This window comes from Nicotiana attenuata, chromosome 2 (genome assembly GCF_001879085.1).
Source record: "Nicotiana attenuata strain UT chromosome 2, NIATTr2, whole genome shotgun sequence".
Lineage (NCBI taxonomy): Eukaryota > Viridiplantae > Streptophyta > Magnoliopsida > Solanales > Solanaceae > Nicotiana > Nicotiana attenuata.
This window is the reverse complement of record NC_031990.1, coordinates 22,671,637-22,743,725: the sequence shown is the minus strand read 5'-3', so window position 1 is coordinate 22,743,725 and position 72,089 is coordinate 22,671,637. Positions and strand designations below refer to the sequence as shown.

At 37.0% G+C, this 72,089-nt stretch overlaps 3 protein-coding genes and 2 long non-coding RNA genes across 6 annotated transcripts in view; 3 read left to right on the top strand and 2 right to left on the bottom strand.

The window, feature by feature from the left end:
- Window positions 1-9,949, top strand: part of LOC109205324 (uridine-cytidine kinase C-like) — a 10,132-nt gene extending 183 nt beyond the window's left edge. The window contains exons 1-12 of the mRNA XM_019368035.1: window positions 1-54; window positions 2,088-2,453; window positions 3,037-3,136; window positions 3,960-4,155; window positions 4,236-4,349; window positions 4,472-4,645; window positions 5,221-5,415; window positions 6,036-6,158; window positions 6,231-6,352; window positions 8,087-8,198; window positions 8,313-8,606; window positions 9,633-9,949. The exon at window positions 1-54 is cut by the window's left edge and continues 183 nt beyond it. Coding sequence (XP_019223580.1) covers window positions 2,117-2,453; window positions 3,037-3,136; window positions 3,960-4,155; window positions 4,236-4,349; window positions 4,472-4,645; window positions 5,221-5,415; window positions 6,036-6,158; window positions 6,231-6,352; window positions 8,087-8,198; window positions 8,313-8,606; window positions 9,633-9,854 — 1,989 coding nt within the window. The 5' untranslated portion in view covers window positions 1-54; window positions 2,088-2,116 and the 3' untranslated portion in view covers window positions 9,855-9,949. The remainder of the gene's footprint in view (window positions 55-2,087; window positions 2,454-3,036; window positions 3,137-3,959; window positions 4,156-4,235; window positions 4,350-4,471; window positions 4,646-5,220; window positions 5,416-6,035; window positions 6,159-6,230; window positions 6,353-8,086; window positions 8,199-8,312; window positions 8,607-9,632) is intronic.
- On the bottom strand, window positions 16,727-17,119 carry LOC109217449. Its single transcript, XM_019381708.1, has one exon. The coding sequence runs from the start codon at window positions 17,117-17,119 to the stop codon at window positions 16,727-16,729; it is 393 nt and encodes a 130-aa protein (XP_019237253.1).
- Window positions 40,252-43,417, top strand: LOC109205314. 2 transcript variants are annotated; one of them, XR_002064646.1, is made up of 5 exons: window positions 40,252-40,716; window positions 40,867-40,959; window positions 41,523-41,575; window positions 42,401-42,531; window positions 43,376-43,417. It is a non-coding gene; the product is annotated as an uncharacterized LOC109205314 (long non-coding RNA). The 2 variants fall into 2 exon arrangements; XR_002064645.1 differs by having other exon boundaries at window positions 40,252-40,959.
- LOC109217429 lies at window positions 49,504-49,947 on the bottom strand. The gene has a single exon (XM_019381676.1). It carries the CDS (start codon window positions 49,945-49,947, stop codon window positions 49,504-49,506), a length of 444 nt encoding a protein of 147 aa, XP_019237221.1.
- Window positions 52,803-54,213, top strand: LOC109222868. The gene is made up of 3 exons (XR_002067472.1): window positions 52,803-52,847; window positions 52,929-53,253; window positions 53,347-54,213. It is a non-coding gene; the product is annotated as an uncharacterized LOC109222868 (long non-coding RNA).

Below are 72,089 nucleotides of genomic sequence, written 5' to 3'. Positions count from 1 at the left end.
CAAATGCTTCTCCTATAATTTTCCTGCAGAACCCCACTTTGCACGTTTGCATAGGTCAGTGTCTCTATGCTTACAAATTTTATTTGTTTTGATCCACATATCTTGTGGGGTTTTGCCTTTTTTTTGCTACATTTAATTTTTTTTGGGTATATTTCAATCTAGTTTTTAAGCTTATGATTGTTGTTGTACTGTTAAAAGTCGGTAGTTTTTTTCTCTGGTACTACTGGGACCCAATGATTTGGGTGTTGGATCCAAGGAGCTTCACAAAAATTTTGTTTTGGTTTTTTTTTGGGTTTATTGGTTATGTTCATGTAGTGATGATGTTTCTGTATTATTTGTATCATTGCGGGGTGGGGGGTTTGGAAATAAATATTGTAGTTGCAATTCTTTGATTTGCAAAAAGATGTAATTTTGATGGCTGTAAAGGTTTCTGCTACATATGTCTGTCTGAATTGGAAGTGTCTGTAAATCAATGATTAGTTTAAAGATTCTTCTTTTTAATGAGTTCTTTATTATACTATTATTGGATCAGATTACTGCTTTCTCTGTATGAGTAATGAAGTATACAGAAGTTTAGTTTATTGTTGACCAACAAAAAGCATGAGTGAGAAAGGATAAAGATTCAGAGCGAAAAGGGCTAAAATAAGTTGCTTTTAACTAGTTTCAGGATATTTGAAATGCAGAAGGAAAAGTTCCACCTTTATGGTATATGTCTTTATGTTCATGAAGAAGGCTGGGCTTCTAGCATTAAAAAATAGAAACAGCAGATAGTTGCAGTACTTCTGTGTGCTTTGTTTAAAAAATAGTCGGTTGAGTCTGTTTAAACCTTCTGCACAAGACACAAGTTAGAAAATAGTTCTAAAGCTAGCACGAAGTAAAGGACAGGAAATTTAAATGCAGTAAAAGAAGATGACACCAGGATCTTTATATTGGTTATGTAAGCCTACATCCAGTCTCTTGGATTACAAGGTTTATCTTATTGAGATCTTTTGTGTTTTGAGTTGACTACAGCCTTAGTTTTACTCACGCTCATCACCAACAACGTAACTTTTGGTTTTACAAGCTCATCTAAGAAACTTCTTTCGACAAAACTTTGTCTTCTTCTTTATCTCTCCCTTATTCTTTTGGTACACTAGTAAACAGTAGGAATACAGTGCTTTGTACGAAATAAGAAGGAGAGGTTTTGAGAATTGTAAGTTGTGTGTTTGTCCACTGCTGCAATTGTGCATGCCTTGTACTAGCCGTTTGAAGCCCTTCCATCAAAGTACTTAGTCATTAGTCGATTCATTATCATTGTCATCATTAAAAAAATCTTAAGCTAATGATTGATGCAAAATTCTCTCAATTTGTGCATGATGACACTTCTCTTGCATATTTGGACATTTGGTTTTCTCTGTTTATTTTCGTTACGCTCTAGTGCCATCATGAATCTTACTATTATTGATGAGGTTGCAGTAGTTTAGCGGCTAGCGTAAAATTTGTCTAGCAAATCCTCTTAATACTGGATATAGCCGAATGGATACAGAAGGATTCATATAGCCAACTCTTATTAATTTGATATTGATACGTAGTTTAGTGACTGCTTGATGCTCTAGTGCTAAGGCCACATTGCCGTATGCTTACAACGGAGACTATGGATTTATGTGTACTTTCTCAGTATGCAACTAAGTGGTTTGATATTTCAAGAATATTGGGCTATATGATACTATTTATCTATATGGATCTGGCTACAGTTACTTACCCAACATGGGTGTGTATGGATATGTATCCTAATTTATGCGATGACCAGTTTGTGATGTTAATGTGTAATTAATGAGGAGCCTACGATGGTTTCATGTTGTGTCAAGCATATCGCAAGAATTGAAAATAAAGGAGAACTTCATTCTTGTGTAATCTTTTAGAGGGACAGCAGCTATTGTGATACATCATAATCACACAATTTTGTTGGCTTAAGTCTCTTAATCATGTTTGATGAGAAATATTTTCTAATCTATGCTTGCAAACTGTCTAATTTAAGATTTATTTCATGTATCTTCAAATTATCATTCTTATTTTGATTTGTTCCTATTTTTTGTTGGTATTTTCAGAGAAAAGTCTGGCATAGTTTTATCTTTTAATGGATACAGATACTTCAGATGCTGAATCCACTAGTCGGAGAGCTGGTCTCTTAAAGGACCAGGTTGGACTAGTTAAGAGAAAAGATTGTGACCGATATGAGATTATCTCAATACCAGATAATTTGTCATTTGAGAAAGGATTCTTCATTGTAATACGTGCATGCCAATTGTTGGTTCAGAAGAATGATGGACTGATAATGATAGGAGTAGCTGGTCCCTCTGGTGCCGGAAAGACTGTATTTACTGAGAAAATACTGAACTTTATGCCAAGCGTTGCAGTTATCTCAATGGATAACTACAATGATGCTAGTCGAATTGTTGATGGAAACTTTGATGGTAAGAATGCATTTACCTTCTTTTCCCAAACAGTGCTTTGAGATGCCTCTGAGTATAGGTTAGAATTAGGTGAATGAGAGTGCAAAGGAAGCTGGTTGATAAGAGGGAAACAACTTTTGAATTTCATCATTTCCTTTAAACATTTCAGGATTACACCAAATTGGTAAGAGTAATTGAACTCCGAATGATTGAATTCTTGAGGAAATCTACCCTATAAATCTTGGTAGAGGAGATTCACGTCCTAAAATATACCATTGGAGCTCTTTTTTCCTTGGGAAATCCATGATTATTTATATTTCATTGACTCCACTTTTCCCCCCTTTTTAATGAATAAACAGCTGTCATCTTTTTCTTCATGAATTTAATCGACTAAGTTTTTGGGTAAGTATTGTGGGTGCCATAGAATATTGTCCAATTTCTTTGGCTTAATCTCAGATATCCAGTGGAATGAGGAATATGCTTATTTGGATCCATAGCATATATATGTATTTCATATATATATATATGTATGTGTGTGTGTGTGTGTGTGTGTGGTGGGGGGGGGTGGGGGGGGTGTGAGTATTCTTCTTCGTTTGTTTCGNAGACTATGATACATTGCTGAAAAATATCAATGATCTGAAGACTGGGAAGCCAGCAGAAATTCCAATATATGATTTCAAATCTAGTTCGCGAATAGGATACAGGTCCAGCTCCTTACTTTTAAATGTAAAAGTGTACGTTCTTATGTGCATTTAGCCATTTTGTGTACAAGGTACTAAACATAAACCAAAACAAGTTTGTACACCTGTTTTTGGATTGTGGACTGTATTAAGTGTTTGTTATCTGATAAACTTATGTGGAAAACATGTCTAGAAAATTTTGCATATCAAGTGTATTATCTTTTTATGTTGCATGGAATAAAAATATAACTTGAGTGCAGTTATGTCACATGGACACCATATTTGCCTTGATATGCACGTGTCAACCAGTTACAGCATTGGCGTAGGTACTTTATATATGGCTTCTTCAAGCTATAAACCATCTTTAAACTCTGTGCATCAGTATTTATTACATAATCGTTTTGATACTCGTGTTTGGGTTTATGCAAATTGTTGTAAAGTGCCATGACTATTTTTTGTTAGCTTTGTAATAACGAGGTGGATCCTTCTTACTTCTTCTGCTTGGCACTTTGTGAATCCTACCAACTAGTTAAATCTTGCTTTATTCCCCCCCCCCCCCCCTGTGCTCTACATTTTAGGTGCTTCTAGTCATGACTCTTAATGGAGGGAGATTCTTTATTAACCTACAACGTCAAGCATTACTCTTCTCTTCTTGCTCTTGCTAAATGTTTAATGCATTATGCCTTTGCCCACAAACCTTCTTTCTCAAAATTGAAAGTTCTTTGATGTTAGTTCCTATAATTTTCTTGGATAAATTATCAACCCTTCTCTCTCATATTGAGAACATACATCTTGTATATATAGCATATTAGTATGAACTGAGCTTACACAATTTGGTGTCCTTCAGGACCCTTGAAGTCCCTAGCTCCCGCATTGTGGTTATTGAGGGCATCTATGCTCTGAATGAAAAGTTGCGGACTTTCCTGGATCTTCGCGTATCTGTGAATGGTGGAGTACACTTTGATCTCGTTAAAAGAGTTTTACGTGACATACAACGTGCTGGGCAGGAACCATCAGAAATAATCCATCAAGTATCTGAAACGGTCAGTTTCTCCAAATCATAACGCAAAGAAAGTTTGACTAGAATCTCTTCTCACACTCCCAGCTTCAACTTCTTTTGCAGGTTTATCCAATGTACAAGGCTTATATTGAGCCTGATCTCAAAACTGCACACATAAAAATTATCAACAAATTTAATCCTTTCTCTGGATTCCAGAGTCCTACTTACATTCTAAAGGTAAGAGTACTAACTTGATTTTAAAACCTCCTATATCCGGTTTAGAGAATTATAGCTTCCAAACATTATATCTTAAAGTTCTGAGAAATGACTGATCTATTCCTCTTTCCTCTCCTTTTTAGTCATCAAGGAATCTGAAGACAGAACTAATCAAATCTGTCTTGTCTGAAGAACACACTGAGAGTACGGAACAGATTTATGACATATACCTTCTGCCACCTGGTGAAGATCCAGAGACATGCCAATCATATCTGAGGATGCGAAATAAAGATGGGAAATACAATCTCATGTTTGAGGTATGCTCCTTTTTCATAATGATGGATCCTTTTGGAAGAATGACAGCCAATGAGCTAGATTACACTCACTGTCAATAACCTAAAGTTTTAGCGTCATTTGGCTGAAAAACTCAAAAGATAATGAGTCTCATTCATTTCATGCTCATTCTACTTTGGGATGGATAGAATTCCATGCTATGGGATCTACAGGCACAACTTTAAGTAAAAGTGTAATTTTATTACTGAAGCACTGCACCGAGATGGTACAGTGCGGAAACAACAGAAAGAGAAGCCGGATATGAATCGTATTGTATCTGTAAGGATCCAAAACATGTTCCAGCATTACATCACCATTAAAATTAAAATCAGCATTACACCAGGTTTGTAGATTCTGAATGCATCTATATTTAACAAGCAAAATGTTCTCCTGCTTTTCTTTGAAGCATCTACGATTCCTTTCCAACCAAAGAGTCCACGTTATTACTTAGAGGATCGGTTCTCCAAATCTTCTGCTGCTTCTTCCTCATCTTCTGATTTTACCAACTGCATAAAGCTTTTACTTCACATTGACTGGCTCAATATGATTTGAATTGTAGGAATGGGTCACTGATTCTCCATTTGTCATATCACCAAGAATCAGTTTTGAAGTTAGTGTGCGTCTTCTTGGTGGATTGATGGCTTTGGGATACACAATGGCGGCCATCCTCAAAAGAAACAGCCATGTATTTTCTGATGAAAGGGTCTGTGTGAAAATTGACTGGCTTGAACAACTGAACCGCCACTATGTGCAGGTAAAGATATTTTCTTCACTTTGTTCATCTCATTATGATGGCATCCAAAACTTATGGTCTTGTCGAGGGTGTTTCTTTTGATGCTCGAATACAATGGAGCTACTAGGGTGTAATTCAAATGAGTAAATGTCCTTTCAAATTTGATTTCCATTGTGTGGATACAGTCACTCAGTTATACCCGAGCAACAATCGCCTGACCACAAAATGATTTTATTCATTACCTATAGAAGGCTTGAAAAACGCATCGAGTCTGCGGGGAACCTTTTTCTATTATTTCTTGTGGTGTCCTCATAATCATAACCTATAAAAAACGACTGTTTATTAAGTGTTCAGAATTAAAAAAAATCATAAAAAATAAAAAATTTAACAAGTCAAATATTTTTTCTCTTCTCATACAAGAATATTCAATTTTTAAACTTCAAGTGAGTACCAATTACAGAGATTTTCTTCTGGCAAAGGAAGAAAATCTCATTTTCTTATGCTGAAGGTTGAGTATATAGTTGAGAAGTCTCTCTTTTTTCATAGTTGATAAACTAGAATGACAGGTTGTTTCTTTGGAGTCGTAACTGAGAATGTTATCTAAACTTCAAATATGCTAAACTCTATTAAACTTTTCCTAGGTCCAAGGAAGAGATCGTGTTGTTGTAAAATGTATCGCTGATCAGCTGGGTTTGGAAGGCTCATATACTCCGCGTACATATATTGAACAAATACAGCTAGAGAAGCTTGTGAATGAGGTTATGGTATGATACCTTCCATTGCATTTGTGATGCACTGTCCCTACTTCTTATCCCTAAGCAGATACACAATTGCAGGCATTACCAGATGACTTGAAAACAAAGCTTAGCCTAGATGAAGATATTGTCGCAAGCCCTAAAGAAACTCTCTCTCGAGCCTTGGCGGAGAGAGTATCATGGAGAAATAAGAATATCAGAAGGTGCAGCACTTAATCCATATCTTCCATACCGTCTACTTGTGTATTCAATGATACCTTTCATCAATAAACTGAATGATGCCTTGTCTGTGGGCAATAATTTCTTATTGCTTAAAGAGTTATCTTCTACTAAACCTTTTGATAGCTTCAGCAATTTGTTTTTTGGGCTGCTTTCATGAAAGGAAGCACATATAATTTTGCTTGAGAAAATTGGAAATTAGGAGAGGGGGTGTTGGTGGGAGAAAGAGAGAGAGAGAGTAGAGGCAGGGGATCAGGAGGTATCTTCAGCAATCATATGTGCACTTGACCGATCTTCTGAATGATGTGAACATAGAAGTGACTTGCGGGAGTGATTTTATGAGAGAGCTAATGAAACAAGGATAAAACCTCATTAAGTGTATGTTTGCGCTTTGATGGGATGATGGGAAATTGTATGTATACGCACCTTATGAATGATTGAGTTTATGTTGAAAGAGAATATCATCTTCAAAGTATTAACTCATTTTATACCTTGTCAAAATATATTCATTCTATTAAGCTTTTTACTCTTGTACATGAGTAAGTCATTCTTTCATTTTATCTGCAATGAACTGCTCTTTGCACCTGGTAGGGTGTCTGACAAGAAAGCTTATCCTTTTAATAAGCAAACGAGGGAATTCATTGGGTTGTTAGTTAGATGCAATTTGCAATTTTACCATAGGAGTATTACACTAATTACTATTCCTTTTGATTGTTAATTTATTTTCTACACTAACATTATCATGTCACTCATACATCGTCTGGCAGTACCTCAGGACATTAGTACTTCCTCTATTCCATGTTATGCAACACTTTTTACCCTTTTAGTATGTTACAAAAAAATGACACCTTTGGGAAACAATTTAACTTTAAACTTCTCATTTTACCCTTAATGACATGATTTTGTAGCCACAAATATGGCATAGCATGCTCGGGTTGACAAGTGGGCTTTTAATGTGCTTAGAGGGTTCTTTGTAGAAATACTATGAAATCTCATACTATATGATAACATTTCCCTTATTTGGGTATGTGTGTTCAAATTTCTTCTTCGTTTTTATATTTCTTGTTGAGCTCAAATTTCTACTATTAGAAAATATTTTTAAAATTATAATATCTTGCAATATTCACATATAGTTCAATGAAATGGTTAAGCAAAAACATTCAAGAGCATACTAGGCTGCTGACTATGGAATGGTATAACCGTGTATAGGCGGTTATACGTTACAGAATGGACGAATGGTAACTCTGCCATATGTGCAAACCATAGCTGGTTCCAAGCCTGGACAAAAGGGAAGGATGGCAGTAAGTTGATGAGCAAGATGTAGATGACTCAAACTAGTGTGGGACTAAGGCATAGATGATATAATATGAAGAAACAGCCAACTGGTAAATTGTGTGGAAAAATTGGTGTTTTTTTCTCATTTTAATTTTGGTGCCAGTTCGGTCTTGTATCATTCTTGGATTTTGGTCAAACATGTTAGCACTGCAGTAGACCTTGGGGAAGGTGGGGTTGAACCAGGACAGTAAAATAAAGAGCATAGGTCTCAAAGAGAAGAAACATTGATGGACGTTACCCGATCTCCATTTGATGTTGGAGCAGAGGGTAGCCGGGTAGGTGGGAACTGAAGTGGGTATGATTCTTTCATTTTCTCTAGACTTGTGATGGTCCTGGGAAAGATTTTGATGTCAAATTGATTTGTGATTGATGTGCTTTGGCAGTGGATTGTCACACTCATATTCAACTAACAGGGACAAAAATCTATCAAATGTTAGTTCTGATTATCGGAGGAATGACATGAGTGCGGAGTCGGGAACAAGATTATTAAACCAGGTGCAATGATAAAAATTTATTTTTTTCTATAGGTACAGTAAAGCACTTTAGCTTTTGTAGGTACTACTAAATTCTTTACATGACACTCAGTTTTCATCGTCTTTATTCCATAAGGGAGCGGTCACACATTTATTGGAGCAAATTTCTACCTTGAATGACCGGATGGATGGCTTTACGTCTAGGATGGAAGAACTTAATTCCAAGTTAAGCAGCACAAGGGCTTCTCCAAGAAACAAACGAGCTTCTCCAAGCACACCAACTCTGGCTTTAGAAACTGAAGTGTGCAATGGATCTGCCCCTACTTCCTATTTCATATCTGGTTTGGAGAATGGTTCCTTGACTGGGTCCATCATGCCTAATTCCTCGTCTTTTGCTTCCCTTACAAAGGAGTCCGTGTTTATGGAAGAGGTAAGTTTGAAAATCTTAATTTTATCTAGTTAAATATGGATAAAGTGTTAAGATAAATAATTGAACAAAGTTTTTGCAATTTATCCTTTTCTAGTCTTCCTTTTATTAATAAACACATAACTGTTTTACATAAATACGTAATAAAATTAGAAGAATATGTAGTTTACAAACAAACAATACCAAATTACTAATAAATGATCGAAAAGACAATGTAATTATATGATCATGTATTTATAAATATACTAATCCTTTACAATAACAAAAATGACAATGAGGAAAGAAATTAAGAACATCATTAACAACATAGCAATATGGAAAACACAAAAAATGAGTAACTAACCGATAACCATATACATAAAGTAAATATCATATTACCTCGCAACAGAAAGGGCAAACGGCAATTTGTGCATGACTGCATGTGAGAGCTGGAGAAAGCTTCATGTCTGAGGTGGCATTGGCACACCACAGCTGAATGTCAGAAATTGCAGCAGCAAGATTGCAAGAAAGGCCTGAACATGATAATATGAAGCCCTAGGAATTTATTCTGGCTGTTGCTCCTTTTCATTTCTTGGTTCAAAACACCCGTGCCAAATGAAGTTTTATTGCATTCTTTTATATGGAGATGCGACATTTTGCACCTGTGTTCTTGTAATTTCCTTTTTATCAAAAGTAGTATATGCACATAGTACATTTTTTCAGCCAAAGCAATTCAGCTGAATCCTATTGGCTCAATGTGATTTGGGGGGGGGGGGGGGGTTCTGACAGATTGCACTTTGTAGTAGATTTAGTCCCTTATATATGGGTGAGGACTTGAGAGTTCTTTGATTACCTGAATTGAAAAGATTATCTTTCAATAAAATAAAGGACAAAAATGTGAACTTACCTTTTTCTAGATGTCAAAGTAGATGAATACTTCATTAAAATAGTATCAGATGAATATTTCCTTATTCCTGTACATTGAATTTGTTGCCTAACATATCTTAAACTTCTTGGCTTTTAGTCTCTTAAAAATACCTTTTGATACAGATATCAAATATTGCACGTGGACAGCGTCAAGTTATGCATCAGTTGGACAACATTAGCAATGTTCTTCGCGAGAGATTAGGTGAACAGTCTCGACAAGGAAGAACAAATAAGAAAAGAGATACAATTGATATGGATCCTGTCAGAATACCTCTCATCTTAACATTAGCAGTTGGTGGCCTGGGTAATCCTCTTGTTTTAAGAGCCTGCAAACATCGAAACTGATTCTTCATCCTAATCTTTTCTAACTGTAGGTATTTTTCTTTTTCTCCTACTCCTATTTTTATAGAGCCCATGCAAGTTATTTTTGCTTTGTTCGTACCCTTNGTAAGTGAATATATGAATCTTTACTATCTATATTCTGAAACGTATTCATATATGATATTCACCATCGTGATATTATCAATCAACAAATATGCAACCACGACTCATTATGTTGAGTCACACTTAATTTTTATATTTTTATAGATGAATAGAACTTTATCATTTATTTGCTAAAGAATTTTTGTGTCGACAATGCTAATTAAAGGAATTTGAAACATGATTTGTGTTAGGAACGGTTAGATGAGCTTCGAGCGTGGAGTATTAGGCGTGTTTTGGATACACAATTAGGTCTTTAGGGCATAAGCCTCACAGAATTAAGCCACATATGTGAGACTTAGAACATTTGGATAGTGCCTCTGCCCGGGACGGAGTCTCGTAACGCGTCCCAGGAAAACTTTTTAAAACACTGATCAAAAGCTTTTACAATGATACTAACAATAGATCGAAATTGCTTCTACAAAATCCTTCCAACGCTACTGGTGATGAGCTCTAGCATTAGATGCTAACATTATGGTGGGCTAAGGGTAAAAATAGCACGGTATAGTCAGTTTTCGGATTGGTCAATCAAAAATAGCCAGCGTTTACCAAGTCAATGAAAAATAGCCACTATTTTGCTGCAATAGAGACCGGTCCAGCATAATATACTGGAGTTCGGTATGAACTCCAGCATATTATGCTGGACCGGTATACTTTGCTGGCTCCAGTATAATATACTGGAGACTGGAGCACCGGTGCTCCAAACTCCAGTATATTATACTGGACCAATATACTTGCTGGAACTCCAGTATATTATGCTGGAGTTCTACTGTACTTATGCTGGAACTCCATCATATTATGCTGGAGTTCCAGCATACTTATTCTGGAACTCCAGTATAATATGCTGGAGTTCAAGTATACTTATGCTGGAACTCCAGCATAATATACTGGAGTATTTTCCGGGTTTTGAACAGTGTTTTCGCTCAGATTTATCTTTATATAAAAAGTGGCTAAATTTCGATTACTTTTGAAATTGGGCTATTTTTGAACGACCAGTTGTAAATCTGGCTATTTTTAAAATTTACCCCTCTTTTTGGCCACAATGGCCCAAATGGGGTTATATATGTAAAATCACACTCAAATTAGGGTTTTGGAACTAATCCTATGCCAAAACTGCCCTTCCCGTTAGGGTTCGAAATTCTCTTCTTGTTTCTCTCTTATCCATTGAATGCTTGTCTTCCCAATACATGGAAAATATCAAGCATGCACACCCTCTTTCCCATAAACGTATTTTTCATCTTTTTTTTTTTGTACTACACGCATATATATTTCATATTTCTTCATCTATATAAATATACTTGATTGTGTATTTCGTACATCTTTTGTATAATAAGGTCTTCAAAGCCCTAATATTTAAACAACCCTAGACGGCCGAACACAAAACCCTAAGGTATATCTTATCCCTCTTCAATATATTTCGTGTAATAAGGTATTCAAAGCCCTAATATTTAAACAACCCTAGACGGTCGAACACAAAATCCTAAAGTATATTTTATCCCTTGTCAAAGCCCTAATATTTAAAAAAACCTAATATTTGATTGTTTCTTCATCTCTTACTCTCCTATGTTCTTCTGAGTATGAAAAAATAGATAAAGGAATCTACACTGGTGCAGTCGAAGAAGAATAGTGCTTCAAAAATGTATGTTGTATTTTCTGGCAAAAGGCCTGGAATATATTACTCATGGAGTGAAAGTTCTCCTATGGTTATCGTGCGTTAACCATAGCATCTTCCAGTCTTTCAAATCTCATGATGCAGCCATCTGCATTCAACAAATTTGAAAAATCAATTGAAGGTAAAAAAAAATTCAAATAGATGGTGTTTGTTGTATTTTGTGGTAAGAAGCCGAGATTATATAAATGTTGGTCTGAGTGTGTTAATATGTTTGTTGGAGTCGAGGGTAGCTGCTCCCAAGCTTTCCAATGTTATGATGAAGCCTTAGAAGCCTTCAACAAATTTCAAACAATAAGTTGTTCATAGGAAGAGCCATCTTCAAGCTCGGTTGTTGAAAAAAGTGTAGAAGTGGTAAAAAATTAAAAATTCAGCAAGTGCTATTTCATCTACTATATTAGCAGAAAATATTTATTGGGATGAAGTTATCAGAAAATGTTGCAAACCAATTGTGTCAATTTTATTTCTTATTTTCTCCTATATTAGAAAAGTGTTTGCTCTAAGTTTTGGTGTGCAAGAGATGTAGACTTTGTTTTGCATTTTGAATGTCAAGTTTTATATGAAGTTGGCCATGATTATTTCAAGTTTACTTTGTTCATTATTTATGAAGTTCGAAGTTTATGACTTCTTTAGCATTTCGATCCTGTTTCAGGCAAATTATTCCAAGGAAAAAAATCTGCATTTTGTACATTTTGTATTAATTTGAGGGAAACTTACACAAATGTCCCAAATAAGTCTCAACTTACCAACCTCTAGCCATTAGTCATAGACTTACCAAAACTAGCCAAGTACATATAAAAATTAAAAAACCAAATAAATAAGGTTCTTTCTCTCAAAGAACCACATGCAAAAATCACCTTTCATATTTTTAAGCGTGATTAGCAACATTAGATGCAAGATGGAAAGGAAATTTCATTGAAGAGGTAGCAAATAAGGTGATGAAATGTAAAAAAAGCATACAATATTCCAAAAATCTAAGCAAAAAAGGAACTTTTTCAATGGGTATAGTTGACATTCATTGAAAACATATAGATAAGTCAATATACAAAATTTGAGGACGATTGGAGGTGATTTGGACTGGTTTTGTATCAAAATTCATAATTAAATCGAGTTAAAAAAATTCTTTTGCGACATGTATCTCACGCACAGGTATACATGGTATAAATGTGATACACAATTGATACAAATATGATACATATGTGATACACAAATGATACACGGTGTAATACACATATCATTTTTTTTATGTTCAGTTTTTACTTCGAATTTTCAATTCAAACCACCTCAAAACTTCACCAAACCATCCCAAAACTGAGATTCAAGCTCCTTAAGATATACCCAATCTATTCTAATAACACCCACTCAAAAGAAAGCAAAAATTTGATAATTTTTTGCCACAAATAACTAATTGGCTAATATTAGTAATTTTTATAAATTGGCCAATTTTTGTAATGAGCTACTTATAAATGGACATAACTGGTTGTTGTATTTCGTCAGTGTTGTACATGCATTGTATTTCAAATGGGTTAAAATGTAGTATTTCTTAATTTTTTTTATTCAATTAGCACTACTGTTTTATCGAATTTCCTGTTTTATTATATAATGTAGTACTCATCTACTAATACAAAAATTGCTATCCATCTAAGGTTAAAACTAGTTTTATTTTTCATAAGGTTAACTACAACATCTTATACCAACAAAAGCTTCAAAGGAAAGACATAGTACTAGTTTTGTTTGTCATAAATGTCATATAGGATACTGAAAAGGTTCTAATTAAATGATTCGTGAAGGGGAGAGAGAGGGAAAAAAAGTAAAAGAACTATATTTATACATCAAAAACGCGTATTTCTCAGTGGGTAAAGAAATACTAAATAAGCATATTTTTTATTGATTAATTGATAATTTAACATATTCCAAATAATATTTGGAAGTTAATCACCTAGCATAAGATAATGTTAGCATGCCATGCTACAAACATGGCATGCACAACAAAAGGACTTAAAACACCGATCTTCTTAATATAACTCTACTCGATCTTTTGGTTGATAGGTTTGATGCCATAGAGGTGGCTTCGGTGTCACTGCTTATAACGATAACAAGATTATCGTTATCTTCATTTTGGTCAGCGAGCAGTTCCTCCAACATGTCGTAACAGCATGTAAGAGGGTAGGAATCAAGTAAAAACCTTTTTATGTAGTCAATGCCAATTTCACGCGTCATCCTAAGCCGCAGCAAGTTCACCTCAGTCTTCAGCTTTTTCAATTGGTTTCTTACATCTTGGTATAGGATATTGTGGTTGACCGGAGAACTATGAAGAGGTTCATCAATGGTTTTTTTGTTGGAGTCCTTTCCATTGCTATTTTCGCAGAATTTGAAATAGAGTAGATGATTTGGATGATGAGATTAATAATGTAGTTGTATCTATAGAGTTATGTTAAGGGTTTGAATTTCTTTAGGGTTAGGGTTAGGGTTTGATTTTATTAATTATGTTCCCATGTATTTAATTGGAATCCCAATTTACAATGAATCTTTTACACTCCTCAAAGAATTCTTTACAGTTTTCAATGCATCCATTTCGTTTACCGAGAATTCTATTCATGAACTCTTGACCCGACCAGTGTGAATATCTGGTTTGAAATATAATTTTCATTACAAACATTTCGTACGAACTTTCTCGGTACGTAGTAAGACAAATGTTTCATCCAAGGAGGCTTAATCTCTATCAAGATTAGCGGTATTTTTTCCAGTATTTGAAAAAAAGAATCCTAGTTAGACTAATAATTTAACCACTGAAATTATTTACATTCTAGTTAGTCTAAATAATTCTCCATTTTAGTTAGCCTAAATAATCCAGTCAGAGTACGAACAACCTATTACTGGTGCGAGTATCTGGTTTGGTTTGAATAAAGTTGTTGTCGAAACTAATGGTGTTAGTTGAATTGTATTAATTGTTCCAGTTACCAAAATTGTATTGATAACTAAAAATTTTGAATTTCCATGTAGATATTTTCAAGCCTATTTACTAACATAAATATTCACATACCGACCATTTAACTTTTCAATAAAGCATTTACACCTCTTATTTACTCTTCCTATTTTGAATTCAAGATTGTCTTAGTAGTCTATAGAATTAGGATGAAGTCTTCTGGTGAGAATACACGAGTCTGCCTCTTTTTCATATTTAATTCACGCGGAAGAATTGATTTAAAAAAAATAGTCTTTTGAAATGATATAAAAAAAAATACAGTTATAACAAAAAACACACGAGAAGTGATGAAAATAAAAATGTGATATCATTTATAGTACAATAAAAAATAAAACTACACCTATCATAACTGGATGAACTTAGAATAAAAACTGAAAAAAGGATAAAACAACACAAACATAATCTAAAAACTAATCAATTTCAATCGGATCTTCAGAAGTTCCTTGTCATTTCACTTGCACTTTGAAGACAACAAATAATGGTGCAATATCAACCAACTCAAATTTAACGATCCAACCTCGCTTGGCATCATTATCCACCACAAAAAAATTCCGGCCTTCTTTGAGCCTTCTTTGTTCGCCAATGGTCAATGTTACAAACCACTCTTTGCCACCATATTGAAGAAGCGCGGTATCAGTTGTTTCAGGAAGATGCTCATAGATTCATTTTGGAATACACTTGTAAGCATTTAAATTTTATCGGATTTAAATCTATAAAATAATTTGGACCATATTAAATTCAAGATATTAGTCCAAGCAAATATTGTGGCTAGTAAATTATGCTAATATTTAAATCCAATACATGTGTTGGGCTAGTCCATTTAATTGGACTACAAATTAAATGATGAGCCCACTTCAGTAGCCCAAGGTCCAAATAGCTATTAGCCCATCTTATAGCCTAGGATCATGCCACGTGTCAAGTGATGTGGCAATCCAAGTCAAAAGAACGAGCCAATAAAATCATGCGACGTATCAAGTGATGTTGCAATCCAAGCCAAATAAATTAGCCAATTAAATCATGCCAAGTGTCTGGAAGGTATTGGTCAGTTCAAACAGACCAATCAAATCGCAGAGCCACACCACTCCCTACAACTATAAATAGAGGTCTTCATAAAGCTAGAAGACACCAGAAGTGATAACAAGAAGCAAGCAGAGAGCTCGTGGATCAAACACCGCAGATTTCTCTATAAGGTACAAGCTCAAACACTCAAGCACTCAAGATACAAGTTCAAGTTCAAGATCAAGAACGAAGCCAAATCAAATACCTAGGCGTTCAAGATCGAAATACTTGTTTGTGATCAAATACAAATTCAAGTTCAATAAGGAGATTCAAGACCAAGTTTTACAAGCCCTTGAATCAAATCAAAGTCAAGCTCATTAAGATACTTTACATTCTTGAAGAAACAGAGGAATAACATAGGGATTGTAACACTTTTATTTATTGAAATCAAATTTTGTTACGCAATTTTCTAGTCTTGATTATTTATTTTTCTCGACGCAAAAATTTGTTGTTATAAATTTCTGGTACGCCAGGTGGGACGTCCTATGAAACAGCTAATTGCATTTTACTGTGAGACTCCTTTCAAAAGCTCTTTACTGTAAGATTACATTTTACTGTAAGTTCCTTATAGTAAGCTCCTTTCAACTTTCAAAAGCTCCTTTTACTCCTTTCAAAAGCTCTTTACTGTAAGCTCCTTTCACATTTTACTGTAAGATTGCATTTTACTGTAAGTTCACCCTTGTAAGACTCCTTTCAAAAGCTGTCAGATATGTATGAACTCCATTCTCAAGTACATGTATGGATGGTTGCTTCTCTTTTGTCTCCAACTTCCTGATCAACTCCCTTTTTCTATGCAATCAATGAAAAGACTATATCTCAAACTTTGGTCATAAGCTGTTTTTTTTGGGTTATAAAATGTATCAGCCTTGCAATTCATTTGATTACACAATGCTTATTCTTAATTCTTACAAATAAGAAACAAGACTTCAATTGGCATCTCAACTCATAAATAAAGCACCAGTGGTGGCACAAGAAAATATGTGCAGCTCACCTAGTCAATATTGTTCCTCAAGACCGATCCACTCATGGAAAACGAACTAGCCTGTTAACTGCCGAGTCCAATGCATCTACATTTCTCCGGATGATTTTCAGCTGTGTTGCAAGACTATCAATTCCTTTCATTTCCTCATTCAATTTCAGACAAGAGTTTATATATCGGTTTCCTTTAGTTGCTGCATCAAGTGCACATTCTTGAACTCGTCCTGCGGCATCGCCAAAGCAGTCCATGTGATCAACAGAAGTACTCGTAACCTCAGATAGAGTAGAGCGTAGAGAAGCAAAAAGAGAAGTGAAGCTCTCGGCGATTGCCATGGAATCTCTCTCTACTACTTGTATTGCTTTCAGAATCTCTTTGCCATTAATTTGAGACTGCATTTTGGTGATCGCAACATTCTCCTCTTTGCTGTTGTTCTTCATCTTGTTCTGATTTGGTATCATCAGAATTCTGCATTTTGGTGATCGCAACATTCTCCTCTTTGTTGTTGTTCTTCATCTTGTTCTGATTTGGTATCGTCAGAATTCAGCTGATTCGTCTCCTGCTCTGATTCTATTTTCAGATTATCAAACCGGGTCGGAGAATCGAACAACTGTAAATTTCGATTGAACGGAGGGGCAAATCTGGTCATAAGCTGTTAGATATGATATCTTGTGTAGTAGTTAGAAATTTGATATCTGCTATTGCGCATTTGATCTCAAACGTGATGATCCAAATGAAAGACTATTCTTCTCTCAACAATATTTTTTCAAGCAATTTTGGGTGAAGAATGCTCAAAAGGCTGATTTGAGTGTATGATATGCATTTACAGATATACTAAAATACTTCATAGATGAGACTATACATACTTTTGGGACATTAATGAAGCAGATTCTTGCAATTTTGCTTGTGTCCCTTTCTGGTTATGGACTTTTAGTTTCATAACCTTGCAAACTATTATCAGCTTTGTTGTTTGGCAACATTTACTTCCTATTGACATAGTTATTTTATAATTTCAGGTCATACAGTTTAGCGGGTGGAAGATTTCAATATGACGAAGAGTTTCAGAGATTATTTGAAGATTGTTATTCGTTAAGATTAGTTATATAATGACATTAGCTATTTACTTCAAACAATATGAGTTATTTTTTAAGGTTTTGTGATATTAATATTTTGGATTAGTACTTCCTTTTGTTTGTTAAGATTTAACGAGATATACTATAGTTTTATGAATTAATATCAATATGTTTTGTTATTTGCATTATTTTTTGGTCGAATGTAGTAGCTATTACTAATGGTGGCTAAACTTACCGTTATAGCTTGTGAATTTTAGTGCCAATTTAACAGGATTAAGACGTTTATACAGGGATATTGTAACCATTATATTCCAATTAAAGATTATTTTTAGCGGCAATTTAATTGACTTTACTATCCATTAAAATGGACGCTAAAGGGGCATACTAATACGTTTTTAGAAGAGATATTGTTGCCACTTTAATTGCCACAAAACAATTACCGCTAAATGTATAGACTTTTAGCGACAAATATTTTGAATTTAGCGGCTATAAAAATGGACGTTAAAGGTGCATCATTAGTCGTTTTTAGAATGGGTTTAACAGCCATAATAATTGCCGCAAACAATTGCCATTAAACCAGATGGGTTTTAGCGGCAATAAGTCATACCTTATACCAGCTTTTGGCAGAAATGCCGCTAAAGGCTTTACCGACCCCGGCATCACCGGCTAAAGAACAATTGCCGGTAAATGATATAGCGGCTATTGTTATTGCCGCCAATGCTGTTTTTTATTACCGCCAAAGACCTTCTTTGTAGTAGTGGACGATCTCTACCTCTCATCTCTTCAATTACCAAATTTCAAGAACACAGAAATGGCTTCTAAGAAGATCAACTTCAAACTCATTACTGCTAAGGCTACGGATTCCAAGTTTTCATCTGATGTGGAAAACTTGTTGGATGCTACTATAGAAAGTGTAGGACCTGCCACTAGGAACAAGGCAAACTTTCTGGGAGAACAAGCATTTCAAATGCCGTCTTCATCAGTTCCTATCTTTGATTTTCTATCCTCAAAGGGGACAAGATCATTTCCAACTAAATTGGAAGAAGGAGCAAACATTGCTGAAATCGTTGAGAAGACATTGGTTCTACTTAGTCCATCTAGATCTAAGAATCTCACCACACAAGATGATGATGATGTCTTGATCACTGGATCTGCTCCAAGCACTCCATGTGAGTTGTTCCACTCGAAGTATGGTGTAAGAGAAAATCCATGCTTTGCTCCACCATCCACGACGGTTATCCAAGCAATGGTGACTAACACTTCAACTGTTAAAGAACAAGTCGCAAATTTAAAAAAGGCAATTGAAGGGTTAACAAAGCATATACAAGATCAAGATAATCAAATCATCAAGCTGACAGATAGAGTTGAAAGCATGATGGAGGGAGATTCAAGTCATGCACATGGAAAGCACCCTATGATGCAAGATAAAGGAGACTCATCTGCAAGGCAGACAACGACTCCTAAAAACTCCATATTTCATCTGACGGGGTTATTCCCATTGACCAATTGAAAGACTTCATCATGGGAACCATCAAAGATAAGTACGACGTTGCTGCCAAGTCTTCTCTCGCATGCGAAGCCAAACACTGCAATAATTGATAGTTTGAAGATGCCTGCAGGTTATCAACCCCCAAAATTTCAACAATTTGATGGTAAAGAAAATACAAAGCAACACATTGCACACTTCGTCGAAACTTGTAACATATGGAGATTATCTTGTCAAGCAGTTTGTCTGTTCCTTAAAAGGAAATGCTTTTGATCGATACACTGATGTCGAGGCTGGTTTTATCGATAGCTGGGAGCAACTTGAACATGAATTTCTCAATCACTTCTATAGCAAAAGGCGCACTGTAAATATGGTTGAACTCACAAACATGCATCAATGGAAGGATGAACTAGTTGTTGATTTCATCAATCAATGAAGGAATGCGAGCCTCAACTCTAAAGACAGACTTAGTGAAACTTCTGGAATAGAAATGTGTATCCAAGGAATGCATTGGGGACTTTGCTACATCCTACAGGGTATAAAGCCTAAGTCTTTTGAAGAATTGGCTACACGTGCTCATGACATGGAGTTAAGCATGTCTTCAAGTGGAAATCAAGGGTCACTTGTTTATGAACCTCTCAAAGGTGAAGGATAAACAAGAAATAAAGAAAGGAGGCAAGTTTGTGCCGAAGTCTGAGAGCAAGGAATCAATGAATGTTAATGCCTCGCCATTAAAGGTCACTACAAAAGTGAGTAAGAAGCAAAGTGTGAAGACAACGTCCTTACAGGATAAAGTTGGCCGAAAGTTAACTCTGAAGGAAATGCAAGCGAAAGAATATCCGTTCTTGGACTCCAATGTCCCAACAATTTATGAAGAACACCTTGAGTTGAAGCTCATTGAGTTACCTGAAATGAAGCAGCCAGACGAAGCTGGAAGGACTAATGATCCAAATTATTGCAAGTACCATCGGTTGATTGGACACCCTATTGAAAAGTGCTTTATCTTCAAGGAGAAAGTCATGGGCTTGGCCGCTGAAGGAAAAATCTTGCTCGAGGATGAGAAGGAATGCTCGAATCAAGTTTCTGTCATTTTTGGTTCACTTGATCCCATTATCCTTTGCAATTTTGTCGAACTACATGAATGTGATGGCATCCAAACCGCATCATCACCAAACATGATTAAATTTGGTGACTTTGAACCTATCGATGTGAGCAAACCATTGCTTCTCCCTATAGTAAATAAAGTAACAGTGGAGGAAAGATCTCAAGAGGAAAGTGAATCACGTGAGGTCAAACTGATGATGAAGGTTGGATTCTTGTGACTCGGCGTAGCCGCTACAAGACAAATTCACAAAGGGAGTCAAGTAAGCAATTAACTAGGGGGAAAATGGTGAAAAGACCCAAGAAGAAAATGATAAAGAAGAATTAGAAGAAAACCAAAATGGAGGAGAATCACTATCAAAGGCTACGTCGTCCAGTAACATTGGATGAATTTTTGCCAAGCTGGTTACGTACACAAGCTTCTTGTGAAGATATCAAGGCCTCATGTTATAAGGTAGATGAAGAAGAGACAAAGAAGAAAGAGGCATCATTGTTGCCACCTCCCTTGTCTGAAAAACTCACTGAGCATCTGTCTAAAGAAGTGGACACTTGTGATGCAAAAATCACATTTACTAATGATGATGTTTTGCTTGGTGAAACACCCCATAATCGCCTGTTATTTATGGTTGGATTTGTGCGTGAGCAGAGAATAAGTAGAATTTTAATTGATGATGGATCTGGCGTCAATATTCTCCCAATTCATAACTGTCAAAGAGCTTGGCATACCGATGGATGAATTATGTAAAAGTCATTTGATGATCAAGGGTTCAATCAAGGGGGCAAAGAGCTATAGGGGCTATTAAATTGCAAATAAATATGGGAGATTTGCATTCGAGTGCATGGATGCATGTAATTGATGCAAAGACCTCATATAATATCTTGTTAGGAAGGCCATGGATACACGAGAACAAAGTGGTTTCATCCACCTACCATCAATACTTGAAAAACTGTGAAGATGAGGTCGAAAAGAAGATAGTTGCTGGTGATAAGCTCTTTACCGAGGCTGAATCATACTTTGCCGATGCAAAATTCTACTTAAAGAATTACGTCTCAAAGGAGGTTAAGGTTGATGATGTAATGTTGACCAAAGGGGTTGCAAAGAAGGTTGATGTCACAACTAGCAAGGCAAAGATTACAGTTGAAAAAGATCAAGTGCCTTATGATAGGAACAAGATGAATGAGGCATCTTCAAGTAAGAAAGCGACTCATGTCCTTCGCTATGTCCCAAAGGCAAGGAAGGTTGAAGATCCATCTTCTGAACTACAAGGTAATGTGTTAGGAGACTTGAACCTTCCTATCAAGCGAATCGATGCAATTAAGTCATCTAGTTTCTTAAAGGGTTTGTCAAATCATCCAACCACAATTCGCTTCTAAATCTAGCACTTCCTGCAAAGAGCACAGATGAGGGCTTTGACCCAAATGCCTACAAGTTGTTAGGAAAGGCAGGATATGATCCCAATGAACCATCCAAGTTGGGAAAGCTCCCACCTAAAGCTTCAAACCCTACTCAAAAGATGATGATGGATAAAGGGTGCCCGCTGAAGCAATCACGTGAAGGTTTAGGTTACAAAAAACCTCCGCCAATCTGTATCTCCATTAAAAGGGAAAGTTGTAACTACATTACTTCTAAAGAAGTGTCTACGATGCTCAAGGAGAAGCCTTCTTAGTTTGATCAACTTACGAAACCAAGGACCTCAGTCTTTGATAGGTTGGGACCACTGAAGAAGGAAAAAAAGCGTCATGGAAGTAATAGAAGGATTGTAGCACCTATCTTCACTAAAAAGAAGATTTTGGCCACAGACTGTCCAAGTCTGATTTCTTCTAGAATGAAGCGAGAGACAAAACTTGTAGTTTCGTGCGAAGAGGTCCTCAAAGAAAACGCTCATACTATAGTCCATATTAAACAATGTAAGGAAGATGAAGAAAGTGCGGGGTCATCATATCATATCACAATTCATGACGAACAAAATCCTTCATCTCGTATGGAAGTCGAGGAAAAGTGGCTTAATATTCATTTATGCCATCATATATCTTTTAGTGATGGTGATCCTCAAGAGGATGAAGACGCTAAAGATGCACCACCTGAGCTTGAAGAAGGGGTAAAAACAACGGTTGATGCACTAAAAGAAGTCAATCTCGGAGATGTTGACGATCCAATGCTTACATATATGAGTGCCTCTCTAACTGATGATGAAGAGAGAAAATATATTGAGCTACTTAAGGAGTTCGAAGATGTGTTTGCTTGGAGTTACAAAGAGATTCCATGTTTAGACCCCAAGGTGGTTGTTCATCATCTTGCTGTCAAACGAGGTGCTCATCCCGTGAAGCATGCACAACGTCGCTTCAGACCCGAACTTGGTTCCCTTGATTGAAACCAAAGTTAACAAGATTATTGAGGTTGGTTTTGTTCGTGAAGTTAAGCATCCTACATAGATTTCAAACATCGACCCTGCAAGAAAGAAGAATGGTCAAATTCGAGTTTGTGTTGACTTTAGGGACCAAAATAATGCTTGTCCAAAGGATGAATTTCCTCTTCCCATCCCGGAGTTCATGATTGATGCCACGACTGATATGAAGCGATGTCTTTCATGGATGGTTCGTCTGGATATAATCAAATTTACATGGCACCGAAGGATGAAGAACTTACCGCCTTTCGAACCCCTAAAGGTATATACTGCTACAAGGTAATGCCTTTGGGTTTGAAAAATGCTGGTGCTACATATCAATGTGCAATGCAAAATATTTTTGATGACATGCTTCACAAAAATGTGGCGTGTTATGTTGACGACTTGGTGGTAAATTCAAGGAAGAGAGACGATCACTTACAAGATTTGAGGATGGTATTTTAATGGCTTCGGAGATACCAACTCAGAATGAATCCATTGAAGTGCGCCTTTGGGGTTACTTCTGGAAAGTTCCTCGATTTTATTGTTCGACATCGAGGTATCGAAATTGATCAAGCTAAGGTGGATGCTATCTTGAAAATGCTCGAGCCTAGGGATATTCATGAATTACAAATTACAAGGTAAGTTGGCATATCTTAGAAGATTTATTTCGAATCTAGTTGGAAGATGCCAACCGTTCAGTTGCCTCATGAAGAAGGGAGTTCATTTTGAATGGGACCAAGCTTGTAGGAATGCTTTTGAAAGCATTAAATCCTATCCGATGAAGCCTCCAGTACTGGCAGCCACCATACCTGGAAAACCATTAATATTATACATTTTAGTACATAAAAGGTCAGTAGGAGCTTTTGTAGCTCAAGGAAACAATGAAGGCAAAGAAAATGCACTTTATTACTTGAGTAGGATAATGATGCCAAATGAGCTCAAGTATTCACCTATCGAGAAGTTATGTTCGGTACTTGTCTTCTATATTGAGAAGCTGAAGCATTACTTCCAAGCTCACGTTGTGCGACTCGTCTCAAGAATGAATCCTATCAAGTTTGTCATGTCTAAACTTGTCCTAAGTGATCAATTAGCGAGGTGGTACCTTCAATTTCAACAATTTGAAATTGTGTATGTCCTCAAAAGGCGGTAAAAGGACAATCATTAGTAGACTTCCTAGCTGACCATCCGATTCCCGATGATTGGGAGTTGTCTGATGAATTGCCTGATGAAGATGCAATGGTCATAGAAATTCAACCTCCTTGGAAGATGTATTTCGATGGCGCTCACATCATGAAGGAGCTGGGGATGGAATAGTGTTTATCAATTCTCGAGGAGAAGTTTTTCCATATCCTTTCACTCTGACACAACGTTGCTCCAATAGTGTTGCTGAATATCAAGCGCTCATACGTGGGCTTGAAATGGCTGTGGATATGAAACAATTGCAACTACAAGTTTTTGGAGACTCCAAGTTAGTGATTAATCAACTTTTGGGTAGCTATGAGGTCAAGAAGCCAGAGTTGGTCTCATATCACAAGTATGCTAAGAGACTGGTAAGTTGGCTTGGAGAGGTAACTATTCAACACGTACCGAGAAAGGAAAATAAGGGAGCTGATGCATTAGCAGCCTTAGCTTCTACATTGTCTTTGCCTAATTAAACACAAGTTGTTGTTTGCCAAAGATGGGTATTTCCTCCACTAAATGACTACGAGGAAGAAGAAAGCAAAGTTGAGCATCTTGCTTCCGTTCTTGAGGTTGAAATTGAAGATTGGCGACAACCATTAATTGATTATCTTTGTCATGGTATATTGCCAGAAAATCTCTGAAGGAAGACAAAAATTCGAAGGAGAGCCCCTCGTTTTCTTTATTACAAAGATACACTCTACAGAAGATCATTTGACGGAGTGCTCTTACGTTGTTTGGGGGCCAATAAATCCCTCCAAGCCCTGCAAGAAGCATATTCTAGAGTATGTGGAGCACATCAATCTGGGCCAAAACTTCGTTTTCACGTAAAAAGAATGGGGTATTACTGGCCAACCATGGTGAAAGATTGTTTAGATTACGCTCGAAGGCGTAAATCTTGCCAATTCCATGCTAACTTCATACATCAACCACCTGAAGTATTGCATCCAATTGTTGCCTCTTGGCCATTCGATGTTTGGGGTTTGGATGTTGTTGGCCCATTGTCAAAGTCTTCTAGTGGACATTTATACATTTTGGTTGCATCTGATTACTTCTCGAAGTGGGCTGAGCTGTTTCTCTTAAGGAAGTAAAAAAGGAAAATGTGGTTAACTTCATCTGAGTCAATATTATCTATCGGTTTGGAATTCCTCAATATATATTGATAGACAATGTTGTAAGCCATTTGATAACAAGTTGATGAATAAAGTATGTGATCTTTTTGGCTTCAAGCAACGGAAGTCCTCCATGTATTATGCTGCTGCCAACGGACTTGCTGAAGCATTTAACAAGACGCTGTGCAACTTTTTGAAAAAGGTTGTCTCTAAGGCTAAGAGAGATTGGCATGAGAGAATGGAAGAAGCTCTTTGGGAATATAGGACCATATATCTCACACCAACGCAGGCGACTCCTTATTCGCTTGTTTATGGAGTTGTAGTAGTCCTTCCACTTAAGAGTCAAATCCCATCATTGCGACTTGCCATTCAAGAAGGACTCACTGATGAAGAAAATGCTCGCTTACGCCTTGAAGAATTGGAAGCTCTTGATGAAAAGAGGCTAGAAGCTCAACAAAGCCTTGATGTTATCAAGTTCGCTTGTCTCGATCTTTTAATAAAAGGGTTCGCCTTAGATCCTTCCAAGTGGGTGACCAAGTTCTCGTGGTAAAAAGGCCTATTGCCACCTCTCGTCAATCTGGAGGTAAATTCTCTCCTAAGTGGGATGGGCCATATGTTGTACAAGAAGTATACTCAAGTGGCGCTTACAAGATAGTTGACTCAGAAGGTTCGCACATTGTCCCTATCAATGGGAAGTTCATGAAGAGATACTATCCTTGAAGAAAACAAATACGCTCCTTAATGCAGGAGCATAAATTGCATGTTACTCCTGGCTTGCAAGAGTATAAACTGTGCACGGCCCAAAAAAAAAAAGAGTCTTCTAGGTTGAAAACCTCGAAAGAGGCGGCCTAGGCAAAATTTAGGACATTTAAAAAAAAACTCACCCATTTCGAACTGCGTAATGACTTGATCCTTTTTACCCAGGTCCGTAGGCATCTTAGAGTTTCATTATAAGTTCAGTCATATGAGTTAAAAAATACATATTACCCAAGACATTATTCAAATGAGGGATGATGGAATATAATTCACTTGATTGACACTTGAAAATTAGGTGTACATGTATTCTTTCGTTGAACTCTCTGTCTTATCTTGATGGCTCAATGCGGGCAAACCTTCCATGTCAAGTTGAGGTCTTTGATGGAATGATTGCAGTTTCTTTCATAAGAGGCTAAATATTCAATTTGAAGTCTCCAATTCTAAGTCAAGTTAATTTTGCCAAGTCTGTTACATCATCAATTTGAAGTGTTCAAGCCCGCTAGGTCTTAAAGTTGCAGTCTTCAAGTCCGCCAAATCTTCAAATCCATAAAGTATTAAAAAAATCTCACTTGTTACGAACTACATAATGACTTGATCCTCTTCACAGAGATACGTAGGAAACTTAGAATTTTTATTCTCCGTTCAGTCACCTTAATAAAAAGAAAGGTGAGGTTTTTCTTTAGAATACGTGGATAAATTACCATGTCCTGATCGTTGAAGCACATAAAAAAAAAGCAAGAACAAAAGGGAACACTAATGAGAACGCGCAATATAAAGTGAAACGAAAGAAGTTTTATTGTTGATGAGAACATCTACTAAACAATCAAATGCAAGAAGAAAGGGAAAAAAAATAAAACAGTGTTTATAGCCTAATCTAAACACAACTTGTAGTTGGCCAAATCCTTGAGCATAGCTTCCAAGTATTTCTTCTTCTTCTTCTTCTCCAAATCGGCCAAGTCGTCAGCAATCAACAAGGCATTGTACCATGCGTCATACTCTTTTCTAGCAGTTGAGGCTCCTAAGTTGGCTTCTTTAACTTCTTTCTCGGCAACTCCTAGAAGGGCTTCTAAGTTCTTCTCTTTTTCACGGAGCTTCGCTATCTTCTCTTTCATTGTAACTAGGGACTGACGGATAGATGGCACTTCTCTAGCCTTCTCTTCTTCTTCAATCTTGGCATTTGTAAGGTGTACCTCAACCTCTGATATTGCAGTCTCTTCAACCTTCTCAGATAAAGCAGATCGTATCTTGTTATATAAAGCAGCAAGCTTAAAAATGGACTCCAGTAGGTTTCTTAAAGGGTAAATATCCACATCATCCCCATCCATTGCCTCAAGGATCACTTTAGTATTTTCTTCAAGCTCAAAGACCTTGTCTGTATCGCTACCTTTCAACTTACGCTGGATCGAAGTCCAAAGCTTCAAGTTAAACTCCTTTCGAATATCCAAGACAACCTTCTTTCCATAAAAAAAAGATGCTGCAATTGTTGGTCGTTCACGTAAATCAGAGCCCAACTTTGCCCTAATTCCATTATGAGAAATAGAAGTTGCTTCTTGGTCTGCCTTAGTTGTGGAAGATAAATTCTGCGGGTTCGGTCCTGCTATAGACTCACCACTATCTTGTGGCCTTCCTCGTTGTAACTCTCCAATGTGATTAGCTTGCAAAAATTAAAAAAAAATGTAAGAACACTTTAGCAAAGTCATTTGTCCATGGTTAACAAAAATGAAAAGTTTATGTTTTCTTTTACCTTCTCGTTCCGAGCTGTTAGTGTTCTTGAAGGGCTATCAATGCTTTAGACCTCTACAACTCCTTCTGGTTTAGGCATTTTGTTTTCCCAACATTGATCTCCTTTGCTGATATCACTCTCCTCTTGGGATAGTCGCTTGTTAGAGGCATCAACGACTACATTGAATGGAATGAGACTTTTGTCAACTGGAGCATGGATCTCTTCTCTTTGAACTTCTTTGTGTAGCATGGGTCCGTTGCATGTGCGCACCTCAACTACCATAGACTTTAAAGCAGGAAGCTTATCAATCACTAAGACATCATTGTTGCGGTCTTGAAGGGTATTTCTGATTGGCTCAACAGTATTCATCAAAAATTGTAAGTGGTCTTCAAGAAGACTTCCATGCGCCCTTGCCCACCAAGATCTATAGTTAGACGATGTAAACTTCTTCATGCTGGACCAAAAAGGAGAAAATACTTCCCTTGACTTAGATCTAGTCAACACACAAATTCGTGCAACTCTTAACCCTTCTTCTTATGAGGCCTCATGAAAATCTCGCTCCAAGCAACCAGGGATGTCTTGATAAAAATCAAATTGGAGGCTAAATCGATGAGGGTTGTAAGGTTCAATAATAAAGTTGACTCCGTCACTCAAAGGAAGATAATTCGAGCGAATACTCATAAAGAAATTTAACTCGAACTCGCCTGCCTTACCATCGTCATAATAGTGGTACGGATCAGATATGCGGGGCACTATCAAAGTCCAAATGATATTTTCTCCATTATGGATACGCTTCCTTGCTTCCTCTTTCCAAAAATATCTAGCAGCACCTTCACCAGAACATGCAGCCACAAAAGGAACAGTTGGCCCCTTTGCATACGAAAAATGAGTTTTAACGTAATGGGCTAACCAACCATACACATAATGAGTTGGAAAGCAAGTTTGGGAAGGAAAGCAACGAGCACTTTGAAATCACATTCAAACCCTTATATATGCTAGCTAAGACCAGGACTACAAGGCTGACTCTTCATTTACAAGCAAGATGACACGCGATCTTAAAGGTCCCAGGACGAATAAAGTCACCTTCTTTTAATGGGAGCACATAAATACATAACCAACAAGATAGAAAAGTATCCAAGTATGTCTCATCTTTCTTGTCACCCATAACTCCTAGATTATGGAATAAGGCTTCTTCAATAGTCAACCAATTAATTGCTTCCTCTATGATCCCGGTATGATTACGGATTTCAAACGAGCGAACTTCTTTTCTTTCCTTAATGGAGGCTGAGTGTACTTCATTGTCTTTCTGCACTAGAACTCTACCATTTTTTCACAAAAACCTTCGGATCGTTGCTACCTCCTTCTCGGAGCCGATGGAAGGCGTCAAACAAATGCTCACAAGTCTAGAGAAGAAATCTTCTATAACAATCCAACCAGTCGTTTTGAGCATTTTCACTTCGCTCGCCAGTCCTCGGGCATGGCTAGCCCCGTATGATGTATTATGACTTATGTAGATCGTCGACTTTGGTTTTCAGGTTAATCGGAATAGATATGGAAGAATGATTCTCAACTTAAAACTTTAAATTTGGAAGGTTTGACCAAGTTTTTGACTTTTTAGTATTTGATCTCGGATTTGGATTTTTATGATTTGGTTAGCTCGGTTAGCTGATTTTGGACTTGGGAGCGCGTTCGGAGTATGATTTGGAGGTCCGTGGTAGAATTAGGCTTGAATTGGCGAAATTGGAAATTTGGCATTTCCCGGTCGGCAGTGGGAATTTTGATATCGGGTCAGAATGGAATTCTGGAAATTAGAGTAGGTCCGTTGTGTCATTTGTGACGTGTGTGCAAAATTTCAGGTCATTCAGATGAGGTTTGATAGGTTTTTGGATCGGTTGCGGAATTCGGAAGTTTGGAAATCCTTAGGCTTGAATCCGAGGGGTATTTGGTGTTTTGACATTGTTTTGAGTGTTCCGAGTGTTCGTATGAGTTTGAATGATGTCATAGGATGTGTTGGCATGTTTGTTTGAGGTCCCGAAGGCCTCGGGTGTGTTTCGGAAGCTCAACGGAACATATTTGGACTTGAAAAGTTGGCTATTTTGCTGGTATTACTGTTGCAAAAGGTCTTTCTTCGCGATCGCGGGGAGAAGGACACGGTCGCGTAAGGGAAAGTTCTGAGTCTGCTTGTTTCTTCTACGCGTTCACGAATATGGGTCCGTGTTCGCATAGGGTGTGGCAGATGAAGCATCGCATTCGCGTTGGTGAGCAGGCGTTCGCGTAGTGTTGGGTCTGAGCTGAGGTGGTGTGGTTATCTCTTCGCGTTCGCGAGGTCAGTTCCGCGAACGCGAAGTTCAGTCAGTGGTTCTTAACGCGATCGCCAGTGGTGTTATACAATCGCATAGGGTCGTTCAGGGGCATCTTTTTCTTCCTCTTCGCGATCACGATGGTACTTCCGCGATCGCGATGGATGTGTATCTGGGCAGATTTAAAAGATTCAAACGAGGGTTCCGAGTTCATAACATGAAATGGAAGTGGGAGCTCGGTAGAAGGCGATTTTTTAAGAGATTTTTAGAGGAGTGATTGGGGTAAGTGTTCTTCACTTAATTTTGGTTAAACTCCATGATTGTGTCTTGAGTTTTATCATTTAATTGGGGAAATTGAGGTAAAAATTGGGGGAAATGGAAGAAAACTTGGAGAATGGATTTTTGGGATTTGGATGACCATTTGACGTCGGATTTTGGTGAATTTGATATGGGTAGACTCGTGAGAGAATGGGTTTTCCAGTTTTGTGATTTTTATTGGATTCCGAGACGTGGGCCTGGGGGTCGAGTTTGGCCAATTTCGGGATTTTGAGTTTAATTTGATAATTTTCGCGTGGGCTTTGTCCATTTGGCTTGTATTGATATGATTCTAATTTTGGATAGATTCAGGACGATTTGAGGCCGAGTCGGGAGGCAAGGGCATTGCGGAGTAAATTCTCGTCCGGTTCGAGGTAAGTAACGATTGTAAATCTAGACATGAGGGTATGAAACCCCGAAATTTCGTACTGTTTGGATAAATGAGGTGACGCACATGCTAGGTGACGGGCGTGTGGGCGTGCGCCCGTAGGAATTGTGACTTGGTCCGTCCCGTGGCAACTGCAGAGTTGCTTATTTTGATAAACACTATATGATATCTATGTGTTTTAGAAATGAATCTGTTAATTTGGGTTGAATGCCATGTTTGGGGCCTTGTGCCGAACAGTTTGGACCCTCAGGGGTATTTTACTACTTTCCTCACATTGTTCTGATTCAAAAGCATACCCTCAGTCATGATTTTTACCTGTTTACTTTTGATTCAGCTTCATTACTCTGTTTTAAATATATGAAAGTTGTTTGGCCTGAGTTCCCTGATTTTTCACTGAAATGCCCGAGTGGCTGTGAGGTTGATGACTGAGAGAGGTCGAGGACCTGATGGTGAGGATATATATATATACGGATCGGGCTGCACGCCGCAGCGATTACTATTATGAGATATATATTGAGCGGGAGTGCCGAGTGTGAGTGCTGATTGATGAGAGTTGAGTCACGAGTGACAGAGAGGCTTGCCCGAGAGGCTATATATATAGGAGTGATACTTTTCCTGAGGGGCTTGTTTATGAACTTACTATTTACACCCTTCTTTTATGTTGAGCCTCTATTGAAAAATATTGAACAAATGTTTTAATTAACTTTCATTGGAACTGGAGTTTTCACGAGATGTTTGGAAGTTAACCTACGGATTTGACTTTGATATTTCTACTGAGATTCTATGTTAGATTTTATATATGATTTAAATGCTCGTCACTGCACTCAGCCTTTATTTACTTTGGTTACTTACCGAGTTGGCGTACTTACGTTACTCCCTACACCTTGTGTGCAGATCCAGGTGCCAGAGCCTCCGAGTGAGAGCTGATCTTTACCTTCAGAGTATTGTTTTTCCGAAGATAGCAAGATAGTTGTACGGCGTCCGCAGCCCTGCCTTTCTCCTTCCTATCCTTAGTATTTTATATTTCAGTCTTATCTTGTATTGAATAGCCAGTATTGGATAGTATCTTAGTGGCTCATGACTAGTGACACCAGGATCGGGCAGTGTGAGTGTATTTGCGTAATTGTTTTTCCGCATATTGTGTTTATATAAAAATGAAAGATTTGTGAATATAATTGATTTGGAAATGAATTTACTTTCTGGCGGGCTTCATCCCATTTTCCTGCTAAATTTTGATTTAGAAATTTAAAAGGGACTTTATGTTATTAGTGTTGAATCGGCTTGCCTAATACCGTGATAGGCGCCATTACGACCGGGGTGGTTTGGGATCGTGACACCTTCTCCCCTTGTCGTACGTGCCTGTAAGCTCTTCAACATTTGGCACTACTTCCTCGTAAGATCCTGTTATAGGCAGACCGTCGATCTTATATAAATCCCAAAGTGATATGGATAGTTCTCCAGCATAGATAAGCACTATATTTGTAACAAGGCACCATACCTGACAGAAAGCCTGCATAATATTTGTTTTACGGTCATATGTGAAGAGTGAAGCATACACGACGTCATAAATTCTTGTGCCCTCCAGGGTCAGACGACACCTACTTAAGACATCTTCTGCCCATTCCTGGTAGCCAGGAACGTAATGAAATTCACCGCCGAAAGGCAAATCATTGTTCCAATAAGTTTTCTTGTTAATAATTCGCTGCCCCAGGCATGGTAAGGTGCTCGCAACATTCCAAGCATGATGATTAGTAATGAAAAGCATCCATGCCTTGGGAGGAGGGCTATTGTATTTAAGTGTCCAGTCTGGCAAATAAGGTGGGTCCCTCAAAGGTACCCATGAAGCTGCAGCATATTGGTCGACTAGTGTCCTATCAACTGGTAACCTTGTCTCTACCTTGCTTCCCTTATGGTTCGAAATAACAAGGTATTGCGAATTAGAGGAAGAAAGTCTTGAGTCTTTGAAGTAAACCATGTTTAGACTACATAGAGAAAAGTGTTTATTATCACTTAACTTAGAAGTGTAATATTCATGGCCTTAAATCCATAATATAATGTGTCATATCTCAAGACTATTCCTACCAAGCATGAAAAGGGAAAAATCTTTGGCTTAGACGATGTATTGGTCTTTGCCACAGATAAAGAAAGTCAAATTTTCAAATAAAATAAAATCTTTAGCTTAGGCGATGTAATGGTCTTCGCTTCATACAATAAATGTTTGGCTTAGACGGTGTAATGATCTTGCTTTAATAAAGTAAAAATTTTGGCTTAGACAGTGTAATGGTCTATGCCTCAGATAAAATGAAATCTTCAAACAAGATAAAATCAGTAGCTTAGACGGTGTAATGGTCTTCGCTTCAGATAAAATAAAATCTTTGGCTTAGACAGTGTAATGGTCTTCGCTTCAGATAAAATAAATTCAAATCTTCAAACAAAATGAAGTCTTCAGCTAAGACGGTGTAAGGGTCTTTGCTTTAGACAAAATAAAAATCTTTGGCTCAGATGGAGTAATGGTCTTCACCTCACATAAAGTAAACTCAAATTTTCAAACAAAGTAAAATCTTCGGCTTAGATGGTATAATGGTCTTGATCTCAAATAAAATAAAATTTTAGTTTAGACGGTGTAATCGCCTTCGCCTTTAAAATAAAAGGGAAGAAGTCTCCTACGTGAGATGGGATAAATCTTAAGCATATGAAGTGAAAGAAAGGTAGAGAAATAAAGTACAACATGTCATAAAAAGGGAAGCAGCTCTACACTGTTTGCATCACATTTCACTCCATTTTCTAAGATAAATGCCTTTAAAATGGTATATTACCCATTGGATTAAACTTTGAAGATGTATAAGGCAATTTGAGTGCAAATCAGTCACTGTTTAAATTTTGCAAGTAATACCTAGAAACGCGATAAAGTAGTACAAAATTTACTTGATCATACTGACATTTGATGAGGCCGTGATTCAGTCATTAACAATAAAAAAAAATTAATTGTTTCAACTGAGTCCAAGATATGTGAAAGTAAGACAAAAAGAAGATTTAAAATTCAAACTTCAAACCATGGCAGAAGAGAATGATAGACTAAGGAAATTATTAGACTTAAACCCAGGATAGTTTTTCATTTCTGTTCTATTGGGCGTTTTGTATAGTTGGGCCTCTTTTCTTTATCTTATACTGGGAACCGGTTCATGTTCGGATATTATTAATTATTTGGACTAAAGTGTACATACTAATAGACTGATTAAAGTCTATTGAGAATAATCGATCATTTTCGTCTCTTTCTATTTACCTGATGGTTTCTTAGTTTCTCTTTAAACACCGACTGGAACCTAGGATTTTCTCATTTCCATCCATGGAAATTAAATCTCTCCTTACAAGTTAACATGGCATCAGAGCAACGATTCCTGACGTACTCGACGAGATGGTTTATCCTATCGGTTTAGTTTTCTCAATTTTGAGTTTTTTCGTTGGATTCGAAGGGATCTGGTTTGCGATTTTCCGGGAAATTTGGGTTTTTTCCGGTGTCAATTGAGGATAATTTCAGCATTTCCTTGTTCTAAGTCAACAAGGCTTTACTCCTTTGAGCATTGTGAAGGAGATACGGTACTATCTGTTCATCCCTTGATACATAGGTTTTGTGATCTAATTGAACGATTTGTGAAGCTACTGTTTGTGTAATTATTTTAGCTCAAATTTTCTCTGTAACCTGTTCTATACGTGTTATAGTGTTGAGTCCCAAATTTTGCCCTTAATTGTTGTTTCAAGCCATGGGTACAGAATCGAGCACTTCTTCTCCTGTCTTTCAGTCTCCTCCTACGCTTATTGACTCTTCTCATCCTCTCTATGTCCATCCATCAGATAATCCTGGTGTTTTGTTAGTGTCAGTCCCCTTTTCAGGGACTGGATATACTTCATGGAGAAAAAATGTTTTAATTGCCCTGTCCGCTAAGAATAAAGCTGGGTTGATCAATGGTAGAATTCCACAACCCCCCTACTTCTCCTCTTTATGATTACTGGGTAAGATGTACTGACATGGTCTTTGCTTGGCTAAGTAATTCCTTATTCAAAGACATTGCAGACAGTGTTTTACACTGTGATACTGCTAGGGACCTGTGGAGGGATATAGAAGAAAGGTATGGACAATCTAGTGCTAGTAGGTATTATCAAATACAAAGGGAAATTGCAGGGGTATCTCAGGGTTCTTCTGATATTGCTAGTTACTACACTAGGCTTAGGAAACTCTGGGATGAGTTGAAGACTGCTGCATTTGGTCCAGCATGCACTTGTGGGGCTGAACCACAATGCAGTGATGGTCAGAAACTTATTCATTTCCTCACAGGGTTGAATGAGACCTACTCAAATGCTAGGAGCAATATTCTTATGATGTATCCTGTTCCAATTCTGGGTAAAGCTTACTCCATTCTTCTTCATGATGAGAGTCAAAGAGAAATTCAGCCATCTGGTGGTTTATTTCTCTCAGAATCAGCTTCCTTTTCTGTGAACATTACACCTGCCCCTGCTCAGTTCACCAATGGTCCTAAATCCATTCCTCAGAAAGTCAATTTTGACATCAAAAGGACAACTATTGTGTGCAAATACTGTAAAAAGATCGGGCATTCTGTCGACAAATGCTACAAACTTCATGGTTTACCAAGTGATTTCAAGTTCACAAAAGGCAAAAAGTCTGTTGCTTGTGCTCAAGTTGACACTTCTACATCAGTGGATCAGCAGTACTCTGAAAATATCACCAACAATCCTGTCCATGGGTTCAGCAAGGAACAGTACCAGCATCTCATGAGCTTATTTCAACAGTCTCACATCTCCCCTTCTCAAGATTCAACTGGCAACACCACTGCAATGGCTGCTTGTGCAGGTGTGGTCTGTAGTCTTGCTGTTTACTCTCTTGCTTTGTGCTGTGCATCACAATTAAAAATCAACACCCGGATTCTAGACTCAGGTGCAATCAACCACATGACACCTAATAAACACCTGTTACACAACATCCAAATTCTGCCTTTTCCTTATCTTGTCACACTTCCAAATGGTTATAGGGTCAAAGTTCATTGCACTGGTTCTTTACAACTATGTGATGATTTGATTTTATCAGAAGTCCTCTTAGTCCCTTCCTTTGAATTCAATTTAATCTCTGTGCCTCAACTAGTTGATCAACTTAGTTGCACAGCTTTCTTCACCAAAATTTTCTGTCATTTACAGGGCCCTTCTCTGAGGAGGCCATTGAAAATTGGTAGAGCAGCAAATGGACTTTATGTCATTGATTCTGCAGTTACTCTACCAGCACCTACATCATCTGTACATAACATCACAAATAAAAGATCAGTCAGTTTACCAAAGTCTACTCTCCTTGTAAATAACATTTCAAATAAGGCATCAGTTACTTTGTGTAATTATAGTGCTTGCATTTCTACTTGTAATCCTGATTGCCCTATTAATAAAACTGATATTTTCTGGCATCAAAGACTAGGACATATGCCCTTTCATAGAATGAAATCTATTGACTTCTTATCTGATAAGTTGTCTTCTAAACAATCATTTATTTGTCCTATATGTCCTTTAGCCAGACAATACAGACTCCCTTTTCTGGATAGTTCTATTAAATCCACTAAATCTTTTCAATTAGTACACGTTGACCTATGGGGTCCTTATCATACTAGAACATATAATGGTTTTAGATATTTTTTAACCATTGTGGATGACTTTTCAAGGGTAACTTGGACACACTTACTTTCTTGTAAAAGTAATGCCTTTGATCTCATTAAGGCTTTTGTTCTAATGGTCAAAACTCATTTTAACTTCCCTGTACAAACCATTAGGTCAGACAATGCCTTTGAACTTGGTTCTAGTGCCAAGGCTTCATTCTTCTTTGCTGAGTTTGGCATTCTCCACCAAACTACCATTCCCCATACTCCTCAACAAAATGGTGTGGTTGAGAGAAAGCATAAGCATCTTCTGGAAACTTCTAGAGCATTACTATTTCAATCCAAGCTTCTTATTAAATATTGGGGTGACTGTGTGCTCACAGCTACCTATCTCATTAATAGGTTTCCTTCCACTGTCCTCCAAAATCTCTCCCCTTACCACAAACTACATGGTCACCCTCCTACTTATGCTCATCTAAGAACCTTTGGTTGTCTATGTTTTGCAACTATACCAAAGGTCAAGAGAGATAAACTTCAGCCAAGAGCCTCCCCTTCTCTTTTTCTGGGGTACCCTTTAGGGAAAAAAGGTTACAAGCTACTGGATCTAACCAATCATTCCATTTTCTACTCTAGGGATGTGGTTTTTCATGAACACATTTTCCCTTACCACTCATCCTCTCCTCCTTCTGGCTTCCCTATCCTTTCTGATCCTTTTGTGGACTCTCAAACTCCTTCTTCTTCTCCTCCCTCATGTATTCCTCCTCCTTCTCCGATTCACTCCTCTCACCTCCTTAGTCAGTCATCACCTCACTCCTTAAACCAGTCTCCTTCATCCTTCCTCTCCTCCACTCATTCCTACTGCACAACCTCTCCCCCTTAGGAAGTCCACCAGGGTTTCCCATGCTCCAACCTATCTCAAGGACTATATTTGTTCTTCTGTTCAACTCCTTGCCTCTTTACCCTCTGAACCTTAGTACTATCAGCAAGCTGCACCACATCCTGCCTGGCAGGAAGCCATTGCAAAGGAATTCCAGGCCTTAGATGCTAACTCCACATGGGACATTGTGCCTCTTCCACCTGGGAAAAAGGCCATCCCTTGTAAATGGGTGTACAAAATCAAACAAAAGTCTGATGGTTCCATTGAAAGGTATAAGGCTAGGCTAGTGATTAGGGGTGATTCTCAAAAGGATGGCATTGATTAATTTGAAACTTTCAGCCATGTTGTTAAGATGACAACCATCAAATGCCTCCTTACCCTTGCTATTAAACTCAATTGGAATGTGCACCAAATGGATGTCAATAATGCCTTTCTCCATGGTGATCTTAATGAAGAAGTTTACATGAAGATCCTTTAGGTCTCTCTGTTGAGTCCACATCTTCTGATGTTCCTTTAGTGTGTAAATTGAAGAAATCACTTTATGGGCTAAAACAAGCTTCTAGGCAATGGTTTGCAAAGCTTTCAGAATCTCTCATTTCAAGAGGCTACTCTCCTAATAAGAATGACTCCTCTCTTTTTACCAAAGTGACTACAACTTCCATTGTCCTTCTTGCTATTTATGTGGATGATCTTCTTTTGGCTGGAAATGATGATGCTGAAATGTTAAGCCTGAAATCGTTCCTTGATCATCAATTCAAGATCAAAGACCTTGGGAGTGTCCATTATTTTTTGGGTCTTGAGATTTCTAAGGTGGATCAGGGGTTTCTTATCAACCAACAGAAGTACACAAAGGAGCTCCTCTCTGAATTCCATTGTTCAGAGGTCAGACCTGCTCTCACACCCCTTGATCCTCATGTCAAATTATCTGTTGACTCAGGGGAAGCTCTTCCTGATCCTACTGTCTATAGAAGATTAATTGGCAAGCTGAATTTCCTCCAACATTCCAGGCCTGACATCTCTTATTCCGTGCAACATCTCAGTCAATTTCTTGTGTCTCCTAGAGTTCCTCACATGCTGGCTGGTTTGCATGTTCTCAAATACCTCCTCAATGATCCTACCCAAGGCATTCTGCTGAGTGCTGCCCTTGATTTCTCCTTGAAGGCTTATGCAGATTCTGACTGGGCTGCTTGCCCCATTTCCAGAAAGTTTGTGACTGGGTATTATGTGGTTCTTGGTGATTCCCCTATTTCCTGGAAATCTGAGAAACATCCTATTGTCTCTCTTTCTTCCGTTGAAGCAGAATATAGAGCTTTAAGGAAGGTTGTTGCTGAGGTGGTTTGGCTAACAAGGTTGTTAGCTGACATGGGGCTGTCTATTACTACTCATGTCCCTATTTTTTGTGATAGTCAGGCTGCCCTTCACATTGCTAGAAATCCTGTTTTTCATGAACGCACCAAACACATTGAGGTGGATTGTCACTATGTGAGGGATGTGCTTTCTTCTGGCCTTATTGTTCTTAAACACGTATCTTCTGCAGATCAACTTGCCGATGTTCTGACCAAGGCTTTGACAGGTGTTCCCCATCATAAGCTCTTGTGTAAGCTGGGTGTGCACTCACCCTCCAGCTTGAGGGGGGATGATAGAGTAAGGAAATTATTAGACTTAAACCCAGGATGGTTTTTCATTTCTGTTCTATTGGACCTTTTGTATAGTTGGGCCTCTTTTCTTTCTCTTATACTGCGAACCGGCCCATGTCCGGATATTATTAATTATTTGGACTAAAGTGTACATACTAATAGACTGATTAAAGTCTATTGGGAATAATCGATCATTTTCGTCTCTTTCTATTTACCTAATGGTTTTTTAGTTTCTCTCTAAACACCGACTAGAACCTAGGGTTTTCTCTAGAAATTTAATCTCTCCTTACAAGTTAACAGAGAAAGAACACCATTTTTATAAATGATAATTACGTGGGCCTCTCTATTGACTTCTCCAAATCAAAGCTGTGACTAAATTCTATCATGGCAAACTTTTAAAAAAAAAGTGTTAATGAAAATAAAAGTGTTTTCATGTGACTCGCCTCAGAAGAAAGGGCAAGATCATGAATGAAATAAAAGCATTAGGTGACAGTGCTCTTAGCCTTATTTAAAATTGCCATAAAAGGGGACTAAGAAAAGTTTGGCATGTACCTATTGTTTTTTTAAAAAAAAAGAAAAAAAAGAGGAGAGGTTTGAAACAAAGTTTGTGATAAATGTCCAAGAATATCTTCACTTTGGGTGTTTCTTGCAAAAAAAAAAAAAAACGAAGAAGTGAAACTACAAAAAGTAATGATGTACTTGCTGAAAATGACATAAAGCAAAGAAGAGTTGGCATTGACTTATTCTACAACTTGAAGTAAAAAAAAAAGGCTTGAGGTAAAGTTTGTGATGAAATTTGTTACGTATTTCTTGAATGGTGCAAGAAAAGTAACATTGTACCTGCTGAAAATGACATAAAGTAAAATTGAATAGTACAAAAGGAAATAACATTATACTGATATTGAAAGTGACATGAAAGAAGGAAAATTGGCATGAAAAGAAGATGACTACCTTCCGTAAAGAAAAGAAAATACAGAGAAGTACTTGCTCTACTCCAGTTTGCCAAGAATTGATGGTATTTTGGATTTTAATACCATGCCTCTTGTTTATATAGACCCAATAACGAGGGTAGCAGCAGTCCGGAACCAATTGTGGTTCTTTTGGACTTAAAATATCGAAATAGATGGGGAAAAACTTAATGATCAAAGTATATAAAACGTGCTCTTGAAGGTAAAACGCCTTTTAAAAAGACATTTTATGTAAGAGGAGTTGATTTATTGTACCGAGGCCAACGCTGCTCTACAAAATCTTCATAGGCCCCTGTTAGCGGGATCCTTGTTAGTTTCTAGGTGTCAATTGTTAGTAAACATAATAAAATTAATAATTTAATACTATCAACACTAGTATTAATTCTACTTATACCTTCAGCAAGTAGATCGTAAATAATCACTTGCAGTTCCTGGACTTGGATAATAACAGATTTGCTATCTACCATTTTGTTGTCCAAAAGCTTTGCAACAACGAACTTTTTTAACCCGGCATCTTCAGTTTTGTATTTCTTTTCAAGCGCAATCCACAGTTCTTTTGACGTTTCCACGCTACTGTAGACGTCATACAAAGCATCCTCCAGCCCACTTAGAATATAATTCTTGCACAAAAAATCTGAATGCTTCCACGCCTCAATCACGAGAAAGCGTTCACTCTCTCGAGTTTACTGATGTTATTACACTAGAATACAAGTATTTCAAAACTTGCTGGAAAGTATTCGATATGGGTGATTCCTCAATTGTATGCTTACACGCTCAATTTCCCTGTTGAAAAATTCCTCCAAGCTCAAGGAAAAATATGAGTTATGACAGATGCTTGATGCTTTAATCCTACTTTGGATGCTTTATTCTATTATTGAATTTTTGCTATGCTATTTTACATGTTTTAAACCACAAAAAATTTGAAGTTATAGTGCACCACTGGTGCTGTCCATGTAATGTTGGTAAAGAGCTAAATGGGATACCCTTGTTTTGCCATCATGGTCCTTTACATGAAAAATTGCTCTCAAGTGCCTTAAGAAATTTAGCAAAGTAGACAGTTACAATAATCCATGTCACTATTCTTGTAAGTCTCTTCTGGAACTACATTTTTTGTTGCAGGCTTTAAGGCTCTTCAGATGACAATTAAGTGTACCAAAAAGGAGTTTGCTAAGATTTTTGTTCTCTTTTATCACTGTAACTGCGGCAGCCTCCAATGTTTCTTTTTTAAATGCAGTGGAAGAAGAAGCGTATGAGGAAGCTGAAGAGAAAGCTCAGAAAGATGAGATAGAGATCTAAGTAGAGCAGGGTGCCTATGATGCTTTCTTGGGTAAATCTGCTGCCATTCTCCTCTTGGTGTCTAGCTCTCTCGCAGCTCCAGAGAATGGTGGTTGTCTGTTGTTTAAAGTTGCATTAATTGATCTACTATGTTCTACGAAGGATCTCAGTTTAGTTTAAAGTCAGAAAATTCTCTTGCAGCATCGACACTACCCCAAACTTGGTCATCTCCTTTAACTAAATTATCTCTTGTTAAAACAATTTGATGATCATGTCCTTAAAGAGGTGAATGTTGGAGGATTTAAGCCTAATTTCTTTAAATGAGTTTGCCCTTGAAATAACACCTAATTTCTTTAAATGAGTTTCCCTTTACATAATATTTGATTTACCATCTAGCGAGATGGATTCTTGTTATTAGGAGTTGCAAATTTTAAGGAATCAAGAGATCAATCTAGAATCCAAAGACAAGTATGTGCATTTCTAAGTCTTTTGTTTTGTTTTATTTTTCTCTAAAGATGCTTTTTCCTGAGTTTCATTAGTTAAAATAATGATACATTGTTTGGTAACTAATATCAAGCTATCCTCTGTGCTGAGCTAAACGACATCTTCCTGCAGGATCTAGAAGATTTCTATTTCGTCTAACACTGGGCCGTCTCCAGACTGAAGAGGTAATCTGCTAAAAATATTTGACTTAGTTATGAAGCCGGTAAGTGTATATGCACAGAGAAATCAAAGATCTTGATGTTTTTGGACTAATCTGTAGTAGAAGATTTCATCAGGTACGTTCTCATTCGCTCTAACACATTGACAATTGATACCAAAAAGAACAAAACAGAAATAGTTTACTAACAATTTATGTATGGATGTTCACATGAAGACATGCATTTCTATATCCTTGTACATTTGATTTTTAGTTTTTTCATGTTTTCATGTTGCATTATATGTTTATTCTTTTATTTTGGTGTAATAAAGTTTTATTCCCTTCTTTATGAACAAAATTCACAAAAATATATCAGCAACTCCACAAAATGGCGGTCTCATTTCTATCATATGATATCAAACTTATTAAAAGTAAGAAGGATGTGTCTGTAATATTACGTACGTTTGAAGATGATATTGGAGTTGTGGATATTGACTCTACTTCTGCTTACTTTTTTTCAATTAAATCATTTATCTTTAATCTATGAACTCACATATTCACTTAAGTGTGGATTGCTCGGTTATTCTCAGCTGGAAAATATGGTTATATTGGAACTTGGCTGGAAAGTGACTACTGGCAATAAAATCTCTCTTTTTTGCTTCTGTGAAAACTAAACTTATTAAGCCATGGCTTCAGGACAGGAGGAAAATCAGCAGCATATATGCTTTTGATCCTTAATGCCTTTCTTTACTTCATTGCTATTGTAATTACTTCTTGGGCTGTCAATCATACCATAGTAAGCATTGCTATTTTTCCTATTCAATTTGATTAAGGTAATAATTCAACTTTTCAGGCTAAGTTTAGTAAAGCTGAGAAGAATGTGAAAGAGTTGAGCAGTTGGAAGAGTGGATCTCGCTGAAAACGATATGAAACGTGGCATGTCCGAGCTTCAACGCTTATTTTCTTCATTCATATACTCAAAGCGTAAGATTCCCTGTAGCGGCATTTTTAATTACATGTTATATGAACACCTTTTGGTTACATGGATGAATTCTTAAGTGTGTTTTCTTGTTCTTCTTACTCTTGACGGGTTGCTTCACTTGAAGATATACATTTTTCAAATTTTATGGGTATCATATCAGTAATACCTGGTTGTAATTGCTACTTATGGTTGACTATATAGCAGTAATATTATAGGTTCTTTTTATGTCCTCTTTTGCGGCTATTGTACTATCCTACCATTTTGTATGCTATATCGAAAAATCTGCTGCGCAATTTCTTATTTGCAGATGGAACACTATTCCATTGGTAGCAGAACACTTGCGAAAAAACAAACAAAATGCTTAATTTGTTGGGCCCGTGCTATTGCACGGGCAATCTTCATCTAGTATATATACATAGTCTAGTCGAATGCTGTTGATTATTTTATACTTTTTGCCTTCAATTTACGTTCAAAGATAGATAGTATGAACAGGAGTTAGAAATAAATTACAGTAAGTATGTCTTGAGAAAAGCAAACAACAAGCTGTAGGCAAAGAGATCAGTATTTTTGTAGTCTTTTAAGTATTTCTATAGATATGCTGTTCACACTGTCCATAGAAGAAGTTATAGTGGTTTTTGTGATGCATTAATTGTCTTCATTGGAACAAGAAGTTCAAAGCATGTTACAGTTTCTTGAAACGATGAGAATTATATCTTTGGGGTATACAAAACCATAAAGTTTACTTAAATTCTTGAAACGATGAGAATTTCATGGCAATTTGTGCTATGAGTATTCTTAGACCGGATTCTCTTTAAGGATAATAACTTTATTTATCCTCTTTTGTAGGTGGAGTAGATCAAGAAATGGATGATGAAGACGATGAGAACTAGACCTTACTTGAGATAATTTTGAATTGTTATAGATGAATGTTCTAGGAATCTTTTGTTACCAATATTTTTTGAAACTTATTTACCCTCTTAAAATGTACTAAACTTATGCACTCATGGGGTAGAACATTTACTTTTATGGATATTATTAGCCTGTTGGACAAGTTATAATATCAATAATTTTATTTTGTGATTTATTTAAATTTTAGTGTTATATATATATATATATATATATATTACAATAGGAGCTATATTTCTGTTTTATATGAACTGTTACAATAGCCTACCATAACCGTTGCAATAGGACACAAATGGCGTTCCATTAGAATGTAAACCGTTCCAATAGATCCAGTAAACCGTTCCAAAATGCCCTCTAAACCGTTCCAGTAGGTATTTAAAACCGTAGCGATACAAAAACAACAGTTACAATAGCTTAAAGAGACCGTTGTTATATCCATAAATAACCGTAACAATAGCTTACGAAAGTGTTGCATTAGATAATATGGTAACGGTTATGAGCCGTTGCATACACATTATAGTAACGGTTTTAAACCGTTCCAATTGGAAGGAATAATCGTTCCAATAGATAAAAGGAAAACCGTTGCGATAGACGTCTCTATAGCAACGAATATGAAAACCGTTCCAAGAACCGTTCCTATAGCTCTATTGGCACGCGAGCAGATGTGACGGTCTGTAAACCGTTCCAATATCGCTACGGCAACGGTTTATCTACCTACTGGAACGGTTTTCCATGCGTTACCATAGACCAATTTTTCAGTAGTGTTCCTTAAGCTTGTTAGTAATCTGTATTTGTGAAACAATTCTGGAGAAAATAAAATAACATAAACAGAAATGTAAATGTAATAAAAAATAAAAAAAACCAATTCGAGCCCACTGAATTTATAGTATTCCCTTAAGGAATTTAATCCCTTCCTAGTACCCAAGGTTATGGATTATTTCCTCCCAGGATAGAACGAATTACACACTGGTGTAGTGGTACTTCAAACCCAAGTGTTTCAGCGAACACAAAGTTCGGTAGCAAATCACACTTACTGTTGCTTTCTTTGAAGTTAAAATATGCAGAAGAAAGGAGAAGAACTCAGAAAATTCGTATGGAAAATCTGAGAGAATGGACTTGTATTTATAGCCAAAGTTGGGCTGAAATCTGAAGAGGTGCAACTCTTCAGAATGGTTGTTTATGCAAAACGGCCACAGCATAAATGTCATAACATTAATGGCTATTTACTCGACAATAAAGAGGGAAAATTGAAGAGGGTAGTTTAATTTTCAGTTATACAACTGAAAAACGGAAAACTGATTGGATTTAATATTGATATTTATTTTAGTATTAATATTTTGTTATTAAAACGAATATTTAATAACATTTCTGTTAATATTTTACTATTAACAAATAAATTTGGTCCAAAAATTTAATCAATCAATCATTTGACCAAATCCGGAGCCGAAACCGAGCGACGACGACGGCGCGAGGCTTGCCTTCTTCTCAACTCTTTATGAGCTAGAAGAAGAGCAATTGCTTATATACCCATCAAAAAACTTTTCCTCTTCCCATATGGGACAATCAAGGAGGGAAACTCAAATATTTTATTTTTTCCTCCATTTCTCATTCATCCCATTTTAAGCATTAATAGCTTAAAAACCCAACACCAGATTCATGTACGATCCTTTCCTCAACAAGACGCTAACGTTTTACATTCGTTTTGAAACTTTCTCGTTCCATTTCAACTAGATGCGATTTTTTTAGACCATTAGTTACACATACATAAAATTTTTGATATACTTTTAAGGAGTTGTTTGGTTTGTATTTTAGAAGAGCTAAAAATCAGCACATTTGGCCTAGCTCTTCAATGAGAAAACCCAACTTATTTTTGATCGAACTGGACTTCAATGAGGTCCAAATTGCCGGGCAGCTTCATGTTACAAGGATTAGGCCAAGTTTGAAGGCCCAAAAATGCTGAAATCAAAAATCCTTGAAATTATATTAGGAATATGGGGATTGATTTGCAAATATGAATTTAGGTTCTCGAGTTAAGTAGCGGGTTCAAATTAGGAGGGTTTCCCTTTTGTTTGAATTCGGACTTGAACCCGAGACCCGAATTTATAAATGTAAATTAATTAGGCCCTTTTAGAGACAAAAAAATAAATAGAAAATCATAGTTTGCTCTAGTTTGGCCTTTAAATAATAAATGAGATGAGCCTCGCCAAATAAAATACATAAATTGCGGGGCCCTCCTTAAATACTCCTATTAAAATACTTAGAATTTGGGGCGTGCCGTTTAGCGAATTTCACCGCCCTCCGCAAAGATAATAACCCGTTAGTCGCTTTAGGTGCGCTTTTAATAATTTTACCTTCCTAAATACGGGTGTGCATTTCATGCAATCCAAATCCAAATCCCAAAATGTTGAATAAGAATGTGTCGAGGATCCGGGTGCATTTCATGTGACGTGATCCAAAAACACGTTTTTAAACGACGTTCACTTTCTAAATTTTTTTTAACTAAAAGCGGTTAAATAATTCTAAAATTGCACTATAGGTTTGAACATGTATAAAAAATCAGATTTTAGCCATTCATAATAATTTAAGAGACCGTGCTAGAACCACGGGATCCGGGGGTGCCTAACACCTTCCCTCGGGTCAATAGAATTCCTTATTCAGAATTTCTGGTTCACAAACTCCAATTAGGAAGTCGAAATTTTTCTCGATTTGGGATTTAAATTAAATCGGTGACTTGGGACACCCAAAAGCCAATCCTTTCCCAAGTGGCGACTCTAAAATATAAATAAATAATCCCATTTCGAATAATGTCACTTTAAATGGAAAAACTCCCTTATACATTATCCTTCGGGGTAGATGTGTAAAAAAGGAGGTGTGACAACATACACGGCCAACCATCCAAAAAAAGAATATGTCAAAGAGAGACCACTAAGTTTTTCCATCGTTCAAAAAGGTATATTTGACCAAAACGTTTAGTAAAATGCATAATTGGAACCTAATTAAAATGCGTATTTTGCATATTTAGTTCCCTTGTAATGTTAATTTTGACATCAATTGTTAGATTTGGGACCTAATTAGCAATTTAATTATGAAATATTAATGAATTAAGTTTTATATTTTGCACATTTAGTCCCTGTGTAATGTACATTTTGACCTTAATTGTTAAATTATTTAATTCAAACCATAACAACTATACTTAATTCAATTGATCACTTATATAATAACCAATATATAATTTTATTCATTAAGGTCGTACGTATCGGCCACTAGTTATTCATAGCAACCATATAAGTCCATTGACTAAGGTTGTAGTCATATAACCTATGTTAATTACATCGTTGTGATCACTGTTTTAAAAGGCGTGGGCGTAAAGCGGGGCATTTTACATATGCCTCAGCGAAGCGTAAGCCCCGAGGTACGGGGCGTAAGCCCCGAGGCATGGGGTGTAAGTCCCATAGGTATTTAATTTTTAATTTTTTATAAAATAATATAATTACAGTAAATATTTATAAACAGGTAAAATTGCATAAAAATTGAAGAAAACTATATAACATATATATATATATATATATATATATATATATATATATATATATATATATATATATATATATATATCAGTAAAAAAATACCTCGCTGGTCACATAAATTAATCACCGAATTGGAACAACAATCGGGCGACTATCAAGAGGGCGTACCACTGGATCATCAAATTCGTTCAAGAAAAGCCAAACGGGCCCTCCTCCAAGAACAGGAAGACCTAATTGTGGGTGCTGTCATCCGTGGTCGCCAGGGAGACTAGAATAGAAGAGCCCGTCGACTCTTTTTAGTTTTAGAAGGTTTAAATAAGTGTCGGAGTCTTTGTCTAAAGAAATGCGTTGAGAAAGGGCAGATGTATAGAACCTTTATATATATACATATATATATATATATGTGTGTGTGTGCGAGCGCGCGCTTTATCCCCACTAGAAATTAGTCAAAACAATCTATTATACGCTATTTATAAGCACAAGTAACTTGAGTCTAAAAGAATAAAGTTTTCTACATGGACGAACAAAAAGGATGACTAACCTGCAATTTGAACTTTAAACTTGCTGCTATGAAGGAGAATGAAGTTCTCTTTGTAATTGTAAAAAAAAAAATAATTTATATTCGTTGCTTTTGGGAGATATTAGCAGACTAGTGGATAAGATAAAGAACTGGGAAAGACCATGAATTAGGGTTTCAATCAATAAAAAAGGTCTTGACTTCTAAATTTATTACACTTCAGTTCCTTTTTAAAACTTTTGAGTAATTACCAAATTGACTTTTGAGAATTTGGGTATTATATGAAGGGTTTATTAAACTAATTTTGTTTTAATTTGAAAAAGTCTCTAGGGCTTACGCCTCACTAAAAAAAGCGCCCCAAACACCCGGGCTTACGCCCCGAACGCCCGGGCGTACGCCCCGAATTACTGGGCGTACGCAATCTTGAGACTTTCGCCCTACACCATCACCTCGGGGCGATTTTTGATGCGCCTCGCCCTAGGGCTCGCCCCAAAAACACCTTTTAAAATACTGGTTGTGATTCGAAGTTATATTGATCGTTTATATAATAGCCAATATATAATTTCATTCATTAAGGTCATACGTACCGGCCACTAGTTATTCATAGCAACCATATAAGTCCATTGACTATAGTTATAGTCATATAAACTATGTTAATTACATCGTTGTGATTCATAGTTATATTGACGGTTTATATAATAGCCAATATATAATTTTATTTATTTAAGGTCATACATATTGGCCACTATTTTTGAAAGTCGAAATTAATTTGGTCATATAGAATTGGAGAAGTCAACACGAATAAAAAAAAATTATATTTAGTGATTCAAAATTTTGGAGACCGAAAAATTAAATACAATTCAACCACCATCCTAGAATCTTCGTATGGAAACTCACTAATAAGGGAAAGGAGTTTCGAAGGGAAAGAACTTACTGAATTTCGACAAAAGAAAATGTTGTAGTTAGGTTTCGAACCTTGGCAGCATATGTAAGGGAAAGAACTTAGGGGTCGTTTGGTTGGAAAGATGTTATCCCGGGATTAATTATTCCGGGATTAGTTATTTCACCTTTCTATGGGGATAAAAATATTATAATTCCGGGATAATTAGTCTCGGGATTAATTATACCGCAGTTTTCTCTCAATCAAATGGGATAAACTCTTATTAAATTTAGTCTCAGGATTAATTATTTCTTGTCCCTCATACCAAACTAGCCCTTAGAGAGTTGATCAACCAGATGGTCTATCGGCTTTTGTGGTTGGAATCAATATTACAAGTGCTTTAATACCTGTATTAGTGAGTTAATAAAAAAAGAGTATGTCGCTACTAGGTTTCTAACCCAGGCAGCAAAGGTTAAGGAAAACATTTAGCAAATGCTTTCTTCATCGCAAAGGTTAAGTATTATGAACTTCAATATCATTTCTTCATCTCTAATAACTTCTTAATCTTCATCGCTACATTAAGATTGTGCATCATATTAGAGTTCAACGCGACAAAATATTTGGCATCGAGCAAATGCTTTCTGCACTCTCTTTGTTAGAATAATTTTATTTCAAGTATTGACGTTAGAATACAACTAAGCCAAAGCCATGAGAGAGATAGCTACAATTATGTAGAAGCTAATATGCCATCCATAAGGCATAAACGTTAAAGAATTCATTTTGGTTGAACTTTTAAACAAACTAGCAATGCATAAGTTTTATAAATCATTAAACAACAAAGTTTATGCAAAACAATTAAAATTTCTTCAAAAACAAAAAGTCCTAGACCAAATAAAACAACAATGCAACTAGGCCTATTGAGAACTCCAAGTTTCGGTCATCAAATATTATAGTTCCAAGTCTGGTTCGGCATTGACATCAAACAAGCTTGCTTGCGATTGTGTAGCGTCAATTTGCTGCAATTAAAATCAAACATACACTATAAGAAAAAAGTATATGTTTAAGTAATAAATCAAATATAGTTGCAAAATTATACCTCATTCCTACTAAGAGAACCATCATGCTCAATGTTTATACCTCTGCCTTACCCATTACACCTACCCCTACGTCCACCACTTTTACCGCCACCTCTACCACCACGATTACCACTACCACTACCACTAATCCTTCCACCACCCCTGCCACCCCCTCTAACACCAGTTCTTCCGCCATTACTAGCTCCAAATATACCATGTGGCCATGAACTTATAAAGTAGTATTCAATTCTTTCTCTATACCGATTCAAACGCGGCCTGCCACATGAACGAGTGTACTGAGGATCTCGTAGAGTTGTGCCTTCAGTTTCATCTGAGTCATGCTGGTCGGGGTTTGGCACGATCATTTCGTTGTCCCAGTTTTGAAGTTCATGCACCATTATCTTCAAATTATGCTTAACATATTGAACCTTCACGCTGGTGCCCAATGCTATATCACAAGCCATGTCAAAATACTTAAACATGCTCATGTATGTCTTGTACTCAGGAGTCATGTTTGGGTAACCAACTTGATGGAATCGATTCAAGTGTGGCCGAATAATATCGTTTCTCTACCTTGTCAGTATATACTTTTCATCAATTTTATCAATCTTCATGTGCGACAAGATCTTGAGTATATGACAACAAAGTATCTCTCTAGACTCAAACCATTTGCAGCTGCAACTAAAATAATCGCTGATAGGTGTATATTTAACAGTGTACTCTACTGGATTTCCACCAATTTTTTTACAACTGAATAATCACTAACGATGAATTTCTCAATACCAGGGACAACTTGATGATCGTTGGGGTTGCTGACTTCATAATGATATAATTTGCTTAGTTGTGTCTTGAAAATTCACACACTGTACGCGTATAAGACTGAATTACCTGCTCCTCCCAATTGAACAATGACTCACACACAATTTGAAAGCCTGTGACTTGTATTCTGCTTCCAACTCTTTCTCATGCTTAGCTCTTATAGCTAACTCGTACTAGTGAACAAACATCCTAAGAGTGCTTTGACGGGTAATATATCCATCAAAGAACGCATGCATCCCCTCACTTCTTTGTGTAGATAGCATACCGGCCCAAAAATACACATCAAGGTACACAAGAACCCATTTTTCCTTCTCAGAGTAAAGCTTGTTGAACCAATTCCTTGTATGCAAATTATACTTCTCTCAAAAACTTCAACACTAATGCTATCAAAGACCATGAATTTAATCTCCACGTGCAATTTTAGAAGGACGAACACACTTAAGTAAAGAGGCAACTTTGAAAATATATGCCAAATACAATACCTATGAAATATAGCATCTGGATGAATATTTCCCATGGCCTCAAGCCAAGTTTTAAAAACCAATTTGTAACTATCGATATCTTCACAAGACATGAGAGTACATCCCAGTAAGATGCACTGTCTATGGTGATTGATGCCAACAAATGTAGCACAGGGCATATTATAGGGATTCACAAGGTACGTCGTATCAAAGCATATCATCATGGAATTGCTCATACGCCGCCTTAGTGTGAGTGCACCCATACCACATTTCGCAGCTTACCAATATTATCAACGTATATTGAATGGAAAAACTCCTTATCTTTTACCTGCATTTCACGAAAAAACTTGAGCAAAATGACTATGCGTCCCCTTGTTGCATTTTAAAATTTTTACTCTTTAAAATAAAATTTCTACAATCTTTTCGAGTGCAACCCAAATTTTGCGGTCCACCACATTGAACCTCAGCAAGTCTAATATTCTTGAAGGCTCTAATGCAAGATCGATCGTGAGCTACATGATTCCTCTTCAAAGCATCACAAACGGACCTATGTCTAGTCATCATGCGCGATATGGAAGGGACCAAATCATGATTGTGATCGTGAACGACCTTAGAGATGCGCCAATAACCAGAATCATCCAAAACACTAGTGCCTAGCTTTATAATTGTTACTCTTGGTGCTAAACTTAGTTTTGTGAATCCTAGCCCTATCACAACAGTAAGTTATGTAGCTGGCAGTGTCACCACCCTTCTTGTTGGAATTTCGTTTGACGACGGAGAATCCTTTCAACCATACATGTTTTTTTGTAGAATGCAAACAAAGAATCTTTATCTCTATATCACATTCCGGAGATTGGACCTACAACCACATCTTCTTTAGTGAAATCATTCTCCATTTCCCTATCAACATCATATAACTCTAACTCATTTCCTAAAAACTGCTCCTCCTCATCATCAGCTTCTCCATAATATTCTCCATCGGGTTCTTCATCATCATCATCTAGCACATCATTGTTGGAACTGCCGTGAGAATCAATATCGACTCATTCTTATTCATTCAACAAACTGTCGTCTAATGTCATCCCTAAAGATCTGTACACTAGTCCCTAACTCGAACAAACTTATTATCTTGGTTCATATTCATGATTGTTGTATTTGTGTTATGTTCATTTGGATTCATATTTTCTTGCACAGCCAAATTTTCTTGGTTTGAATTCATTTTTAGATTAAGGAAGAAAAAGGAGAAGGATTACAGCCGTTAATGTGATCATATACCATATTTTTTTAAATACAATAATTTGCTATAAACATAAAATACAATGAATGTAAAGACTTTTCCAGCTTCCTCCGTATGTGAACATGGATGATTTCACGTTGCTCAATGTTTGGGAATAGGAAGAAGCTCTCCATATATAATATTTTGTTTTGGAGAAAAAATTGTAGGGAGAAATAGGAATGAGGACGTTGATGTATTTTCACTAGTGTGGTCACAGTCGGGCCACATTAGTGTGATCGTTTAGCGGCACTCAAATAAAAATGCCACCCTTAATCCAGTCGAAGAATTTTTCATATTTTAATTGCATCGTGCTATTTTTTTTTTCTGGAATGTAAATGCAAGAAAATATTTTCCCTACTTTTCGGTGCATTCTTTCTTCTAATATTATTGATCATACATCCAATTTCTTTAAAAAAAATTACTTTGCTACCTAAGATGATGTATTTATTAATGTTTCATTTTGCATGATAAGTCATGATATATTAATTTCTGGCCAGATTTGGACAATGATAGATGCATTCGGAAAATTTAGAGATGCAAAATTTTCAATAAACTAACAGACGAAAAAATAATGAAAAAAGATATCAAACATTAATCTGGAGATGCAATTTTCTAGGGAACATTAATCTTTTCACGTACTAATTATTATGTATAGAAAATATAAATACATTATGGAACAATGTATTTGAAGATTGATTGTGTTGATCAAGTACAAGAATTGATTGCTCTTATTTATTGTGACTTTTGATGGATAACGTAGAGACACTTTAAACAATATATATATAGACATCTTTGTTCTCCGTCTCACCATAAAAAACGCCATCTCACCATAAAGCTACAATCAGCATGTCTCAAGGTATGAAACATAAAATCTCTCTTTTATTTTCTTTTGGGATTATTAGCTTTAAGCCTAAGAATACTCTACTTCTTTTAACAGATAGTAAAGGAGCTGTTGTTGAAGAGGATAGAGAAGATAGACTCAGTCGGCTACCAAGAAACATTATAGATCGTATCCTTGAGCTCTTGCCGGTTCAGGACGCAGCTAGAACAAGTATTAAAATGGAGATACATTTGGGCCATGCTTCCGACTTTGGTGCTGGATATGCACTTTTGCAATAAATTGGCTGTAAAATCTCAATCTGTGTTCAAAGAAACGGTTGACGAGATTCTGTTACAGCATATTGGAGACATTGTGAAGTTTGATCTTGATGTTTCAGGAGTAAATTAGGGGTTCCCCCAATTTGAGTCAACTTGATGTTTGGGTAAGAAGGGTACACGTGGTTATGTATGTATATATATATATAAACATGATGAGAAGCTAAACTGACTTGGTATTTATTTGACACCATAATTAGGTCTATGATTTCAACGATAATGACGAAGCAGCTTTGAGTTATCTTGACATGGCAGCCTGCTTGGACCGACCACTAAACAATCTTGAATATGTGACCATGCATTGGTTTAAAGGTTCAAAAACTGAACTGCTTTTAGTAAAGCTATTATTTGCTCGTGCTCCATCTTTGGTAAGGATGTCCATTAAGTCGAAGAGAGCCATTGGTACGAGGGAAGAAAGAGATGTCACCACAACAGAATTGATGCGTTTCTGTTGTTTGAGGCTAGTAAGGCAGATTGATGCTGGAATAAATTGGCAATTTTGTGGAGTTCCCTTAAGGCAGAGCTATTGTATTTGCCAAATGTGGAATAGATTTTTAATTTCTCTTTAGAGATGTCACTATCTGCAGATTTCTCCATTAGCCACAATTAGATGATCCTTATTTACTGATAAGGAATGTATATATTCAAAAGCCTTGTGAGATATAAGCAGCTGGATAATAAATTTACCAAAAGGGCCAATAACAAGTGAAACTCCATTGATAGATCCACAAACAAGGCATCAATTCTATCAGTGAATCTATCTCAGGAAGTCGTTACAATGTTTTTTAACAACAAAGGGATCAACAATAAGTACATTAATAAATGATAACCTTGTTTGCTTCAACTAATGGTCAGATTCAAGTTGAACTGCAACAAACAACTGCTTCATGGTCTTATAGCAAGATATTAATATTCTTTCAGATGAGTACATCATGCAAATAGTAGTCAGATGAATATCCCCTGTTTGTACATTGAATTTGTTGCCTAAGTTCTTTTTTGTTCTCTTATAATCCCTTTTGGATACATATATCAATATTGCGCGTGGACATCGTCAAGTTATGCATCAGTTGGACAACATTAGCAACGTTCTTCGTGAGAGATTAATCTCGACAAGGAAGAATCACTAAGAAAAGAGATACAATTGATGTTGATCCTATTAGAATAACTCTCATCTTAGCTTTACCAATTGGTGGCCTGGAAATCCTCTTGTTTTAGAGTCTGAGCCTGCAACAACACGAAACTGATTCTTTTTCTCCTGCTCCTATCTTACTCTTTTATAGAGCCGATGCAAGTATTTTTTGCTTGTGCTCTTCAATCAGGATAAATACTGCTCATTCTATAAATTTGTTCTTCATTAGATGTTTTGGAGCTTCGGATGGTAAGCCTGCGTTCAATAGATCCTTAGTGCACCGGGCAATGATGTAAGTGATTAGCCGTCCTTTTCTACTGTCTTTCATTTGTATTTCTAACACCTGTTTGGTAACAACCAAAAGAGGGAATGGATAAGAAGAGAAAATGAAAATATTTCACTTTGGCTGTTTGGTTCATAAGAGGAAAGAAATGGAGGGATTATAAGTTTTTCTCTTCTGAGATTTCCATTTGAATGCAAGTATGAACAATATTTATTTGGTCAAACTGTGCAGACCTTTTGAAAACTGCAAAAGTTTCACCACTTTCCAATACACTCTAAGGCTTGATTCAGGAGACAGAATAGTTTTTCATATTTTAATATCATCATATTATTGGTTTTGTAGGAATATAAATGCAAGAAGTCATATTTGAACAGTCTCGTGTGTGAGGGTCCAACCCTGACAGTTATAAAACTCTTCAACTGCGTCTTCAAACAACCAAATTCTTTTTTTGGCTTTCAGAATCTTATAACTCTTCGTTTGGAAGGAATAACCTTTGAGCCAACCACACATTTTTGTGTTATTAACGCCCCCTCTTCTTGTCGATTTAACCTTGAAGTAACATTAAACAATATCAAATAGTACATAGGCATATTGAACCTTTTCCCAATCAAGTATAAATTGGTAATCGATCTGGGAAAAGAATTCTTGGAGCCAGATCAAACTACATTATACTTATAACTTATAAAACTACATTAAGCTCTTTTTCTTTGTATGCTTAGAGATGCATGCATCTTATCCCATTAGTACTGTACTTTATTGGAATTTTTACCTCCTATAGCAAAGATTAACACTTTATTTATTTTAAATAAATACCATTTAAAAAAAAATTATATTCTATAGATACCTTTTAATATTTTTTTTAATTAAGATAATTTATGTATTCAGATGTATTATATAATTTCTCTGAAGGTTGCTATGTTTTTGGGGTATTTTTCGGTTGAGAATCTTTTTTATAACTGAAAATACAAAATTTGTGTGTTATAATTGAGTTTGTTGAGTTATATTAGGAGTCTATTATGTTAATTTATTCACTTTCCGTTTTAAAAACAGTGTAATCCCCTATTTCACGCCGTGAATACAGTCAAATACAATAATCTGTCCAGCTGTAATCCCATGTTTCACTCCATGAATACGGTCGAATACACTCGAATACAACAACTGATTAGCTGGACTTTCCCGATTCACGCCTATTTTTGCTACTGTATTCATGAATACAATAGCTTAAATACTTCAAATACATCTTATAACCACAGAAAAGGTATCTATAATCCGTAATATAGCAAATGATATCTATAGATGGCTAATTACTACTAAAAGATAGTGCTTTATGAAAATTTCTCGACTTTATTTTGCTAAAACAAAATTGAAGGACCACATGCAAGTAGAGGCGGATTCAACAATTAAATTTAGTAACATTTTAAATTTTCAGTATTGAACTCATTATACTGTTAAAATTATGATTCAAATATAATATTTATTGATACCTTAATAGAAATATATATATATATATATATATATATATATATCAACACACACACACACACATACACACACACACACACACACACACATATATATATGTATATATATGTATATATACACACACACACACACACATATATATACTCTGGGTTGAAAGTTATGGGTTCAGATGAACCTGCCCCTAAGGCTATATCCGTCTCCCGAGCTAAATTGCTTTATGAACTGCAAAAAATTGACAATGCTAGCGCTCAAAGTAGATGAGGTGGTTGATAATATTCCCAAGCATTATGAAAGTATTTTGTATTGATTTATGGTTGAATGTGATCTCAACCCTAGATCTAAGAATGGAGGTAAGAGAGAAATGAAGAAGGAAGAGGAGAGCTTCGATATATTCAGAGAAGAAGGAATGAAATCGTTAGTTAATATTGTACAATAACTGCCCCTATTTATATGTCTAACTAATCTCACTAATGACCCACTTAACTAATGATATTTACAAAAAGGCCCACTACTAATTAAGTAACTCCTATTTTCACACTCCCCCTCAAGCTGGTGGGTACAAAAACACTAAGTACTCCCAGCTTGCCAGTCAATGATTTATGTTGCATTCTAGTGAGTCCCTTTGTCAATATATCTGCTAATTGATCCTTCGAAGCCACAAGTTGTGTCTTGATTAGTCCCATTTGTATTTTCTCTCGGATGAAATGGCAATCAATTTCAATATGTTTAGTCCTCTCATGATATACCGGATTGGTAGCTATTTGCAAAGCTACCTTGTTATCACAGTACAATTCAACTGGTAGTATCATATCTGCTCCCAATTCTTTTAGCAATCCAATCAGCCAAACAGCTTCAGAAACAACACTGGCCATGCTCCTGTACTCAGCTTCTGCTGAGCTTTTCGACACTGTGCTTTGCTTCTTGGACTTCCAAGAAACCAGTGATTCACCATACTTGATCAAAAAACCTGACACTGATCTTCTTGTGTTAGGACATGATGCCCAATCTGCATCACAAAACACAGAGATCTTATGCGATTTCTCACTGCTGAATAATACTCCTAGCCCTGGTTCCCTCTTTATGTACCTAGCAACCCTCATGGCTGCATTCCAATGAGATCTTTTTGGTTGTTGAAGGAACTGGCTGAGTGTTTGGACTGTATATGCTATATCTGGTCTTGTTAGTGTCAAATACAGCAATTTTCCTATTAGTCGTTGATACTGCCCCTTGTCTTCAAGTAGATTATCATCTTTGTTGCCTGTACTTATCATATTCTGGCACAGTAAGTTTCACATTGACTTCAAGAGGTGTCCAAGCTGGTTTAGCATCTCCAAGCCCCAATTCTGATATGATTTCCAAGGCATATTTTCTTTGATTAAACAGAATACCTTTACTTGATCTGCTAAATTCCATTCCCAGGAAAAACTTTAGCTCTCCTAGGTCTTTAATCTTGAATGCCTTGTGCAAGAAATCTTTTGTTGTCTGTATCAACTGCTGATTATTTCCAGCAATCAGCATATCATCAACATAAACAAGAATAACTACTATATCACATTGATGCTGTTTAATGAATAAAGAATGATCAAGACTGCTTTGTTTGAAACCTGACTTTAATAGAGATTCTGTTAATTTCAGATTCCATTGTCTGCTGGCTTGCTTCAATCCATACAGGGATTTATCAAGTCTGCAAACTAATTGAGGTTTGCCAATTGTCTCCCCCTGACTTGAAAATCCCTGTGGCATCTCCATATAGACTTCATCATCTAAATCTCCATGCAAGAAGGCATTGTATACATCCATATGTTGAATATGCCAGTTGTGCATAGCAGCTAGTGAGAGCACAGTTCTGACAGTAGCAATCTCGACTACGGGGGAAAATGTTTCATTATAGTCAAGTCCTTCCTTTTGACTATAGCCTTTGGCTACTAGTCGAGCTTTAAATCTTTCAATTGCTCCATCTGCTTTAAGCTTGACTTTGTATACCCATCGACACCCAATGAGGGTCTTCCCTGGTGGCAAAGAGACCAACTCCCAGGTGTTGTTAGCTTGTAGTGCTGCTAGCTCTGTCTGCATTGCCTCTATCCATCGAGCATCTTTGCATGCCTCATAAAAAGATGTAGGCTCAGATATTGCTGAAAAAACCCCTAAATATGCTTTGTAAGAGGAGGATATATGATCATATGTGAGATAATTGGCCATAGAGTTAGGTTTCTTAGCTGGCAGAGGCACTATATAGTCTGTCAACCACAATGGTTGTTTAGTCACTCTTCCAGATCTCCTTAACGGTGTTGAAGTATCTGATGAATAGATGGAGGGTTCTTCAAAGATTTCATCCTCATTGACTTGGGTGGAAGGACCAGGTAAGTCACTATGTGGTACTTGATTGTCCACAGAGGAACCATTGAGCAGATTTGTATCAATGGGCAGGAGATGAGATGGTACATTTGTTTCTTGCAAATCAGTATCTACAGAGGCTTGAGGCTGCAATGTCTCTGCTACAGAAGTAGGTATGTTAGAATTAATATCTGCAAACAAAAAACGGATTGTTAAGAGAAACCACCTTCCGTGACAGGAATTGGTAAANACCAGGTAAACTATTATGTGAGAAGTCACTGTGTGGTACACGATTGTTCATAGAAGAACCATTAGGTAGACTTGTATCAATGGGCAGGAGATGAGATGGTGTATTGGTTTCTTGCACAGCAGTATCTACAGAAGCTTGAGGCTGCAATGTCTCTACTACAGGGGTATGGATGTTAGAATTAATATCTGCAAACAAAAAAGGATTGTTAGAGAAACCACCTTCCTGACAGGAAGTTGGTAAGACAGGCCCCTCAATATCCTTGAAAGGGAACACTCCTTCTTTGAAAACAACATCCCTATTGATAAAGAACTCCCTTTTCTCCAAATTGTATAAAAGGTATCCTTTGGTGACATTAGAATACCCCATCATCACTGCTTTAACTGCCCTGGGACTGAATTTATCTTGTCTAGGCAAAACACTAGCAAAGCATAAGCACCCTAAAGTTCTCAAGTGTAGCATACTTGGCTTCTTCCCATGAAATAATTCATAAGGTGATCTTCCCTGTAGAACAACTGAAGGTAGCCTATTGATAATATACACAGCTGCCAAAACACAATGTCCCCAAAATCTCAAGGGAATGTGTCCCTGAAACCTAATGGCCCTTGCCACTTCAAGAATGTGTCTATGCTTCCTCTCAGCTACTCCATTTTGCTGAGGAGTATAGACACATGTTCTTTGATGTACTATACCTAGTTCTCTTAACAGACTAGTGAAGTTATGATTCACAAACTCAGTCCCATTGTCCGACCTTACTGTTTTTACCATAATGCTGAATTGAGTGTGCACCATTTTAAAGAAACCTTTTAATACAATGAACACATCACTCTTGAATTTTAGCAAAAAAATCCAAGTCACACGAGAATAGTCATCCACTATTGTTAGAAAGTACTTATTACCATCAATAGTAGAAGTGTTATAAGGTCCCCAAACATCCAAATGTAGTAGCTGAAAAATTTCAGTGCTCTTACTGTCACTAGAATGAAAAGGTAGCCTTGTGTGTTTAGCTAAAGGACAAACATCACATTTATCTATTACATCTCTACAATTTTCAATAGGCAATCCAAGAATCTCTCTCATAGCTCCTCCAGAAGCATGTGCTAGCCTTCTGTGCCACAAAGAAACATCAAGTCCTTTCTCCTGTGCACTTAGCCCTCTACTCATCTCTTCTCGTTCATCAGCAGGTAAGAAAAGGTATAATCCATCTTTCTCTTTACCAATCCCCTTGATTCTCCCACTTAAGAGGTCCTGGAACAGGCAAAAATGAGGAAAGAATGTAACTGAACAATGGAGGTCTCTAGTTACCTTAGAGACTGACATAAGGTTGTACTGAAAATCAGGCACAAACAACACATTCTTCACTATTTTTCTCTTAGAAATTATGCAATCACCTATGTGTGATACCAGATTTACTTGGCCATTAGGAATATGTACCTTCCTACAACTCCAGGAATCAAGCTTTTTAATATTCTGTAGCATACTTAAATCTGATATCATATGATTAGTTGCTCCGGTGTCTATTATCCATTCCTTTCTAACTGTGTTGGCCATAAAGGATTGCATCATACCTGCCATGTTAGCCATTGTGTTTTGTGGAACATCTTTGTTCAACATCATCATGATTTGGCTGTATTGATCAGCTGTGAATTGTGGTGGTTTAGGAAGTTCAGTCATGTATCCCTTGTCTGTTGCTTCAATTCTTCCTCCACTTGATCTTGCAACATTAGGATTACAATTCTAAGCACTTACATTATAAGCAGTATTAGCACTTGTAGCATTGGCTCCTGATCCTCTTTTCTTGTACTTAAAATCAGTAGGGTATCCTACTATTTTGTAGCATGTCTCCTTTGTGTGTCCTTTCATTTTGCAAAAATCACATTGCAAATTCCAATTCTTCCTAGGTCTATGACTTTGTCCCTGAAAGTTTCCTTGAAAACTTCCTCCTTTTGTAGTCATGAAAGTTGTAGCTTCTGAATTCTCGCTCATCATAGACACATTAGAGACAACTCTCTGGCTTTCTCTCTCAATGATCATCGCATATGCTTTGCTAACATTAGGTGTAGGATTTGTCATAAGAATCTGACTTCGCGCTTGTTCATAGTTCTCATTAAGCCCTATTAAAAACTGCATTAGCTTCTGTCTATGCAGGTGTTCAACAAATTCTCTGTCACGACAAGCTGGAATCATACTCTCATATTCATCCCAAAGCTCTTTGAGCTTATTAAAATATGTCGACAAACTATTAGTTCCTTGATATAAAGTTGCCATCTCTTTGTGCAATTGATAAATCCTAGATGCATTGATTTTATCAAAACGCTCCTTTAAATCTTCCTAGACTCGACATGCATCCTTAGCATATACTACTCCCGTTACTAACTCCTTCGACACAGAACTCATAATCCACCCCAAAACTATTGCATTACATCTTTCCCATTGATGACCTAGATTCTCTCCGACATCTTCTCTCTTCAGTGTACCGTCAATTAGCCCTAACTTGTTCTTACCTAACAGTTAGATTCTTATTGCACGGCTCCAAAGTGAGTAATTGTCTGATCCGGTTAGTTGAATTGACACAATCGGAGCTCCTGTTGTATTTGAGGGATGCAGATACAGTGCATGGTTGTGATCGAGTACTGTGTTCGCCATTGATGAAGGAGAAACAGAGAAAACAGAGATTCTTCTCAATCGATAGATTCAATTACTGGATCTGCAATTTCAGCTCACAATCGTGGCTTAATCGCTCTGATACCATATTGATTTATGGTTGAATGTGATCTCAACCCTAGATCTAAGAATGGAGGTAAGAGAGAAATGAAGAAGGAAGAGGAGAGCTTCGATATATTCAGAGAAGAAGGAATGAAATCGTTAGTTAACACTGTACAATAACTGCCCCTATTTATATGTCTAACTAATCTCACTAATGACCCACTTAACTAATGATATTTACAAAAAGGCCCACTACTAATTAAGTAACTCCTATTTCCACATTTTGGAAAAGCTTCTTTTCAGCTCTCCTACACTTGAGCTACGTCTATATTTGCGTATATGTTTCCCTGAGGTAAGAAATTGCCATGTCATTTTTACTTTGTTATCTTATAGGTATGCATTCATGTTATTTGCTTCGAAGCTTTTGCATGCAGAATCAGTTCCTGTTTTGCTGAACTACTTGTGGAATCTAGCATCAGGTGTAAACTTCAGTAAATTGAGTCAGATTTCCCACGCTTTAGATTTAATCAAGATTTCCCCCAATTTAGAGACACTTCATATTTGGGTAAGATATATATATATATATATATATATATATATATATATATATATATATATATATATATATATATATATGTGTGTGTGTGTGTGTGTGTGTGTGTGTGTGTGTGTATGTGTGTGTGTGTGTGTACATTATAGATATACATATAGATACACACACCCACAAAAAGCATGAGAAGCTATATTTTTGGTAACTATTGTGAAATTACCATTGATAACAAATTAGCTACAAATTAACAACACCTAAAGAGCACTTACTTCCACTGCCAATGTTCGTAGGGAGAGTTAGTCTCACAAAATCATCTAATTACACCTAAGTACAAAGTAAAGTGTGCAGAAAATCTCTACTTCTTCTCGTTTTTCTAGATATCCTAAGTATACTATCCTCTCTTTAATCTCTTGTTTAATCTATGCTATCTCAATCTCTGTTTGTATACTTACTCCCTTGAACATCTTCCAATTTCTAGCCTTCCAAGTATGATACACAACAGCCCCCAAGATTGCCACTACCACTTCCTTCTTTAGACTTGTCCATTGTTGCCTCTTTATTCTTTCCAAAGTTTGTTGAATCTCACCAAACTGTATATGGATACCAGCCCATTGCTTCAGTGGTTCTCTTACTGCTGCTATCCAATTACACTCTCCAAATAGGTGGTGGGATGTTTCTAGGATATGATTATCACATAGGCGACATTGCATATCCTCCACTTGAATTTGTAGCTTGAGTAGTCGATCTTTTGTAAGCAATCTCTGTTGGTTAGCTAGCCATAGTATAAACCTATGTCTTGGCATTACCATTCTACTCCATATCAGTTCAGCTGCATTTAATCTACTCTGTGGTCCAAGTAGTGCAATATAACTACTCGTGATTGAGTTGTCCCCTCCTTCTGTAAGAATATATTTCCCCTGATGATACCATGCATGCATCTCCTCCTTCGTACCATTTAGTTTTCTCCAATACCAGCTGCTATCTTGAGGTGCTTGAGGAGAAGCTATATTGACTTGGTATTTATTTGACACCATTAGGTAGAAGATACCAGCGACGATGCTGAAGAAATTTGGGTATATTTGGACACACCAGCCTGCTTGGACCGACCACTCAACATGCTCCGAGTATATATATATGTGACCATGGAATATTTTGATGGTTCAAAAACCAAACTGCTTTTCATAAAGTTATTATTTGCTCGTTCTCCATCTTTAATAAGGATGAGCAATAAGCTTAATAGAGCCTTCGGAAAGGAATATCACCACTGAATTGATGCGTTTCCCTAGAGCATCTCCAAAGGCAGAGTTGTTCTATTTGCCAGATGTGGATCTTGATTTGAAACTACATTATTAACATTTTGAGTTTGGTTGTAGTTTTGAAAATATACCAATTTAAATTTCTCATTAAATTGGGTTTTATATTTCCTCCATAATTAACATTTTCGTTTTTTTTTTAATTTAAATTTTCTTGATTCTTCTTTTGAGGATGTTGAGAAGTGAAAACAAAGATATTTTTTCAGTTGTTTAGTTGAGAAAAAATCTCTGTATTTGTTTGTGTATATTAGTACTCCCTCGGTTCACTTTTAGTTGTCTACTTTGGACTTTTCACGCCCCTTAAGAATCAACGATTGACATGAATATTTTATCACAATAACCCTACTAATTAATACTTAGTCTCAATAATTGAAACCAAATTAGCATACGTAATTATTACAGCCACTATGAAGTTTCAATATATATTTTTTTTATAGATATCAACACTTTGCAACTCATCTATCTTTTTAGTTTAAAAGTTTTGAATTATTTTAATTCCCACCAAAATATTACTCTATAAAAAAATCGATTTCTCTTGATATGTGAAAAAGTGACAAATAAAAATAAAAAATATATTTTAAAATACTAGACAACTAAAAGTGAACAGAGGAAATACATAATAACCTTTTATGGTAGTTAATCATTTTTGGTTATATGTATTTGCTTAGAGAGCAGAAGGGCATTGGCAGACGGGTTTAAGCTATATTAATTCTTCAGTTGATTCATCTAATGTTACTGTATGGGTCGGAATTTGACCAGCCACGACCTACGGCGAACACGACAAACGAGCAGGCCTCTCCGAGCCAGCGTCCCAAAAGAAACAACCTTATTATAAAAGAGAAGAATGTACGACCCTTGTAATATTGTAAGCCCGTTAGGGGATATTGGGAATATTCTATCAAATATTCTTGGTAGTTTGTCTCTGACAACCTAGGAGAGTCTCTCTTAGTATATAAGGGAGATGAAGGACTTTATAGAAGGGGAGACATAACTTTGTAAGAAAACACTATCTGAGAGCAAGAGAAAATATATTACCGATCATATCTTCATTTTTCTTAATCTAGTACTTATTATACTCAGCTAAGATTTACCCCTTCTTCTTTTGATTGATTTGTTCAAAAAGATTCTTGTATCTTTTGAGTCAAACAATTTGGCGCTGTCTGTGGGGATTTCTATAGCTGAAACCATAGTTGTTTATCTAGATTGTGAAAAACGATAACTATTTTTCCTCATGCTTCATAAGAACTAACAATGGCTGAAAAAGGGGAAGCAAGGCTAAAAGCAACAGCGGATGTTGCGAACAACCTCCTGAGTTCCCTCAACGAGGCCGGCAGAGAAAACAACGAGAATACAACGCCAAGCGCCACACCGGAAGGGGAAACCTCATCCTTTTCGCACGGAGATCTAACGATATCACGTGAAAGGAGAGCATCAACATCCACGGCGACGGAAGCACCACAAGCAGTCAAGAAGCTGCTAGAAGAATGGTTAACAAGCGCTCTGAACGACATTCTCGAGAAACCCACTCAAGGAGATGTCGAAGACGTAACACCTACAGAAATCGCGGCTGCCGCCAGTGAACCAAGCACTATACGAACGGGCAACACCCGTACTGTTACTAATGCAAGCGACGATGCACTCATGGCTATCTTGAAGAAAATGGAAAACATGGAAAATGAGAACAAAACGCTCCGCGACCAAATGAAGGAACATCAGGAGAGGGTTGACAAAATACCAGGTGCTCCAAAGTTATTGCCAAAATGCGACGTGGGCCGATTCGTCGAACAAACATACAGCGAAGGGGCTGCTCCTCACCCCATTCCAAAGACCTTCAAGATGCCACCATACTTGAAAATATACGACGGGACCACGAACCCGGAAGATCACTTTATCCACTATGTTACTGCAGTAAAAGGCAATGATCTGTCGAAAGAACAGGTACCTTCTGTGCTGTTAAAAAAGTTCGGCGAAACCTTGACAGGGGGAGCGTTGACATGGTACTCCCAGTTACCATCGCGATCGATATCCATGTTCGAAGAGATGGCAAATAAATTCGTCACCGCCCACGCAGGAGCGAAAAAGGCCGAAGCCAGGGTCAACGATATCTTCGCCATCAGACAAACGATGGGCGAGGGGCTCCGAGATTTCCTGGCCCGATTCAACAGAGTAAGGATGAGTCTACCGAACGTATCGGAAGGGATGGCGGTAACAGCCTTTCAAAATGGGTTAAACAGGAGCGGATCAAAGGTGACCAAAGAATTGCTCAGTAGACTCATGAATTACCCCCCTACCACATGGGAAGAAATCCACAACGCCTACTGTGCCGAGGTAAGGGCAGACGAGGAAGACTTGAACGGGCCACTTCAGCGATTAACGTTGTCGATGCCCCCTTTTTCTCGTGAAATCGGGTTTACGACATTTGGGCGGACAACTCTTTTCCTTTTGGGAATTGGGTTTGAGATTTAGAAGAGTCGCCACCTAATGATTAAGTGCATTAGGACACTAAGAAATTAAAAGAGAAGAAGAACCAGAGAATGGGTAAGGGCTTGAAATTATCTCAAGGGGAAAGTGTTAGGCACCCCCCAAGATCCACTAGTGTGGTTTCCGGCCATGCTACAATTGTGACTTTAAATGTAAACAAATAAATATACAAGACAGCTTTCGCATAACGATTGCAAACAAAGGGAAGTGTAAAAGTTAATAAACATGCTGAAGTTTTGGAATGGGCGATTTCATAATTTATTTAAAGAATATACAAGTGAAGAAAAATGGGGGTCAAATAATTGGTACAAATAATCAAACAAAGGGATGAAATGGGGCGGAAATTTGGAAAAGAAAACAGTACTGGAAATTAAAAGAGATTTTACATGATTAAAGCAAAAGACGAGGTTTAAAAGAACTAAAAACTAACAGTTTTAAAAATTCTGAAAAGAAGTAAACACATAAAGAGGGAGGGGGTCCTAGGTTTATAAATAACATGGATCACCCATGCAACACCCGGTAACCAATTATACACGTGGTGTTATCGCGTAGTCATCATATCCATGTCTACCCTTTCCCACCCCATTAAGGTACTAAATCGCGGAATGGTCTCGTTACTTATTGCATGCTACTACCCGCCCCAATCCTATCAGTCCCGGAGGCAGTTGAGACTACTAGTCCTAAAGGGAAGGGGAATTTGGCTTTTTCAGATTTTTAAAAAGGACAAAATTCTAATGCGACAAACAAAAACACATAAAGCAGTTAAGGGGGAAAACACATAGCAGTTAAGGCTCAAATAGGCCTCCTCATTCAAAGCAGAAATTGTTTAGCATGACTTGCTGATCGCGCCCAACTCTAGTCCTAAAAAGGATAAGCGGTCACTGCAAATATAATCCGGTTTACAAGTCCGGAGTCGAATCCCACAGAGAACTAGGGCTTAGCTATAGTTGTTCAATATCGCTAAGAAACACAAGTCCAAACAATTTTCTAATTATAAAGATTATAATATTTATTTTTATCTAATTAACTAACAAATCTAGAAAACCATAAAACTATCAATTAACAAGGATAAGGATTGGAGTCGAGATTAATGAGGTCTAGAGTTATGATTTCCTCAATTGTCGGAATCCTTCCCGCTACATTTTCTATAAATTCGCCTAAGTATTCTCTACCGATCATGAGCGCTCTGACTGTCGTAACTCTCTCCCGAGTAATTACCACAATTTACTAGACGCACTCTCCCGAACTACGCTAGCTGGCTTTGTTTATTACAGCTCACTTTAGATTGCACCCAAGGCTTCGTTATCCCTAATCTCGCCTTTAAACCCGTAGGTATAGATCCCTCTTATACTTTGGGAGTGATGTTGTTCAACAACTACCTAAATATGCACTCTCTCCCGAGTTATGCATACTAAATAGGCACAACTAATTTCGTCCTCTTTTAACTTCCGGACTTGGTACACGATCTCCAAACACGATCCCAGCTTAATTCCTTGGGCTTTTACTCAGACTTCAAAGCTCCAAATCACTTGAATTCATTCCATAATAGCTACATAGCTCGGAATCACTCCTACAAGGCATAAAACACATATTTAGTGCAAAACACTAGCGATTAAAGCTCAAACTCAATAAGTGCAGTAAATTAGAGTGTAACAAGCGACTAAAATACGTAATTATATCTTATCATCAACACCCCACACTTAAACCATTGCTCGTCCTCGAGCAATCAAACTTCACTTTATATAGACACGGCCTTTTTAAACAACTCTCCTAATTCATTATGCCAAGAATATTTAAAATAGATTAAGCACAAAAGCATAACATCTTAACCTCAAGATTTGACTCACAAGTACCACGCATTATCACTCGCCCACTTACTCTAACATAGAAGTCAATGACATTACCTTTCCTTCATGAATCAAGTGCCCTCACACAACAAAAGAGAGTAGTTCCACACAATAAAATTTAAGAACACTTAGGAACTCAAGATAGAAAGAATTCACTCACTCTCGGAAATAACATTCATATGCCACAAAAGATGCACCATAGGCTTGCCCGTTGTGTACTACTCTACTAATCGAGCTCATTCAGTCTAGGATTAAGTGGGACTTTAATTGGTTGTAATGTAGGCTGCGGGACGGGTAGGATACATTTAGATATAAGAGTGACTACACCTCCCTAAGCACTTTAATACATATACTTTAACATTCAAACTCAATACCTATATCAAACCAAAACTCCACCTTCACATCAATGTATATTACTCCATTCTTCTTTAAGCACACTTACTTCTAGAGCCACCACTTATCAAGGAATGTTTTTTCACAACAATCCAACTATTTTTTTTTCCAATTTATGTAGCTCTTACTTTTTCAAAACAGTGCACCTTTCTCCTTATTTTATTAGTTCCACTCAAAAGCCAAACCAACCACCCCACACTTTAACTTTTACATAGTTCATAATAATTCAAGTGCTCATGAGAGGTTACAATGGTTCAAATAGATGGTCAATTCAAACAATTGGGTAAGGCTTGTAATGTGGTTGCCAAAGAAACAGGATTATAGGCTCAAAAGGGGTTAACTACGATATATCATAATGAGGCGGGTAAAATATGTATATATGGTTCAACAAAGAAACGCCTATGTCACTTCCAAGACTGAACAAAACTACTATTTCGCTTTGCAAACACACGGGGCAAGTTCTAGGCATCAAATGCACTGCACAGAATAACACCCAAACCTCACACACACATGGCACATAACTCACTCGGGATTGGATTCATCAAGACACTCTAGTCAAAGCAGTTAAGCAAATTTAAAATCATACAATTTAAGGTACTTATACAAGAGTCAAAAACTGAGCCTAAGCGTCATAGCCAAAGTACTCACTATTCTCAAGGCATAACCAAATCAAGAGATATTGCTTCAATTCAAAACAGAACACAATGGCTCCTACTCCCAAAAAAAACTAACTACACCCGGTTCAAATAAAACCCTTGGAAAAGAATCGCGGCACAAAGAAAAACCAAGGGAGAATTATTACACTACCTACAAAGAAAATCTTTTTTTTTTCTTTAGACTTAAATCCCTCAAGAAAATTGTGTAATAGATCCATCGTCGGGAAAAGTCCAATCTTTTTTTAAATTTTTTTTATTATTTAATTAAACTAACACAACTAAAATAGCATAGAAAGTCACCCAGACAATCTCCTCACCCCACACTTAAAATTGTGCATTGTCCCCAATGCACACCATAACTAATAAAAAGGGTAAAAGAGACTCCTTGGTAGGCCAAAGGCCGAAGCACTACAGCTCATGGGGTACTCAGACTTCTCCCCAGCTTGGTCCTTCGTGCGGGTACCTCACACTTAGTTCCAACCATTTGGTTTGCTGTTACATTCTTCCAATACCTTTTGCTTTCCATGCTCCTAGAAAATAAAAAAATTGACACTACAAAAATAATACAAATAAAAAAAATAAAAGTAAAAAATAATTAAAAGAAAGCAATAAAGCTGGGTTGCCTCCCAACAAGCCCTTGATTTAACGTCGCGGCACGACACGAATCACTTTTTGCCTCCACCTCGAGCTGATGAATTGAACCCCCAATTTGGCATCAAGTTTTCGGCTATGCTCCAGGGGTGGAGGAACAAATCTAATTGGTCCAAGCGACCACTGTACTATTCTACACTTCTTGGCTTTTAGATGAGGTATGTAGTCCTGTCTTTCTGGTAAGAAAATTCCAGAATATAGGCACCTTGTTCCTCATTCCTTGACTTCTCAATCGGCTCGGATGACTCTATTTTCACATCGTCATCCAAGCACAACGTAGAAAAATGTTTGGAGTGAGGACCAATGCGCTCACACACATGAACTTTAGGACTTTCAGCATCCTCAACATCAATGATACTAGAGTCAACAAAATTTGTATCCTCAATGTCCTTGGCTGACTCTAGTCTCACTTCTTCAACATTGACATCTTCAAATTCTAGTTGGCTAGGTTGTTGATGTTCTAATTTGACCTCCCCAATTAATACCTCAAATTCATGCTCTTCTTGGCTACTATCCTCAATATTGGCTTGTTGAGCATTAAAAGCTCCAACCACTTGACTCAATTGAGCCTCCAACTTGCGAATAGTTGCCTTTTGCCTTTCTATGTGCAATTGTTTCTCATTATTTTGCTCCAGAAGGCACTTTATCATATCCTTGATCTCCTTCAGGTCCGCATTCCTAGGTTCTTTGTTCCTATTAACTTCACAAGAAAAGGTAGAACCATCATAGTAAGGGGTTGGGGGAAAATAAGAAATATAAGCACAACCATGAAGGTGGCCATTTTTACCACCACACACATCACACACATTCCACAAATAAGATTGAGTTGGTGCACATAACTCGCTCTTAGGAACGTTTTGAAAATTTTTCCACGGTTGGTTTCCTTCACAATATGTATGGAGATTAATAGTAGAATTATCTACACCTAAATTCCCATAATTCCAAGATGCCATGTTTCTCAAATCGGTAGTTATAAAAAAAATACAAAAAAAAACAAAACAAAAGAAAACAAAATAAAAGTTCAAACTCGTAACCTAGCAATATATACAGCTACAACTACACCGTTAAGTCCCCGGCAACGGCGCCAAAATTTGATCACGCCCAACTCTAGTCCTAAAAAGGATAAGCGGTCACTGCAAATATAATCCGGTTTACAAGTCCGGAGTCGAATCCCACAGAGAACTAGGGCTTAGCTATAGTTGTTCAATATCGCTAAGAAACACAAGTCCAAACAATTTTCTAATTATAAAGATTATAATATTTATTTTTATCTAATTAACTAACAAATCTAGAAAACCGTAAAACTATCAATTAACAAGGATAAGGATTGGAGTCGAGATTAATGAGGTCTAGAGTTATGATTTCCCCAATTGTCGGAATCCTTCCCGCTACGTTTTCTATCAATTTGCCTAAGAATTCTTTACCGATCATGAGCGCTCTGACTGTCGTAATTCTCTCCCGAGTAATTACCACAATTTACTAGACGCACTCTCCCGAGTTACGCTAGCTGGCTTTGTTTATTACAACTCACTTTAGATTGCACCCAAGGCTTCGTTATCCCTAATCCCGCCTTTAAAGCCGCAGTAATAGATCCCTCTTATACTTTGGGAGTGATGTTGTTCAACAACTACCTAAATATGCACTCTCTCTCGAGTTATGCACACTAAATAGGCACAACTAATTGAGGATCCTGTCAATTAACTACAACATACACGTAGTTGAACAAATAGAGAAAATACTATGGCTCAATTATATAAAAATAACAAGAATTTATCCTACAAAAGGTTCTATCAAAACCCTAGATAACAAATTAGCTATTCATAATAGTATGTAAAACTACAATACTAAAAATCATAACCAACAATGAAAAATAGGAAGAGGAAGGAAAAACTCGTTGAAGAATTCTCTGCCTTGCTCCCAGTGTGTTCTTGACTTCTTAGGTCGAATCCCCGGTCTTCTTAGCCTCCTTAGGTCTAAATTATGTCAAAAGTGTGTCCAATCTCTCAAAATAGCGTTTTTACATGTATTTATACCAAGTAGGGTCGGGCCCAGACGAAAAAAAAAACCTTTTCTGCGTGAACTAGGACTTCGCTCTATAAAAGTTGAACAGCCGCGCCGCACCATGCGGCGCGTTAGTGCATTTTATCAGCAGCCTCAACTTTTCGCATCAGGCAGCATTTTACACTGCTGCGCCGCGCCTTGCGCCCCATGCGGCGCGGCAGTGTAATTTTCTCAGAGTGAACTTATTTCGTCCTCTTTTAACATCCGGACTTGGTACACGACCTCCAAACACGATTCCGGTTTAATTCCTTGGGCTTTTACTCAGACTTCAAAGCTCCAAATCACTTGAATTCATTCCATAATAGCTACATAGCTCGGAATCACTCCTACAAGGCACAAAACACATATTTAGTGCAAAACACTAGCGATTAAAGCTCAAACTCAATTAAAGTGCAGTAAATTAGAGTGTAACAAGCGACTAAAATACGTAATTATATCTTATCATCAACACCCCACACTTAAACCATTGCTCGTCCTCGAGCAATCAAACTTCACTTTATATAGACACAACCTTTTTAAACAACTCTCCTAATTCATTATGCCAAGAATATTTAAAATAGATTAAGCACAAAAGCATAACATCTTAACCTCAAGATTTGACTCACAAGTACCACGCATTATCACTCGCCCACTTACTCTAACATAGAAGTCAATGACATTACCTTTCCTTCATGAATCAAGTGCCCTCACACAACAAAAGAGAGTAGTTCCACACAATAAAATTTAAGAACACTTAGGAACTCAAGATAGAAAGAATTCACTCACTCTCAGAAATAACATTCATATGCCACAAAAGATGCACCATAGGCT

What these genes read in the sequence shown, in the direction of transcription:
- LOC109217449 (XM_019381708.1), bottom strand. Translation starts at nt 17,119, where the DNA reads ATGAAGAACAACAGCAAAGAGGAGAATGTTGCGATCACCAAAATGCAG.
- LOC109217429 (XM_019381676.1), bottom strand. Translation starts at nt 49,947, where the DNA reads ATGACTCCTGAGTACAAGACATACATGAGCATGTTTAAGTATTTTGAC.